General features: G+C 32.1%; 1 protein-coding gene across 1 annotated transcript; it reads left to right on the top strand.

Moving 5' to 3' along the window:
- Positions 1-22,949: 22,949 nt before the first annotated feature.
- LOC118064841 (uncharacterized) lies at positions 22,950-64,438 on the top strand. Its single transcript, XM_035079724.1, has 2 exons — positions 22,950-23,198; positions 62,195-64,438. The coding sequence occupies exon 2, from the start codon at positions 62,279-62,281 to the stop codon at positions 64,253-64,255; it is 1,977 nt and encodes a 658-aa protein (XP_034935615.1). The 5' UTR covers positions 22,950-23,198; positions 62,195-62,278; the 3' UTR covers positions 64,256-64,438.
- The last annotated feature ends 7,651 nt before the right edge of the window (positions 64,439-72,089 follow it).

Below are 72,089 nucleotides of genomic sequence, written 5' to 3'. Positions count from 1 at the left end.
TAATACAGATATGAAATTTCAACAATTTAAAGATTTGTGTACTTCATGTTGGAATAAAAATAATTATAGTTTTCTTGTCATCGATAAAGATAGTGAAATCAATAATGGACGATATAGAAGAGGTTTTGATTGTTTCATATGTATAAATTGAATGCTTTATTCTGAAAATATACATTTATAAATAATTGTTTGTTAAGTAAACATCATCAATATGAGTGAATTGAGTGGGCAACTGGAGGAGGCAGTCAATGTCTTGGAAAAATTGACGAAAGTCAGTGATGTTATACGTCGAAAACATGAAATGATTAAGCATGGGAAAAATGATAGTGAATATTCATTAAACGAATTTTTTAAGCCTGTAGTAACACCATTGCATCAACTTATAAATGAAAAAAACATTTCTCCTAAAATACCATTATTAAACGATGATAATGTAAATATTTCAATGAATGAAAGACAATATGCCACATCGAGAAAGAGAAAATTCAATCGTCAGAAGCTGGATATTTTCTCTATTTATAACGATAACATGAAAAAGAAGAGACGTGAAGAAATCAATCAAAGCAAAGAAGTTGCAGCAGTATTAAAAGCTATGAAAAGACCGATCCCTATATATAATTTAGAACATGAAATGATGGAAAATACAAAAGTACGAGATAAAGAAGAAGAAAAAGCAGCAGAAGGAAAAGACAGAGAAGCTATAGGCGAGGAAGAAGGAGCGGTGGGGGGAGAAAAGGAGGGATCTGTAGAAAGAATGGAAGTTGTAGAAGAAGAAGAAGATCAACGACAAAAGCCTACAGCGAGTATGATGTCAAGCACCCCCCTCAAAATCACCGAAACAATAAATAAATACATAAAAATGCTCAGAGATAATAATCAAAATATGGATACAAAGTGTGGTGTAAGAAAACTTCGAGGAAATATGCTTTATATTGGAGATTCAGAAATTGTTTTTCAAGGTGATAAAATTCTCATTGCTGATCGAGTTTATAGAAGCACACCAGGGCTACTTGAATTATTATTTAAAAAACTACCTAATAAACTTGCTGTTGATGAAAGAGATGAGAGAATTTATGGTAAAATTGTTAAATATACAAACTTGGCTCGAAAGAATTATAATCCAAATCAAGAGCTGAGAACTGATCATAGTAAAAAATACAATATGTATGTTGCAAAGTATATTGGTCGTGGATTATCAACCAAAATGAGGAAATTTTTACCTCAATATAAAATCTCAAAGAAAAATCAATCAACAAATTTCACCTACTGGGATGATCCTAATGAGCTTGTTGATCGATTGCGGCTACTTATAGCCTCCTACAATGCAGGAAATAATGCTCATTCAAATGAGATAATTTCAATCATTGAAGAGCTTAGAGAAGCAAATGTTATAAAGTAAAAATTTTACCCAAAATTTACTCAAAATTTACTGAAAATTTTTTTTTTTAGTAAAAATTTTACTCAAAATTTCTATGATATATAAGTCAAAAATTGAGTATCTCTCATTTGTGTAGTAGCTACCGCACAGTTTATACGCTACAATAAAAAATGAGTATTAATCGTCATGGTCAATATTGGTCTCCTAGTTACAATCAACTTCAGGGCCCTCCGGGGAATGGTTTCAAATTAACTAAGGATAATAACTATGATATTGATGGTAAAAAATTGTGTAATGTAGGTGATGCTATAGATTTAAGCGATGCTGTGTCATTGAAAATTTTAAATGATACTTCTGAAGAATTGAAAAAGCAAATTCAATTACTTGATAATAGAGTGAAAGGACTTAATAGAAAAACAACGGATATAGCATTTAAAGTTAAAAATGATGTGGCAGCATCAGTAAAAAATACACTGGAAACTCATACATCTTCTACAACCAATTCAATCAATTCAATAAATTCAAAGTTAACAGCGCTTCAAACCAAGTTGGATGAATTAGAGATCATACTTAAAAAAGGTATATAATCTGAAGTATAGTCAGAAACTAATCATTCTTGTGTTAGCTTTCGTGGTATTCACATCATTTTCTGAAAAATGAGCATGCATCGTCTTGGAGAGCGTTGGGAATCTACTCCCGGTCTAGTGAGAGGACCTCCTGGAATTGGTTTCCAATTAACTAGTGACGATCAGTTTGATATTGATGGAAAACGGTTGTGCAATATAGCTGATCCCATTGATTTGAATGACGCAGCATCATTGAAGAGTGTTAATAATATTGTGCATCAAGAATTTAAAAACTTACATGAAATACTGTTGGCAGATTTGCATGAAGCAATAGATTTATCACATGATGAAACATCATTATTGAGAGAATCTATATCTACTTTGAGAGAACAGATAAACGACATAGAAGATTCAGTATCTGGTGAAATATCATTATCATCATTAAATGGAACTATATCTACTTTAGAGAAGAAGTTGGATAATTTTGAACAAAAATTGATCGCAGAGAGAATTTATACTGATTCTAAATTTTTAAAATTTGATGCCATCACTGATTTAATGAAATCACAATTTAATGTATGCCGTCAAGCTATAATAGACCTTTTCGAAAAATCAAGGGGACAAGAAGCACTATTGAAATCATCACAATCATTGAATTTCTTACTTAGTGGGCTAACCTGGAATAATGAATCAGATGGAAAAAATTAAAAAAGTAATTGCTGATGAGCTGCATAGACCTGCAAGAAAAAATTTCAAACATCGAAAAGTTTATATACAAGGTCTTGATGAAACATGGCAGGCGGACTTGGTTGATTTAACTGCTTACTCATCCACCAACAATAGATACAAATATATTTTAACAATTATCGATATTTTCACGAAATATGCCTGTGCTGTACCGGTAAGAACAAAAAATAAAAGATGTCACCGATGCTATGAAATCAGTGTTAATACAGAAACGAGTACCTCGAAAATTACATGTGGATAGAGGCAAAGAATTTTATAATAAAGAATTTCAAACACTTATGAAGCAATACAATATAGAAATGTATTCAACGTTTACAAATCTAAAGGCGTCTATATGTGAACGATTCAATCGTACATTAAAAAATAAAATGTGGAAACAATTTACTATACATGGAAATTATAAATGGATTGATATTTTACCGTCTCTAATGAAATCATATAATAATACAATACATAGCACTATTAAGATGAAACCGAAAGATGTAACAGTTGATAATGAAAAACAATTGCTTCAAGATATTTATAAAAAACATTTACATTCAGTAAATAAACGATTAAAATTGAAATTTAAAATTGGAGATAAAGTGCGTATAAGTAAATATAAACATGCATTTGAAAAAGGATATACACCCAATTGGACAACTGAAATTTTTACTATTAAATCCATCAAAAATACAAGACCTGTGACATACGAATTGATTGATTATCAAGATCAGCCGATTGAAGGACGATTCTACACCGAGGAATTAACCAAAGTCCAGTATCCAGATGTCTACCTTGTTGAAAAAGTGTTGAAAAAGCAGAAAAATAAAGTCTATGTTAAATGGTTAGGGTTTGATAAATCACATAACAGTTGGATAGATATAAAAGATTTATAATTTTATTAATTTGAATAAAAATATACAATTTGTATCAATGAATGATCCTAATAAATAAAAACATATTTCTTATTTACTATTTTTTTCTTTTTTGCCCTTTTTCCCATGTTTTCAATGTGATTGCTATATTATCATTCTGATACCCCCATGGAAATGTATCAGTTTTTCCTTCTTGCACCATTCGCTTATCATCGTCAGCACTTAAAGCTATTTTTATTCGAGAAATTGTACTCACTTTATGTTTTTCGCTAACTATATGATGCTCAATTCGAGATATTTTTTTATCATTAAATAAACATTCTTTATAATGATCAAATGTAATCGTTTTCATCACAGATAACTTTACTCCTTTAGCTTTTACTTTATCTCCCACTACTTCTATTTTTTTAGCTTTTATTTCATCTTTATTATTCATTACCTTAAATGCATACATTTTAGCCCTTAAACCAATGAAATGTGTCATAATTTTACCATTATTTTCATCTTTCATTAATCCAATAACTTTTTTATTTGCTAAAGGTATACCCCATATATTATCTTTCTTATACTCTGAAGTATCAAATTTATCTATATCCTCTTTAATATGTTTATAAATATCGGGATTTTTAAAATGATAGATTAAACTATCAGTATCGGTATACATTAATTTAGCTTGTTCAAGAGGATATTTTTTAAGTATATAATTATAATGAAAATCATAAATATAAATTTTCGAAATATCGAGAATACAGAATCCAATGTATATTGGCTTATTAAAAATTACTTTCATTTTCTTAAGTTCTATTGCAACTAAATTTTCATTAAAAATTACTCTAGAATGATAATTAGGTTTAGATATGTAATAATTCGCCCCGTAACGTTTTTCCCATTCTGTAACAAGTTTAACATCTCTATGTTTTCTAACATTTTCCATAGTTTTACCGAAAACAGCATTATTCATTAACTTGAAAAAATTTTTTTCAAAATCATTTTTCGCCTCTTTTCTTTTATCTGTATTTAAATCTATATATGGCTTTAGCCATCGAGATTGTTTAAATTTCAAAACTCTATGTATATTTGTTACTTTTAATCCTAATTCGATACATTGTTTTAAATTTCTATAGTGAATAATATAATTTTTTTTATCATATAAAGTTGTCATTAATTTGGAATGCTTTGAATTAGGTGCTCGAGAATGCTCGGGGCAAAGGGGCAGATCTTTATGTCTTTCAAATAAACTTTGAGGGTATTCCAAATCAACTTCAAGTATATAACCAGTAAGATCATCATCGCTTATTGTCATAATATCGATTTCTGTCGTAGACCATTCGAAAGAACCATATGGTAAAGAAGAGCTCATGGCTGCTCCATACAAATTATTTACATCATAATACATTAAATATGATACTTCTTTATCAGGCTGATAATCGTCACCCATACATTCATTATTCGCCTCGGCATACCTATTACAACATTGTGATACTCCACCTCTAATTCCTTTTTCTATAAATAATACCATTTCAGCATCACATAAAATATCTAATTCAATATCTGTGTATTTAAGCATAGCATCAAATGCTAATCCAGGTGCTGTGTAGTAATGTAAAGGATCTAAATTATAAGTTTTCATACAATTTATTCTAAAATTTTCAAATATATCAGTTAGAAGACAAACATCTATAGTCAAATATAAATCATAATAATCACCTAATGTTTTAGTATTAAAGTGAGACCATACTTTGAGCGCATGCTCATAATCCTCATCGGTTACATTTGAATCATTTAGTGAAGAAAAAAAAAATTTTTTATCGGGTAATTGGTTTTCTTCAAGTTTTTTCCAATTATTACAATATTCATATGGAAATATACCTTTGCGTATTGCTAATTTAAATGATTCTTCATCGGGGAACTTTTTACGTGTCATTATTTTATCATCATTAGATAAAAATTTAGATAATTTATCGATACTAGAGCTCATGAAACGGAATGAATCTATAAAACGAAGCTGTATGTTTGAATTTTTTTTCTTTTTTTCATCATTATCATCATTTGATCTTTTTGAATTTCTATTTTTATCGATTTCAACTACTTTGGAGAATGATATATATTTTTCTTTATTAATAGGAATAATATTTATAGTACCGGGAACATCTGATGATGATAATGATTCAATAAGAAAATGTGAATCGTATCCTGATAAATTATGGAAAACAATTGGAATTATAGGTTCTATTTGATAATTTAAATTACACTCATTATGAGCTGGACCACGAAATTTTCCTGTTAAATGACAATGATCGCGAACTCTCTGTTGATTGGGTTCAATGCGTTTCTCGCATATATGACAATTTTTTTCTGTATAAAAATAAGACTGCTGCTCATCACTCAATGGATCCATTGACTTGGGATTATCAATTATTTCTTTATATTTTTTAGAAAATTCATATAACTCTGCCATAAACCATTTTATACAATCTTCTCCACGTTTAAGGGCAAATCTCGATTGCGAATCATCATAAGAGCAATGTATATAAAAAGCTATACTACATGGTATATGTTTAGATCTTTCTTCAATAGGAGGTTCAATAATGCACTCTAAATCGGCATAAATTACAAAAGGCACTTTTTCTTTATACATAAAATTTTTAAATTTCATTTTTAAATTTTCTTCTTCTGGGAATGAAATTTTACGATCATTGAAATTAATACAATCTTGAATATGTTTATCATAGGATTCTTTTGTGTGAAAGTGATTTAAACAACGGTCACAAAGATCTATACTCCCATTATGATTCGATAGTTGACTTGATACTAAACGAGAAAGAGATTTGATAAGCGAGTAATGGTAAACTGGTTTTTTATTTTCATCTACTCCTATCTCAGAAATCAAAAGATGAATACGATTTTTATTGATATCATAATATTTGCTTAAATAAACCGGTGCACTGTCATTATCATCATCTAAACCGTAAACATTAATAATTAAACCATTTAATTTCTCGAATTTACAAATATCACTTAATGGTGTTGGAAATGAGATTCCTGTTATTTTTAAAGTATCAAAATGTTCGTTATAATTTGATATACGATTATTTATTCGCGTATTTGATACTGGATGTAACGAAGCGAGAACTGACCAGAGAAAACAGTATTCATCAGTCTCATTTTTTATGTTTAAAACAGCTTTTTTTTTATTAAACTAGGAAGATCACAATATGTACTTATTTTCTTTTTTTTACTTTTCTTTATATATCCCGATCCTTTCAAAGGTGTATACCTATTAATATTTATCTGTAAGCTATCGATTCTAACCATTGACCACCCCGAATCACGTTCTTGAAACTCTTCTGTATCTTTCAATAAACGCGGTATAGTATAATTTAAAAAATGATCTGAAAACTCTGTTGAAATAAGTACTTGCATGTTTTTTGTCTTGAAATGCTTTTTTTCATACACTATCGATTCTTGTTTTATATTTTCAAATGTGCAAGCTAATTCAAAATTTACGAGCATATTGATTTTTAATGATTGATAATATTCAATTTTATCAGTTATTAATTTTTCACATTCTTCAAGAAAACTTCTTAAATCTAAATATTTAAATTTAGGATTTCTAATTACATGAGTACTTAGACGATTTTTGAAAGCGCTGTCCAGATCAATCCATTTGAGATCGGTAGATACTGTTGTTGATGATGATGATGCTGCTGAAGTTGATGATGTTGCCTCTGATGATGATGCTGCTGATGTTGCTGCTGAAGTTGATGATGTTGCCGCTGATGATGATGATGATGATGCTGCTGCTGATGTTGCTGCTGATGATAATGATGTTGATGGTACTGCCGTCGATAATGAAGGTGACGATAATGATGATGATGATGCTGCTCTTGAGGACGCTGTCGTTGTCGCAGCAGATGAAGTTGATCTTGAAGATGTTGTTGTAGCAGATGGAGTTGATCTTGAGGATGTTGCCGTTGTTGCAGATAATGTATTATTTATCACACCGCCACCACTCACTAGTTTTTCAAGTTCCTCGTAAACACTTTTAAAAGAATTATAATCTTCATGGATTTTCGGTATTAAATCTCCAAGTTCTTCAGATGCGAGTTTAACTCTCACAATAATGTTTGAAAGTTTAAACTTTTGAGATAATGGTAATGATGGATATTTCAAATTATTCCTCACTAATATTAAAAATTTAGTTGCTGGATCTAGCCAACGTCTAACTTCATCTCCATCGCACTGCTCTTGTTGTCCAAAATAACGACAAACTGACTCTAATTGTAAAAGTAAGCGATCATAGAGATTATTAACCCGCTTGAAGTTCATCGTATACTCACTCATTTTGACTGAGTGAAAATTGTGTAGCATGATGGTTATATACGTATTTTGATCTTTGTTCACCCACCCGTTTAGATATAAAAAAAAATCAAATATTTATTGTAAAATATATAAAATGTTTAAAAGGTGCATCCTACAAACATTTCCCATAAGAGCAGAACGCCAATGATCTCTAAGAACACATCCCCCTCCATCTTCGAGCGTGCAGGAAAAGGGAAAAGCCGATGCATTGGATGGGGAGGGAGCATCATTGGAAAGTGCATCAACGCTTCCTCCAAAAATGCGTAGGGGGGGGAGGAAAAGTCGAAAACTTGAGTTAGTAAAGAGAGGGTAAATTTTGAAAATAGTAGGGATAAAATCGGGGCGAAAAGTGCTATAAATGCCTAGACTTTTTGGTTAGAAAATCACTCTCAAACGAAAAGTTGTTTGATATTTTATAATCTTTGTGAGCTGAAAAATATCTTTTTTCTTTATAAACAAAAATGGATCTATCAGAATTTAACAACTCAGCCAAACAAATTTTCGAAACAAAGAAAATGAAGGATCTGGAATTATCGAAAAGATATAAAGTGACGGATTTGAATTTGATCGCGACCAAGTACGGTGATGCTGCGGTGGCAACTCTGGATGATGAGTTTAAAGTTTTCCTGCCAAAGAGAATTGTCAAAGTGTTGGTGGCAGATGATAAAAAAAATTACTCGATTTTCAAAAGGCGTGCGTGGATAATCATTTATCTATGGAATATTATGGGACTGGATTCAACTCATTTGAATTCTTTTATGAATATGTTCCTGTCTTATAATCAATTGTAAGTATTTAAAATTTATTTTATCTGCTATTAAAAAATTTATTTTTAAATAACTTATGTTTTTTTTTCATTTTTTCATTTTTGTTGCAGTTAACCTCAGAGAAAGACACATCCAACTATTCAATTTATTAACCAGCATCAAATAATTTTATACAAGTATAATTTCATATGAGTAAAAAGTATTGTATATTTTATAATTCATTTTAACATTTGTGTAAGATTAAATAAAAAGTCTATGTAACCATATTTATGTTTTATCATTTTTATAAAAAGAACCTTATTTATTTCCTTTTATATATCTATGTATAATAAGTATTAGGAGATTAGACGAAAAAGAAGATAATTTTTATTTTTATATAATATTTATTCAATTGTTTTTTATACAAATCGATTTTTAGCATTAGTACATATCAAACAATCTTTTTTAAATTTAAAAACTTCTGTTGAATCTTTATGAAAATGTTCAAAGCATCGCTTGTATCCAATTATCAGCGGATGGTGTTTCCATGCAAACGGTAGCTTTTCCCAAACATAATCGATTTCATTGTAGGCATTGGTCACCACTGTTTGCAAGCCAAGTTCGAAAATATCCTCGGTTTCCATCTGAGCTATACTCCCCAAGTTTAAATACAGTAGAGATAGAAAATTTTGTCTTGATGTTAAGTTTATGAATTTATCTATATAGAACCATTGCATCTGTACAGCGAGTCTAGCACAATCATATGGAAACGCGTATTCTTCAAAGTGTAGATGTTTTTGACTATATTTATAGTTGACTTGGAACAAACGATACATATTTTGTTCATTGGAGATATTTTCCCGATGTTTTGTATCATATGTACAACATTCAAGTTTGTGCGCTGATGTTATACCCGATGTTCCATATCCAAAAATTGAAATATCAATTATTACTTGATTTGATGTTGAAAATTTCAGGAAAAAATCTTTTTGTAAACCATCAGCAACGTAAATATATGTTGCATTTTGTAATGCATTCGTTATGACTTTTTTTAGATGATCATATGGAACTTCACCACATCCCCAATCAATTCCATGAATAGCATAAGTATCCCATGAAATTTGATTTTGATAATCGCTCTCTAAAGATGCAAAACTTTGTGGAGGTTGAAACAACACAGTACGTTCTAATGATTTATCTTGGAAATTACTCAAAGAGATGATGGAAAATTCTTTAACAACAAACTCACTATCCATAAAGGTATAACCTTGTACGTTTACCACAACAGCATTCATTTTTTGAATGAAAGAATGATCTTACTCGACTGAGAGTTTTAGAAATACTGATACATCATTCTTAAAATAAATTAAGGATTATTACGATGGACATTCGATTGTTGCTGGATAGTTATAGATCCCCCTCTCCCCTTCTACTTTCAAAAACGATGAAAAATTTCAAAGGAATTTATTTATTTAAAAAAAAACATAAATTAAATAGCTCTCGAATTGTGAGACTTGTAGTTTATTAGAGAAAACATTAAACATATATAAATTTACATTATTGCAGCGAACCAATGAGGTTTTACACCATTAGTTTCATAGACATGTCTCATATCCTCATCTAGAAGAACTTCAGGATGCTCATCGATGTGCTTATTGAGCATATTTTCTTGATTCAAGCGTTTGATTTCATCATCTTGAAGGATGTTAGACGTAGTTTTAGCTGCTTCAGGATCAATTATTTGTGCAATTATTTTTTTTGCAGCGTATGCTGTAGCTTCATGAGCGCTATATGAAAATTCCTCTGAATTTTCAATTGTGAGCATATCATCTCTCTGTATATACTTATTCCTAGAGCTCCAATATCGATTTTCATATCATTGGAATCTATATATTCATTTTCCATTTTTATTATGCACACTTTGCCTGATGATTCTGTTATTGAATCCCATGAAAAATTGTATTTGTAGCGATGTTTGGTACATAATGCCCATAATTGTGTTATGAAGCATTCTTTCAGCTCGCACCCATAGCAAAAGTCAACAATCCATGATTTTATTTCATCCTTATTGAATCGAGATGTTATATCTTCATCAGGGAGCATTTCAGGATGTGTATCAATGTAGGCTCTCAACGCGCCGTAGCCTTCTTTAAGTAGAGAATCTATTTTTTGATCATCAAGTATCTTAAAATTTTCCTGAAGACTTAAATTCTTAAAGTTTTCTTCAATATTTAAATTGTTCAATTGTATTACAATTTTTTTTGAAGCATATGCCAGAGATTCATGTACTTTTTCTTCTACATCAAACTCACTAGTTGATTTACTTATACCAATTGCAGTATGGTTTCCACAGTTGGATCGAATAAACCCAATATACAATCCTTCTTCTTTAAGGAATTTCCATGAATATCCAGATGGTCTCAAGTCCACATCATGTTCAAACGCCAACTTTTCCGCTATATATACATAGCAATCCGCCGATCGACATATATAACACTTATTTTTTGGTAAAGAAGCCATGTCAGATAAATGATGATGGATAAATTTAACGATTAGTTTACAATGATTGTATTTCACTCACGATCGAAACGTAACTGATAGATTCTCGACTTTGAATTGAGGGAAGAGCATTAAGCTGCGTGCCTTTTTTTAATAAATTATCAAAGAAACCTACTTAATGTTGAATTGAGGATATGTAGCTACATGTCTATGCATGTCTATGCAGGTCTATGCACGTCTAAGGCTATGCTTAGATTTTCCCATAGATAAAATTTTCTTTTCAAATCCATTCTCTTATCGGTTATCAAAGGAAGCTGCTTAATATCAAATTGAGGACATGCAGCTGCATGTCTATGCATGTCTATACGTGTCTATGCATGTCTATACACGTCTAAGGCTATGCTTAGATTTCCTCATATATATTTTTTATATGATAAAATTTTTTTTCAAATCCATTCTCTTATAGGTTATCAAAGAAAGCCGCCTAATATCAAGTTGATGTGGGAAAATCTAAGCATAGCCTTAGATTTTCCCACATGCAGCTGCATATCTATGCACGTCTAAGGCTATGCTTAGATTTCTCCATATATATTTTTTATATGATAAAATTTTTTTTTTCAAATCCATTCTCTTATAGGTTATCAAAGAAAGCCGCCTAATATCAAATTAAGGATATGCACATATGCTTAGAAGAATCCTCCCTCAACCTCATACCTGAATCCCCGTGGTGTTAAGCGAGACAAAAGAAAGATAAATTTAAAATAATAGTCACGGCGAGTTGATCGAATCGAGAATAGAAAAAAAACTAATTTTTTTTTGAAATAGTCAGATTTCAACCCAAGAACTCCCCCACGTTTACAGCTTTCTACCACAAAAAATCTTAGAGACACCTTCACCCCCCACTTTAGCGTGCACAGCTATGAGAGTTCTGCCGCAAAAACCTTAGAGACACCTCCTACCTCCCACTTTTCACGTTTACAGCTTTCTACCATGAAAACCTTAGAGACGGCTTCGCCCCCCACTTTAGCGTGCACAGCTATGAGAGTTCTACCGCAAAAACCTTAGAGACACTCCCTACCCCCCCACTTTTCACGTTTACAGCTTTCTACCATGAAAACCTTACAGACACTTTCACCCCCCACTTTAGCGTGCACAGCTATGAGAGTTCTACCGCAATATTTATCCCCACTTTAGCGTGCACAGCTATGAGAGTTCTACCGCAGCATCCCAAGAAAAAAAAAAGTTGCGGCAGAACTCTCATAGTCTATCTACTTATGAATTTCTGAAATTTTCTTTTCAGGATTTATCAGGATACGTCCTTCTGTCAACTGGAAAGTATTCGATTCATTGTGTTTTGTTAATACATAATGATTTGAAATGTCGGTGTGAACATATTGTCTATTGTCCTGCCAAGTGAGACCGGAAATAGTAATTTTTTAACCTTGGTCAAACTTGGCTGAAATATTCCTGGGCATGCTAAATTCTATTAGGGATAGTTTGAAGGGGGTTGCGAACCCAGCGTCATGGTAAAAAAGGGGTACGATTGCTTCAAAAGCCGATTCTTCACATTTTTCGCGTAAACATATGGACCAATTTCGTTTCGCTTGCTTTTATTCTCCATTTTTCCAGGCATGTTTGGATTTCTTCCAGTTCATTATGGAGTATCTCTGAGGCCATCAGCGGGTTTTCATGCACTGCTAGCACTGCTGTATCGTCGGCGAAGGTTGCGATTGTAACGTCGCTTCTAACTGGCAGGTCGGCTGTGTAAATTGTGTACAGGACAGGCCCAACGACACTACCTTGTGGTACTCCAGATTTGATGGTGTGCAGTTTTGATGTGCTTTCTCCATATTTTACATAAAATTTCTTTCCTCTGAGGTAGGATTGGAATAGTATGTAGAACTGGGGTATGTGCTGCTTGATTTTATATAACAGTCCTTCATGCCAGACCTTGTCAAAGGCCTGCTGAATGTCCAGGAAGACTGATGAGCAGTATTTTTTGCTTTCTATTGCGTTAAGGATGGTGTTAAAGACTCGATGGACTTGCTCGATTGTGGAGTGCTTGTTCCTGAATCCAAATTGGTGATATGGAATCAATTCTCCCTCCTCCAGTGCTGGTTTGATTCTTACTAGTAGGAGTTTTTCGAACAGCTTGGAGATGGTGGGCAGCAGGCTAATTGGTCTGTATGAAGTTGCGTCGTTTGGCGGTTTTCCTGGCTTAGCTATCATAATGATCTGTGCTTTCTTCCAGTGATCTGGTATGTATTGCATCCTTATTACAGCATTAAATAGAGAAGTTATATGTACTATGCATTTTTTTGATGTTTCTTTTAGGATTTTTGCTGATACCAGGTCGTGACCAGGGGCTTTTTTATTGTTGAGTTTCATTATGGCTCTCAGGACTTCTCTTGGTGAAACGTGGAGTATGGGCAGTGACATGGGTAGGGGGCTGGTGAGGAACCCTGTTACCTCTACGTGTTCTGTGGCCGCTGGTAGCGGTGTGAACACTTTGGCTAGATGTTCGGCGAATACTTCTGCTTTGTCTTCATCACTTCTGGCCCATTGACCATTGCTCTCCCTCCGGGAGGAGATTGTTGTTGTGGCTGTCTTAGTCTCTTAGTCACTTTCCAGAGTGAGTAGTCAGTTTCCAGAGTGTTTGTTAGCTGAAGGAGATTGTACTCGATTGTCTCATTTGTAAAAGCTTTTATTGTTTTTTTGAGCTCTTGGGACGCATGGTTAAACTCCTTTTTATCTACTGGATTTCTGCTCAACTGCCAGCGTTTTCTGAGCTTCCTTCTCTCGGCAATTATCCTTTTAATTTCTGTTGGATAATTGATTATGTTTTTTTCATCAACATTTGGTGGAGTGGCTGCTCGTATCGAGTCTTGTATTAGCTGGGTAAGGTTTTTGGCTGCTTCTTCGATTTCTTCGATTTTTTTGAGAGAGATGTTTAACTTTATTTGCTGGTCGACTTTCTCTCTGAACGCTTCCCAGTTTGTCTTGTTGTTGTAGAGTTGGGTATTTTTTTTCCTGTGGATCACTCCAGAGCTCAATGTGAGCTTGACTGGTGTATGGTCAGATGAGAGATCTAGGCTAGGTTCTATCAGCGTGTAGTTCTTGTTGATTCCTTTAATGATGAAGAAATCTAACAAGTCTGGTATCTTATTTGTGTCTGTTGGCCAGTATGTTGGCTGCCTCGTAGATAAAAAGTCACAGTTATTGTCCCACATGGCCTTGAGTAGTTCTCTCCCTTTTGTTGTTGTTAATCTAGAGCCTCACTGAGTGTTCTTTGCGTTATAGTCTCCTCCTGCAATGTAGCGATCTCCAAGTGTAGCGAAGAAATGTTGGAAGTCTTCTTTCTTTATATTGTGTCTTGGAGGGCAATATATAGCTGAAATGACTATGGGCCCTTGTTGCCAGTCTTCTACCATCACAGACGTCGCTTGCAAGTGCTCTTTTGAGTATTTTGAGTGTTCATGATGTTTAATGGAGTTTCTTATAATTACAGCCGTGCCCCCGTGGGCAGTTCCGTCGGGGTATTGGGTACTATACGTTCTATATCCTTGGACTTTTATGTAGCTTTTCGTGGTGAAATGCGTTTCTGCGATTAGCATTATATCTATTTTATTTATTTGGAGATATGTAGACAAGTCTTGGTTGTGTTGGGTCAATCCGTTAGCGTTCCATGTTACAATATGGTAGAATGGGGTCATTTCGATGTCTGAGACTGCGTTAATACCGTTGTCAATAGTTTGACTAGAGTGTTTAGGAGCTCCGTTTGTTGGCTGAGGATTGTTTTGAATTCTGTTAGTATCTTTTCCATTGATGTTGGTGTGTGAGGCTGGTTTAAGTTGTTTATGTGCGTGTTTCCTCTTACGGCTTGTGCGTAGCTATGGGTATTGTTGGGTGTCATTGGCGTGTAAGTTGCTGTTGGTTGGTGATTACCTGTGTCTTGATTGTGGTCTACCCTTGATCTATGCCAGTGTGATTTTTGTGTGCCACGGTTCTTTCTTTCGAGCATTTCTTTATATATCTTGCAACCTTTGTAGTTTGCTGTGTGGCTGCCCTCGCACAGTGCACAGGTTGCGGGGGTGCTTTTGGCTTTTATGCAAGTTTCGGAGCGGTGTTCTCCTCCACATTTGACGCACCTGAATTCCCTTCTACAATATGTTTTAGTGTGCCCGTATCTTTGACACCGGCTGCATTGCACTATCTCGTTTTTTTTTGTTCTTGGTGGTTCAATTTGTATTCTGGCATTTAATAGCAGGTCGATCTTATATACTTCTTTATTGTTTTGGTCCGGTTCAAGGTCCACGAAGAAAAGAGGAAGGGGCGTTTTTGTTTTCCCGTGGCGTATGTTCATGACGTTGCGTACTTTGTGGCTATGTTTTTCTAGCTCTCGTTTGATTTCATCGGGAGAAGTTGAGGGATGGAGAGATCTTATAACCACCCTGTAGGCTCTTTGCGATTTAAGCTGGTAGGTATGGTAGAGTGCTCCTGACTCGTCTAGTTGGTGTACGATTTTTCTGTATGTAGTATCGTCTTTAGCCATCAGTTTTAGCTGTCCATTACTGTTGATCATTTTGTACGTGTAGTTCTCTGTTTTGATGACTTTGTTCAGTGATTTGGTTAGTTCGTCTATTGATTTGACATCAGGTATGAAGATAGGAGGGGGCTTTGGCACGCTGTTATTTACATTAGCCGCTTTGTTAATGGGATTAGTACCGATGTCGTTACCTTGGCTCAAGACTGAGTACCTATTGCTTGTACCGATGCCGGGGTTCTCATCTTCGCTCACGATTACGTTGTCGTTCAAGTTCGAAATAAAGATATTTCATTGTTGATAATAATATTTGAGTTTTCTTTTACTGTTATCAACAATATTCGATCGTTCATATCAATATTCAATGTTTACTAACAGTATTCAATTGTTAGTAACAATATTAGATCATTATTGAATATATTTAATTATTAATATCAATATCCAATTTTTATTAACAATACTTGACTTTTTCTATTTATATTTCTTTGTTATTAACAATATTCGATCATTAATGACAACATATATTAATCGAAAAAACATTTTATTATTAAAATTATTCATTGCGATCAATAATTAATTCTTCTCATCATAACATTTATTTCTATATTACTAATTACTCAGTACTTTAAAATTCACAAGATCAAATCTGTCATTAACTGTGTAATCTGGAGGTTCAGTCCTTATATTATGAATTATTCATCAATCAGTAATTTTAAAATTCCATCATTTAGTATCAAATTATTCTACAATTTCTGAACTTTCATTCTTCATTGCTCGTTAATTGGCAATTTCAATAATTTAATTTTCGATTTTCCATTATTTTTCAATATGTAATTTCTAATTCTTCACTTCTCAACTCAAAATTCCTGAGTAATCTGTAATTTATTTTGAAAATATTGCGAAAAAAAATGTTTGTGCCGATCACTGAAATAAAAGTTATTACTTGAACTAGAGGTGGAAATTACCCAACAGATATTGTTTTTGAAAAAATGAAAAAAAAAAAATTTTTTCTTATTGATTTAGAATCAAAAACTCAACCGATAAAAAATGATTTTTCTAAAAATTTTTTCAAAAACGATATCTGTGGGGTAATTTCTACCTCGAGTTCGACCGATAACTTCAAAACTAATTAATAATTAACAGTCACGCTAAGTTATTGGCTGTTATGTTGAATGTGTTGCAAGACGTACTAAATTTAAAAAAAAACCTACGAACACAATTCCTTTTAAATTTCGTTCATTCTTAGATTTGAATAATTAGCGTTTAATAATTTTAGAATTTTTTGTAGTTCTATCATTGTCTTTATTTATGCTTGGTCTACATTTTTGTACAGCTCAGAAAGATAGGGCTATTTTTGATGAGATTTTACGATTTTTTATACATATCTAAAATAAATATTTAAAAAAGATACAAATTGATTTAGAAAATATTTCAATTATTTGTATATTTGCGCTTAAAGAAGAATAACCTGTTATCAACTTTACAATCTGTTTGTGAGAGAACTTTATAGCAATCGAAAACTCTGATCACTAACTTGATAAAAAAAAGTATCATGGCTTCATGAATAAACTCTTTTTACTCAATTTTGGCGCAACGAAATTTTTTCAACTTCGAATATTATGAATCAAACAATGATGATATTTAATAGTATGTTTTATCGAAAGCCAACATCTGTTTTCCTTACAAATTCTTGATTTCAGACAATGTTCATGTTGAAACAAGAAAAATCTTTGAATTCAAAAAAATGTAACCTGCAAAAATCATCTTATAATTTGTATAGAGACACGCTAGTGCCATGTTTCGAAAATTCCTCATTTCCTATATACCAATTACCTAAGATTATTTATTGTGATTAATCAAATCTCTTTTAATTATCTAATAACTTTCTTACGATTCCGAATTTCAAAGAATGTGATTACTACCCATACAAATACAATTCTCGTATTTTTATTTTTAACCAGCGATCGAAATAAATGATAATGCTGTTGTGATTGGTTGATTTCAAAGTTTAATTTCCAAAACGTATGTTTTTATCCATATGTATTTATCAGACATTCACTTTTCATAATACGTAATAAAAATTATGTTTTCGGTTTTTATATAATTGCATTATGTAAGTGATGTAAAATTCCTGCCGGAATGTTACGAGTTTCAAGGAATAGGATTGAGAGATACAATTCTTTATCTGTTAATAAGTATTCATTTGATTATTCTTTCAAACGTATTTATTAGGTGCTCATAAATTATGTTAGATTCAAAGGAATTCTTCTGTCACTGTGGGAAGAATAATTGTAATTGATCATTCTTAACGTCACACACTTCATTGTCCTCACTGTAAATCCAAGGTGTGTGACATCAAACTTATCTCTACGTGTTGAATATTAAACTCCGTGAACAAACTATAAATTTTAACACGCCTCGAAGTGAGTCAGAAATGACTACAAAGATCTATAGTTTGTGTATAGCATTGAACACGGTCACGGTGTGTTATTTTAACACACCTTCAATTTACAGTGTTTTTAAGGCTGAGCTAAAGTCAGAGAGGCGACCGATTCCCGTATCTAAATACATTGGATCGTAGGTTTCTAATTTCTCAGCGAATTTAGGTTTTTACTTGAGACTTTGGTCCCAAAATAAAGCTTGTTTTATGATGCAGTGCGCTAGATAGCAATTTCGATCATACAGCTTATTTTTTCAACTATAAAATAAAAAGAAAATTGAATAAATATGAATTGATTTGCCGCGCTTCAATTCCAAGATGGCCGCTACAAGGTTATAAAAAGAAATCGTGAATTATTTATTTTCTATCTCATTTCAGCTCCTAAATGTTGTCTGGCGCACTTCTTGCAACATTTCTAAGAATAAAAAAAAATAATTTCAGGTGATAAAATTGGATAATTACGAAGAAATTAGAAACCTACGATTTAGGATGATTATCATTGGAAATTAGTTCAAATAAGTCCGACTGATGGCAGCACTATGATTATAGTTGACTACAGTCATCCATATTGAAAAAATGCTCAATCCGTATCCAGAGCTGATGGTGCTCTACGTTTGGGTGAGTAATTTGTGTATGTGTGTGTACGGGTAATATATGTATGTGATGTAAACATAGTGTATCACTTTACAATGCCCTACACTTTGATGACTATTGCAGTTAAAATAAATGGCAATGATGATACTCATTTAACATTAATTAATATAATACCTGCAAATAACTTCAAATACATATATTCATCCATTATTATCATTTTTATTAGGTATAAATGTTAATAAGGAAGCTCAATTCCACGTCGGCGTATCCAAGTAGTGTAAAAACAAATACACATAAACTCAATACCGAGATTATGCTGGCCATGTGGTTAGAGCGTCAGAGTTCTATTTTGCCGGGCAGGGTTCGATCCCAGTCATAACCATTTTTTTTTTCCTACTTCATTCGTTAGATTAGCATGTAATTATAATATTGACATGCCATAATTAATCTATTATAACGATTTGATTTTTTTTTCTCTTTACTCATTGATTTTATTGACGCTAGGTCGAAAAATATTTAAACAGAGCCATAAACTTTTTTTTTGTATAAATACATTGATAATAGTCTGTGTTTAACAACTCATACATCTTCACATGTATTAATAATGTTATGTTATTAACATGTTATTAACAAGTTAATCATATTATTATTAACATTTAAAAGTAGTTCAAACAATCCGTAGCGAGTTCCGGCACTGCGCCGGTAAGCTCTACCCTCACTCTCTGTGCCCAGGCCTGCAGCTTATGATTTTCAAGCATATAAAATCGTATCGTAACCATAATAGCTCGGTGGTTAGAGCATCGTTCTTTTATTTTGCTGGGCAGGGTTCGATTCCAGTCATGTCAAAGTTTTTTTTTTTCTTTTTTATTTGTTAGATTTGCATGTAATTATAATATTAACATGCTAAAATGAATTCTTACTAACGATTTGATTTTTTTTTATCAATTGTTTATGTAATTCATCGACGCCGAGTCGGAAAACATATAAACAGGGTTATGAACACTTTTTTTACTATAGCTATAAGAACGTAGCTTTCTTTTAAGCAATTTAGAAATATTTAGAAGTAGTTGAAATAATCCACGGGGATTCCCGACACTCCGCCGGCAAGCTCTATCCCCACCCTCTGTACTCAAGCCTGCATTATACAATTTATAAACATAAACGTAATGTCAGAGACGAATTTTTTTTTTTTTTTTTAAAGTTAAATTTTATTTGTTCCAAATCCTTAATAATATCAGTATGAAAATTCACTTACAAAAATACTTAACAATAGAAGAAAATAAAGTTATACAAGCTATTAAAATAACAGATCTCCGTATAAACCTGTACGCTTTTGTAATTAACAAAAATATTATTTCAAACTGTAACAGATATAGTTACTTACTGTAACAACTAGTTAATATAAGCTCTAGAAATTTGCTAACAATGTAAAATATAGAGAAGATAAAATATATGACTGATAAAAAATTTTTCAAATCAGAGACGATGTGTTAGCTCTTTTCCTTTTTTTTTCATTGAAATTTTATATAAATACAATAATTGGTTGTTTATATAAGTTCAAAATCAATTCCTATTGTCTTTTAAAGACAACATTTTCTAAAAAAGAGAATTCATAGTAACTCGTTCCTCACGATCAGCTTATTTTCGGGAAAACAAGTTTTTTTCGTAATTAATTGGAAGAACAATTTAATCAAATATATGAATTAATTTACAAGTATAAAACTTGAAATTTACAACTCATTTTTGGCATGATGAAATTACAATTACATGCAATTTAAATAAAAAAAGAATTTTGCCTCAATCGGAATCGAACACCGTTTGGTAAAATAAATGTCATACTTTCTGACTACAGAGCCAGCATATTTTTTTTTCATTTGCTTTGTTTACGTTTAGATATCATAAGCTTCAGGCTTGGTAACAGAGGGTGGGGGATGTGCTTGCTCGTCAACTGTTCAAACTCGCAGTCTTCTTTAAAAAATAAGACAGAGATAGATAGATATATTCTCTGCTCTGTCTTGCTCAGAACAGATTATTCTGAAATTTGTAAATTTCTTGGTGCCCTAAGGCTCCTTTTTTGTAGTGCATCCCTGAAAATTATCATTTTTCGAACGATTTCCCTGTTACCCACTCAATTTCAATTGATATCGAGCTTCGGCCTTTCGCCGCACAACGCGAGGGCGTAAAGTCAACTCCGGAAAACTTTCTGACTTCAGCCCAGCCTTAATGCCTGGTCCATCAAAAACTTTGATACCATCCGAGCAATTATCGATGGAGTAGTTTTTTTTTCAAATAGAGATTCCACATCTAAATTAATTTAGAAAGTTTATGATTAAATACCCTTCTAGATACCCCTATAACAATAGACTATCCTCACTAAAACATTTTTGAACCTTAATTTAAATAATAACAAGAAAATGTAGTAACTGTACTAAAAAAGGGTTTATGGCCCGGTTTGAATGTCTTCTCCCTCAGCGTTCATTAATTAAAAGAATTATAAAACTTAAATTCTTATTAAGAATCAATTTCGGCTCATTAAATTTATAATTACATTTAATTTCAGTAAAGAAAAAAAAAGAAAAAAAAATTGGCCGAGATCGGGATTGAACTCTGCTCGGCAAAATAAATGTCTGGTACTTTTACTACAAAGCATATTTCCAATCAAACCTCCATGTTTATTCATCTTAAACTACATGCTTCGATCCGTAGATTTGGAATTGAGCTCGCTCGTTAATATTTATACCTAATAGAAATACTAATAATGAATAAATATATGTATTTTTAGTTATTTTCAGGTATTACATTAATTAATGTTCAATGAGTATCATCATATTCATTTATAATACTGAAATAGTCATCAAAGTGTAGGGCATTGTAGGGTGACACACTACATTAACATCACAACATGTATTACTTGTACACACACATATACAAATTACTCGCAAAAATGCAGGGCACCATCAGTTCTGGATACAGATTGAGGATTTTTTCAATATAGATGACTGAGGTCATCTGCGAACATAATGCTGTCACCTATTGTAATTTTTTCAAACTAATTTCCGGAAAAATCATCTGGAATACAGTTTTTCTAATTACTTCTAAATTATTCAATTTTACGCTATAAATTGATTTTTTTGACATTCAGATAGGTAGCGAGGACTGACGCAAACACGAATTTTGGGCGAAAACCGTATAAAAATAAAATAATTAGTGATTTTTCATCTGAATGATGTGGCTGCCATCTTGGAATTTAAGCGTAGCAAGTCAATTCATAATTTCTTCATTATTCTTTCTAATTTTTTCAATAAAAATATTCACTACATACAAAAAATTGTTGTTTACGTCAATCCGGCATTAATTTCTCTGTAATCTGGTACCTAATTTTATAGAAATAATAGTAAATTGGCGAAGAAATTAGAAATATCTCGATCCCATGTATTTGATAATTTTAATCAAATTTTAAACTGAATTTATCGATAAAACAACATGTTTATGGTTAAATTCAATACATTTAACATTATCATTAACGTACCGCTACATTTATTGATCTCACGCGCACTAAACCGAACGATATACACCTTCACTGCAACAAAAAAAATTGATTTTTTTATTGTCAAAATGCAAAAGAAATGTGTGCACATGAAAATAAAAGATCAATAACAGATAAAATAAATGTTCGATAAACAAATTTCAAGAAATGAAATGGAAACAACTAATATCGAAGATAAATAACATTTATTTTACTTCCATAATCAACGTAATAACATATAATTTAGATTCAACTTAAAGTATTCGCTTTTTGGATAGAATTAATTTATGTCAAATATGTTGTTCATTCATTATTCAACATATTTGACATGGAAATTAATAAAATTTTTTTTTTAAATTGTCTCTAATATTTATTCTTTGCTTTTTTCATCGTTTTCACGAAACGTAATTATTTTTAAAATTAAACGAAATTTTCAATCTGTAAAATATATGTATATTCATAAGTAGTCATTGCGAAAAGTTTTAAAACAATTGAAGCATTCAAATATTCATAAAGTTCTTACTGTTGTTTAAATATTTCATATAGTACAGAACTAGACTTTGTAAATTTGACTATATCGAAAACATGCCAAAAACTGTATTGAGAACTCGACAGTGCTGCTGTGGTGGTAAAATAGAGAATACGGCAGTAGAAATAATAAAATAGATATACTATAAAAACAGCAAGAATATACAAAGCTGATAATGAACTTCGATTTTAAAAATGTATAAACTCATATTCAATACAATTAATCTGTTAAAAGAAGAAACATAAAATAGTTGGAACATTAGTGAAAATAATTTTCATCATTCCGGTTAATAGAAAATTGTGCATAAAAATTGTATGTACTGTACCCGGCCTGGATTAGGGTAACAGTGAACTTATGTGATCAATTGCATTCATAAATTTTGTACAACATATCTATTACAAAAAAGACCATGTAAGTTTTGCTCTCCAAGAACACTCTATTATTCAATTTTTAGTCCCTATACTTATAACAATTGATATGAATGGTAATAATAATGCTTTCGGTATTGAATATAAACAAATTTATTCTATATTAATGATAAGCTGCAACGTTAGTTGATAGAGAAATAATTATTCACTCCCGTCATCATTTCGACATTCATATCATATTCCGTTTGAAATAAAGATTAACAGGCAACCTAAAACTATACCATTTCATAGATTTTGCAATGGCGGTCGTCAAACGTTTGTATGGAAATCGATGTTCATGTGAAATTTATTCATTTCTCAGAAAATACTTCTTCCAATTAATTAAAGTAAACAATTAGATAATATTTGTTACATAAAATATCTTTAAACGACTAAAAAGTACTAAAGAATAGAAATGTTTTATTTTCGACAATATTTAAAGTCTATACCTTTTTATCGTAGCTCGAAAACCTTTATTGCATTATTAAGAATAAAGTTGATAAATATTCAATTTTTTTTTATAATGACTGTCAATAATTGATAGCCAATCGAAAATTATTCGGAAAACAATTGTCCTTTTTTAGAGTTTAAAGAAATCGATACTATGCTTTATGTATGAAACTTGTGTGTAAAAACTACAATTTGTCGATAAAGATATGTTATTTATTTTGATTCTATGCTTAATTTGAATTTTGTATGATAATTAAACACTTTCATGGTAACCTAATTTGTTTAGCATAAAAAATTGGAATATAGATGATTTTGGTCGAAAAATGTTCCATTTCATGGCGGATTTATAAAAAATAAATAGAAGTAACTAAAACCAGTTTTATGGAAAACTTTTATAGATAGTTTTATAAATAGTGAAAACGCAAGAATTGTGTTAAATTAAAAAACTAATCTAAAAGAAACCGAAAAGAACAGTTTTTTTAGTTTTTACAGCTTAAAATAAAATCGATAAAGGACAGTTGATTTTCGTGATTAGTTAGCTAAACTCTTCAATATTAAGAGTTTTTGGACCATTGAAAATCTGAAAATAGAGAAATTTTATAATTTCGGTTTTAAAATGTACTATTTTTCGACGTATTTGTAAGAAACATTGGAGAAATGGCTAAATTTGAGGGTTTCAATAGTTTTACTTACAGTCAATTTTTAAATTCTACATGATGGCAATAAACACTCAAAAGAATGAATATTTGATTCTCGAAAAAATACAGTTTAATGAGTGCCAGATAATTATAATGATAGGTATGTGTAAACTGAATAGAAACTGAAAATAAAACTGATTTCCTCATGCTCGTTTAACACCCACTTGCCTTTTTTTTAATCGTTCATTCTTTCAACTGATTGACATTAAAAAATACTAACAACGAATTAAACATCACTTATTTTATTTTTACAAAAAAATACCTTCTATGGTAATGAAAGAAAAACTTAACATTCCGAAACTTTTAAAAATGTCGATTTGAAAATAAATCTTTTTTTTAAAAAGTTTTGTGGTCTTAACAAACATTGAATATTTTTTTCATAAACACAAAAATAATCAAGAACAAAAATTTCTTCTAAAACTATTAATTATTATCAAAATAATCTTTTACAATTATAAAAAAGTCACAGTGTCCCTGACAATGATTCTTTTATTTGAAAAAAAACAAATATTTAGTAATATACTTTAAAGTATTCTCTTCTTTCGAGCTACATTTGGGTATATTCGCTTTCGCTGTTCCTTAAACCCTCTCGATGTTTTGCGTATGAGCGCTAAAATATAAATCCACAAAATTCAGCGAATGATACAAATTTATGACTACCATTATCACTCAAACAATCATAAGCTTGCCAGCAGTCAGATATAATGGCAGTTTCTGATTTAATAATTCTTTCCATAACTTTTAACAGCACTTTTTTTGTCCAGTGTAATACTAGTTCCATAGAAAATGTTCTAGTAGAATCGTTTATAAAAATTCCTAGAATAAAATTGGAAAAATTTTTTTCATCCTCTCCAGATGGACATAAAAAAGTTTGCTCAAGACAGTTTTTACAATATTAGTAACGTCAGCCCCTACATAAAAGTGGAAGTTACGGAAAACGCGGTTTTGATTTTTTTTAAGGCAGAAAAACAGTTTTTATAAAAAAAAATGGGATAGCTATTTTGTAGAGTAGGAAAAATCCTATCCACCGATAGAATGTCTAAAAATTGTTTAAAAGTATAGATGCGCAAAATTGACAAAGAAAAAAAAACTTTTACAACAGTATAAAAAATCAAAAAAATTAATGGAGAATTCGATTCTCTACAAAAAATGCTTGTTACATTTTTTTCTAAAAAACTCACGGTTCTCGCTACGTAAGCAATGATAGGTCAAAAAATGCACTTTTCTAAATTCCAATTGTTGATAAACAATAGTGAAAATCATTTCTAAACAATAAAATTTGGTATAAATGCTCTTTTTGTTGACCTCTACGAGAAACCCTGGTCGAAAAATTTTTTCAAGATAAAGTAATGAAACTGTTACGTCTCAGTAACAGAATAGTCTTTTTTTCGAGTCAAGACCCAATCGTCCTCTACTCATCACGGGTATGGAGACCACGCAAAATATATTTTAGATGGAGAATCAAAGCAAAAAGAAAGGTTTTGAGTGCTTTACAAACACACTGGTGCATTTATTTTTCTCAAAGAAAGATAGAGAGTTGTTTTGATGATAGTCAATTCTTTATTCGATTTCTGTCATCTTTTTACTCACTAAATTGTTTTACAGCTTGGCTAACAGGTAGCAGAAGGTTATATACGAGTGGAAGGCTGCAGTTGCTTGATTTGGTTGACGCTTCGATTCTCGGCGTTGGTGCGGTGTCTTTCGGCGCTGTTGAGATGATTTTTGGTTTCATGGCTGTCTTGGTAAAAGGTTGTCGTTGCCTCGTTGGAAATCTTCGTTGATCACATTGTTTTATTTTCGCTCTACAGAATTTTCCCAACAGAGTAACCATACAATCTTCTGCTAGACATACGCAGCCATGTCCCTTTTGATGAAATGTAATATCAGGCATAGAACCTTGCTCACTAGTTTGTCCCAGCATTGCTATTCCAAACACTCTAGCTTTAATTACTGGAAGTTTCTGAAGCATTTGATCTGCTGCTCGTCTAGCTGCATAGTGTATATCATAATCTTCTCCCATTGTCATCTCTCCCCTTAGCTTAATAAACACAATTTTAGTCTTGGTATGTATGTTAAAGTCTACATTGTATCGAGCCTTCTCTTGGAAAACACTCCATGCTTTCTTTCCCAATTTATTTATTGGACAATCCTCATCATTACACATACAACAATAATTTTCTGCTCCTTCTTGTCCTTCAACTTTAATACTAATTCTACTCATTTTGTGCAAAAAGGAAAATCAAATTTTATGGTGTAAATTTTCACACTAAATACCTTAGCAAAAAAAAAATTATTAGCAGTCAAGTTGGCTTGGTGATACACTGCTTACAGAGAATATAACTCCTCTTATTTCAGCAAATCTATTATCTCAGCTTGAGGTTCATTCAGTAATTCTTCCCCAATGTCAGTGTAGCTCCTCGTTGGGAAGGTAAATCTTACAGCTTGCTGTGGTGGCTTGAGTACATCATATATTGGTACTGATTCTACCTAAGTAGCAATGGTCTTTTTTATTGTGTATTTGCGCTATCTTCGACAATATTTGTTGACTAAACCTGCAATAATAAGAAAACCAACTAATGAGCTGAGCACTATAGTAATTACCTTATTTTTAAATATTTTATGCTCAGAATTTTCGATTATTTGACTTATTTTTTTATTTTCCTCTAACAAGTTTTCCATTTTAAATTGTCTTGACAATTATTGCACTTTTCTTGAGTTTTCTATGGTCTCTGAAGGTTTTTCTATCTTCATATCAAATGACAATTTCCTATGAATAGCAGTTGGTTTAGTATTATTTTGAAAAGCTTCCCCATATAATAAAGTATCTGCTGAGTTAATTATGTGACAACTATCTACTCCTACTATTCCTGTACCGGCTATATCTATTTTTCTAATCTTTCTTCGATAAGTGCTCATATTCACTTCTCTTCTGTAATACGTAGTGTATATCCACCCCTTGCTGAACACCAGCTTTTGCCATTGTATCTCTTGACTTGAGTTTTTTATTACTTTACAGTTCTCAGTTACTCTCCCTTCCCGCTGAATTCGGATTTGCACCGTGCCCTGTAAAAATTTGGAAGAGAGTGTCTCTTGTGTCCAAGTCCGCGCTTTTCAAGGTGCTGTTCGCGCATCCTTTGAAAGCTTCTAGATTGGCGTTCTCCAATCCAAAGTTTTAATTAATTTAATCACTTAGGCCTAGCCCTAATTTCCTCCAATCATCTACGCAATTTTTCCCTTTTCCTTTTGTTTAGTGTCCGGCGCATTTTTTTGGCTCTAGGACTCTCCTACGCAGGATTTACCGGTGCTTACTGAGCATGCGCCTCAAAGCTCTATGTCCCCCACATGGTTTTTACCTGAGCTGTCATTGCGTACACCTTTTTCCTTGCGTCTCTATTTTTTATTATTGATTTTTTCGTAAGTTTTCATTACCTGCTTACCTTCCTTCTTCTCTGTGTTCCTGATACTTTTACGTCATTTGCTTCTACTGTTTTCTTATCAAAATTTTCATTAATATTGAAAAAAATATAAATCCAGGTTATAACAGAATCTTAGGGAGATTCGATCGTGGAACCCTCGAAACCGTAGATCTGCATCGTCACTATTACACTAACCTAGAAAACTGAAGATACTTTTCTTAATCATCTATTTGTATAACTAAGCCTATTTACTCTTATTACATTATTTCCAAGAATGATCAACTGTTGTCAGATCTGATGACAATTTCTATCAAAATATCAGTGCTCTGCAGTGGTCTGGGTGCAACTCGAAAGGTCCACACGACCAACTTCCCAGTGGAAAAAATGAAAAAACAATTCGAATAGAACCCGTTTCCATTCTTTATAACAAATGGAATTGTTACAAACGAAATGAGTGTGTTTTTATTCATTTAAAATAGTTAGTTATTTCATTTTAGTAAAATAAAAAATTGTACGTTAGAAGAATTCGAATATATCTCATAGATCCTTTTTTTCATTATTTACCAACAATTTCATTGTTATACACGAAAAAAGTATGTTTTCATTTATGTCATACGGTTGGTAATATTTTTTTAGTAAAAGAAAAAATTATGCGTTAAAAGTACTTATATATATAGAAAGGGTCCCTATTTTTATTGTTTATAACAATTTAAAACTTATTATTTAAATATTACTATGATCAATAATTACTTGTTAGTAACAATGTTCAATTGTTATTATCACAATTCCAAATTATTAACACGAGTTTAAAATTCTTTCATTGCTGATTTTGTTTTATACAATTTTTTTTTTCGATGAAATATTGTCATCATATTTTCATACAAGTATTCTAATCATTTAATATTCATATTTTTTAAGATTTCGAAATTTTGCCTAAAAAATGGTATAATTTATAAATTGAGAAATTCAGGTCATTTTCCATTTTTGCTAGTTTTTTGGTTCTGCAAAAAAAATGGTCGGACTGATTTTGCTGAAAACTTTTTTGATCGATATCATTTTTTGTTCTCGAGATAATCGAGGCGAAAAATAATTCCGAACGCACATATGCACATACGCACATATGCACACACAGACGTCCACTGGAAAACGATTGTATTCGACTCTGGGAACCTTAAAACGTGGAGATATGTCAAAATTCGGGATTCGCAAAATCGGACCCATTACTATAACTTCCCACTGGGAAGTTAATAGACCAATATTTTGAAGGTACTTGAAGTTGAAAACATAAAAACTATACGCTATGGTATTAGGGTCAAAAATTACATTTGTAAGCAACCATACCTAAAAGAGATGATATTGTAAATACTTTGAATAAAAATACTTCAAAAAATTACTGTAACTTTTTTAGTCTTTCATCACATAACAAAACTCTTGATGCATTAAGTTTTTTCTTTGGAAGTTTATGAAAAATTAATTCTTATCTAATTGGATCTGATTTAGTATGAAAATGGAATGTTAGATCGAATCGGATCAAAGTTTTTGTTCCAGTCTTTAAATATCATATCCAATTCGATCTGATTGAGGATGAAAATAGAACATCAGATCCAATTAGATCGGAGTTATAGTTTGCTCTCAAATATCAACACAATTAGATCTCATTTGATATGTAAATGAAATATTGGATCAGATCAGATCAAAATTTTTTTAACTCAAAAATATTCAATCTTATTAGATCGGTGGAGACTTTAGAAGATAACATTAAGCCACAAATGGAATCTACTTGGATCTAAATAGACTCGATCGAATCTGAAAACATCTATTTCATTTTTATTCCAGTAAGGGTGCAAATAAAAATAAGGATAATAGAAAATCTAACCTTCCAACTTTGGATAGTTCCAATAAGATGTCACCTCACTTTATTAATTTTTCAACACTCATGGACAACTCCACAGCCAGACCAGGACAATTTTTAACAAAAAATATATTCTATCAAGACCGGGAGTCGAACCCAGACTTTCCAGTTGCGAGGTGGCTGCTCTACCAGTTAAGCTATCTCTTCATCTAATATAATTCGCTTCAAATCATGCCTGTATTTGTCTAGCGTGGCTCCCCTCTTGATCTTCGCTATCCCTCATACGGCCTAAATAAATTTATTCTCAAATTTTTATGTTCTCAGCACAATTAATTTACTTGTATGGGTGACACCCAATCGGAACTCCACTCAAATAATCTTTAAGCAAAACTTGAACAATGAGTATAACCATCAGCTAAATAGATCCTGAGTGCTCAAAATAATAAAATATTACATGAACAATAGCTAGAACAAACTAAATGGGCTATGATTAGCCTCCAAAATTTAATAAACTGTTGATCATAATAATCAATCGGACGTTATTCAAAAAATTATGTCACACTATATTAATATGTAATTGTAAGTAATTCAAAACCCTACTTCTCCTGTATTTCTGATTTTTTATATAAAGTTTATTTATTACTGGCAAAATATGGATGTGTTGAGCACTTTAGTAATTACGGTTGGAAGATTGGAAAATATGTTAGGCTTAGGAAATGAGTGTGCTGGAAATAAAAACAGCCAAAAGATCTTCTACTAAATTATCAACAATATTTATTCACGTTCACTTCACTGGATTGAGTGTTGAATGTTTGTGTTGTATTTATATGATAAGTGTGTGTTAGTGCAGACACCACTAACACAGCTGACGGCGCGGAATTTGAGTGTCCAAGTTTTTAACAGAATGCTACCAACACTTCTACCTATTTATGAATAATATTAAGTATTATATATAATAATTATAAATTGTCATAAATCATTAATTCTGAAAGTAGATTTAAAGTAATCATTTTGAATTTTTGTAACAATTACTTACTGTTATGAATAAAAACTTAATGTAGGAGTAGTCGATAGTCATCGTATTATTTTGATATCACACAAACTCGACCGTGAAATCCGAAGTATAACACTTTTCAAATAATATCTATCTATTATATGCATCAAGATACACAAAAATTCCGGGTAGAGTTCCAATCCTACCAAAACTGCCATCTTCGGATATCAGATACATTTTTCACTATAAACACGTCTTAAATAACTCTGTAAGTTGATAAACTTCTAAGTGATAAGTTATAGGGATGAATCTGATTTTACAAATCCCAAATTTTGGAATATTTCCACATTTCAAGGTCCTCAGAGTCGTATATGACAATTTTAGTTGACGTCTGTGTGTGCGTATATTCTCATTTTCTCTACGCGTAAATAGGTAGAGTTGGTCATAGTTGCCTTAGAAATTTGGTATAAGAATTAGTCCAAGCCATAAAAAACTTAACAAAGAATAACAATAACAACTCAACAATAAGTCAATTGTCCCAAGTAGTGAAAAATGACTTACAACAGATGATCAAATTGCAACCAATTATCAACAAATTAAAAAATGAAATCTTACGATTTTTTCTTGCATTTTATTTACAGTTATAAGATACCAGCAAATCCTGTTTTTTAACATTTTTTTTCCATTTTGAAAAAAATTGAAAACCCATTTTCCGTAACTTTCACCACTATTTGAAGGCTGAAGTTATTGATATTTTTAAAAATATTTCCAGCAAAATTTTTAACGTCACCTAGAGAAGATGAACAAAATTAAAAAAATTGTTTTTCCAACAATTTTTAAAAATAATTGCTGAAAAAAACAATTTAGTAGAATTTTTTTTATTGATAAACTGCTAATTAATTTCTTAAATTAATTCGTCCTTTCAATTTATTTCTTAACCCTATTGCAAACTTGTATTTCCATTTGTTGATTACAAAAATATTGTTAATGAATTTCAATCATTTTCTAACTTAGCACTTTCTTGTAATTTCAAGTGTACTTTTCGATAATATTATTTAAAAATTTATAAACTTTCATTAAAAAAAACATGACATTAATCTTCATTCATTTATTTTCCTCATTTTTCGATATTTCGTTATCAATTAATAACGTTATAGTTACAGAAATCAAATTCCCTGGAATTTTATCTACAAAAATATCTATTCTGGTTATTTTTTTAATTATTAATCGCAGAGTTATCCTGCTTTAGAGTATTTTGTGACGATACTTTTCCACTGGGGTAGGTGTACTCAGTATTCACCTTCCTCCAGGACCCTAATTTATCAGCTAACATCCCTGGTTCGCTTATAGTCATTATAAACGACGGGCGCCAAGTTATTTTTATCGCCAGAATAACTAAACTGGCAAAACTTACATCTAAATCCAAAAAAAAAACTTAAGCCTAGACCAAAACTTACAACTAATCTTAAAAACTAAAATCAAAATCCAACCAAATTCTCACGATTCCCAAAAATCTTAAAACTAATTACGAAATCTTAAACTAAACTTAATTAAGATGCTGCTGGTAAAGAGGTCCTGACAGGGGATCTCCTGGAGCTCAGTTATGTGGGTTGTGGAGAGAGGGTCAGGGCCGGCACTAATTCTCGGTTGAACCCCACAAAAGTATTCAAAATTGTTGAATAAACAAACTGGAGTTGAAGGCTCTTCTTTACTAAGTATTTAAATACCAATTATCAATTAATGCTTAATTTATTAGAACAAAATCAATTTTCTTATTCATTAATCAATTAGCAACAATCATAAATCATTCTGTAACGATTCGGCATCATCAATAAAGAAAAATATTTTACAAACAAATAATTCTAACTCGAATTCTGGAACAAGTTTTAAATAATTACCTATCGTTTCTAAAATTTAAACATTAATTAACCTTAATCTAACGGCTCTAATCTCAAATACCCTGATTTTTATCTTATAAATGACTCTAAAACCCGAAGCAAAATCATCAATATCTCTTATAATTTAAACTATAACACTCTGAACTAAATTTATTAACTAACTAAATCACGAAAGCAAGCCAAGGGTGGAAGATTCCTTACATTTCATTATTCTACTTCTAAACTGTAACAAAACTATCAAAAATTACCAAATATCAGACTCAATACGACTTACAGGAGCTGCAGAGGATACTTAGGTGTCGTAAACTGGTCTCGACACGTTCCTGGATATTCTGGAACCTCCTCTATGCATCAGGGACCTCCCTGTAGTCTGCCATAACTCTACTTGATTGTTTCTTCCTCTGGGGCCTGTTCTCGTCTTCAACCTCCAATAACCCTCGCCATCTTCAATCTTCGAACTCCAATTTCTAACTGCTTCCTTCGATTACCAGAATCGAACTGCTCTCGTCAATCTCCAAAAACGAACTCTTCTCTTCAAGCTCCAAACTACTTCTCTCTTTATCAAACTCCAAAATTGTACGCTCTGCATTCTTTATCCCCACTCCAATCTCACAATCAATCTTCTTATTTGCAGAACCACTTCTCCATTAGTAGCTTCATCACGCGATCTCTCCTAGATTTCATTGTGGAAGGGCGGCTTAACCTAGGTGCTTCCTTGGAGGTGAGGTTGATCAGGCTTCCCCCACAAGGCCTGCAAACTTATATCTAATTCTTCAAACTAATTTCTTCACAAAATCTCCAAAATGCCCATTCCACACCTCCATCTCTTCCATTGGAGTGCCATATTACTGGGCCTGATCAAGTGATGATCACTCACAGGGCTAGAACGTCTTCTAGCATGGATCCTCTAACGGGTGGCACGTTTCATTTGGCCCTCATCTCCACGTTAGCGATCCACTTCTCCACTTAATGGTTTCACAGCTCCTCAAATATTTCTCACTTCTCCTCTACCAACTCCTCCCCATCCTACTGAGTCTTTTCCTACTACCAAAATTAAATACATAATCTTCCAACCTTGCTACCTCTCTTTACATTAATATTTCAAAATAAGTAATAATAAAAATAACTACAATTCATTAGATTAAAATAGTTTATAAACCAGACGTGAACCATCACTGTAACCATCGGTTAAATAGCCCCTGAGGACTCAAAATAATGAAATATGACGTGAACAATAGCTAGAGCAACCCAAATGGGCTACGATTAGCTTCCAATATTAATTAAATTATTCTTTAAGGTGTCAATGGGACGTTATCCCAAAAATAACGTCACAATTTATAGAATAAAGAATTGCTTCTTAAGACTTTCAGTCTCACAGACGGAGCGGAACTTAGTCGAGCGGGTGCATGATGTGTTCAAACTAGTTATGTACGTTTTTTTTTTCTTGTGATTTCTTTCTGTTCTGATATTGAAATGGCGTTATAATGAATAATTAAAAAACTCTTTTTCTTTATTCAATTTGTTTCACGAACATACATTCAAATAATTATGGTTAGTTTCGTCATACACACAAATTTACATATATAATGAATTTATATTCTATTTTTTTATTACTATACACGTTGTTGCTAATTATTGTACATTGTTATTATCAATACACCTATCGTTTGTAATATTTCTTTAAATTGTTAAATAAAATCTATTATATTATGCAATTGAATAATAATTGAATTCGTTATGAACAATGGACAACGAGATTATTTTAATGTATTTGATTTCATCCAACGCATTATTTCTTCTTTTTCCAGAATAAAGTTACAATTTATATAAAATGTATGAAGACCTATTCCTTTGGTTTTTAACAATTAAATTTGTTATAAATAGGCATAAATTAAGTCTTACAAGTGAATTCAAATTATAAACTTCGCATTAGGAAGTTAGTGAAATTGGGTCGATTGGTGAAATTTGAATTTTCATCATATCTCCACGTTTCAAAATATTTGCAAGCATACTGACATATTTTTAGAATGATGTGTGTGTACGTATGTACGTACGCACGTACGTATGTATGGAAGTCAGCATTTTTTTCCTTTTCGATATCTCAAGAACGGAATGAGATATCGACTTCAACTAAAATTAATTCGAAAGATATTATTAAAAAGAAGATCTGAGTGGAATTTAAAAGAATTCGGTTGAGTCGCTTTTTTTATAACAAAATAACTCATAAAAAATTAAAAGATTAGCTATTTAAAATACTTTTATGTTAAACAATAACATTTTCATTTGAAAATTAAGTCGATACTAACTAGACATCATTGTTTACAACGACATATATCTATTATCAAACATGCATTGTTTATAACAATACGAATTTGTTATAAACAATTAAAAATTATGTTCATCGATTACCTAATGCGTATATCACATGGATTTGGATGTTTTTAACAAACATTGATTATAACTATTTGAATTTGTTATAAACAATTACTAATGGGAAGTTCGTCGTATTAGCACAGACAAAGTGCGCTTAGTCTTATTTTTTCTGCTTATTATCAATACTGTATAATATTCGTATGTCGCTACCTAATGAATAAAGACAGTTTTTTTAGTTGACGATGATTGCTTGACGTTTAGATTGTTTATAGCAACGAGGGGAGAGTTTGTTTATCATCAGTTTAGGACTGAGACTAGCTGTCTGTAGAAGTCTTGTCTTCGATTCTGTATTTGAATCTGTCACTTTTAATAAACTATCTTTTAATATTAGTTGTTCTCATACTTCTATTCCACAGTATATATTATTTTTTTAGTAATTTTATCACATTGCAATAGTTTTTTTTTTGAAATTGCGTTATTTGAGGATGAGGTCACGGGATTAAGCTAGTTTGCTTGTATGTGACACAGTTTTCATGTCAATTCAGGAAAATATGTAGCGGGACGAGAAAAAGGAAAGAATTTCTTCTATAAGAGTGAGTATCATTATCCGCTGGTTAGACAGAAAGAGAGAGAAAGCAAAGGCGAGACGTCACGTGACGCGAGTAACGAGCAGCTTACTCTTGATATTTACATAAAAAAATTCATTAGTGACGTCATTCGATATTTTCCATGTATAGAGTGGTCAGTAGCCTTAGAGCATATAAGAGAAATAGTGCGCTAGTATAAACAGGAGAGACAGTAAATGTGTGCTCGGTGCCAAGTGTCTACCGTTACTCTAGATTCGCAGTGCCTATACGTCGATCTTTCCATTAATCAATTCCAATTAATAGGTTGAATAAAGTCGCAAAATAACTGTAACTAATTATTGGACCGAACATAAAAACGATATTTTATAATTTCTTTAGTCTGTAACGCTCATTTGTTGATATCTTGAGAACGGATAATTCTTCACAAAAACTATGGGAGTGCAAAATTTGAAGAAAAGAATTTGCTACATGAAAGATTGCATACATTTTTTCGATTACTGTTTTTATTAATTCATTTATTAATTTGAAACAGTTACATAGGTCCAACAGCATAGCCAAACTAGGGTCATAAATACAAATAATTATAATGCAAGTAAGAAAGGAAATTGCATGGAAATGAAGTGTAAGGCACATCAAAACAGTGAGCACGCAGCAAGTGCAGACCAGGTTCAAGCACAGACTACGAGAGTTTTTAATGAAGTTGAGAAGTTGAAGACCAAGAAAGGATGCAGGATTGATTAGTACTTGAGACTAGCAATCAGATCAGACACCAGAGACAACCGAATTTCGGAGAAGTAATCGATTTCAAAATAAGCATAGGTTGTAATCTTTAATACTTGTGTTCACTTTGAGTTGAGCCTTCTATCATTCTGCTAGTACAGAAGAAACTTTTATTAGAAAGAGATAAAGCAGAGTTGTCAAGATGTTCTGCTGCTGAGGGTGACTCACCTTAATAATTTCCTGAACTCCATTCCGATAGATGATTCGAAGACTTGTTTCTCCTGCAACTGTCTTTCCAGAAGATGTCCCTTTAGTTCTCGAAAATGCCTCTGTTCTCAAAGGGTTCGATTCGGAGTGATTAATATTGATCCCAAAAGTGCTGAACTTTCAAACCTCTTCATTCTAAAGTTCTGTAACAATAACATTAATACATTCACTGTAAATCTAAGTGTTTGAAAATAAAATACCAAGATATTTCAGAATAAATCATTAATGCGTTCAACTGAAAAAACCGCTTTAGAACAAAACACAGCAAATGTTTCAATTTTATATTTTAAATACATGTGTTTGATAGTAAAATACCATGTATTTCATTATAAAACGCTCAGTACATATATAAAACCAATTATATTTTTACACTTAAAAAGGAAATCATAAAAATAAATAAATCAGTTCAATAAATAAAACACTTAAAATGATTCATACAAATGTGATTTAATCAAAAAGTTAACATCTTACGTGATTAATTAGTGGAACAAAATGTCCATTTTTACTCATAAAACTTGACAAAGGATGAGAAAAAATTAAACTTTTGATATTTATGACTATTTGCTGACTATCTTCCATTTTTTGGATCTCTACTGTTGTCGTGTAAGACCAAATAATTTTATGTATCTTGGGATGTGAATCAAAAAATGGAACTTTGGAACAAATCTATTCTGATATAAATAAACAAAGCTTGATAAAAATTCTTCAATCATGATGCTTAACAGTTCAATCGAATTTGTAGTAATTTTATATGCGAGGCAAATATTCATAATTTGTAACATTAAAATTAAGCAGTCAACTCGTGCTCCAAGATCCGCATCTTCATTATTCAATATCCATTCATTTAATAGGAATGGTAAGGTCTGGGCTAAAACAAACATTTGTTCTGCATTTTGTCTTAGAGGAGTAGTGATAGAGAATTCTTCTTTTTGAATTATACCCGGCTTGTCTCTAAAAAAGTAACCAAAATTGAAAGATTCTATTTTTTATTGAATTCATTAACATTTAAAATTTCTTTTTCTGTAATACAATAATGTAGAAAGAGACGACAAGTAATTTCTGTAACTTCTTCGATAAGCACGTCTTGTGGTAGGCAAATTGTCATTTCAAAATTAGGAATATCCATTTAGGACTTCTGCTATTAATTCCATAACTTTTCTGCCAAAACTCTTTTGCAGCTCTTGTAAGATTAGGCTCGTTAATTGCGAGTAACTGATCCGCATGAGCAGTTTCATTTCGTAATATGAAGTCACTTTCTTCAAAAAAGTTCTTTATATCCATCTTATTGGCCATACAGGTACGACATGGATGATTAGCAGCAACGGATTCCTCGAAGCCACCATTAATGCTGATGCTGAAGTATCACCTGAAGAAAATAATACTGATCCTTTATAATTTTTCGTAAAACCATTAATATTAATATCTATTCCATCAGTCTGAAGAGTTTTGATGTCATCTATGAAAAGCTAGCAAATTTTTGCAAGAGCTCCAGATTTTTTTAGATATTTTGTCTTTATAATCGCCAACAATTGTATTGCATTCAGTGATGATCATAATTCTGGTTTAATGTTTGCAAGAACCCCATAGAATATTGACAATTTCTGAACTTTAGCGCCAGTACCACTGGGTTTAGTGATGCCAAGATCGTCATAACATAAAATTATTGCCAGTGCATTTTTATTTTCACGAAAAAATTGACTTTCTCGGTAAAAACTTCCATCAACAACTGTTCGGTATACACCGTCTACTCGCTGTTCAGGATAATCGATATTAGATCGAACTTCTTTATTCCTCAATAAATTTTTTAGATTTTCTATGAAAGAAATGACATAGCCTCATGTTCGACATATAATTTTGATTGTTTTCAAGCTGGATCTTTTATCATTTTCCGACTTAAATGTTTGGAAATTACTATTTTTTCTGGTACAACTAAATACATCTCATTGATTAAATAATCATCCAGTTGATTTTGTGTGTTTAAACCCGAAAAAATAAGTGTATAAGGATATTTTTCATCAAATATATTTTTTATATTCTGAAATGGATCGTTTGTGTCTTAGGGTCATGTAAGTCTTCACACTCCTTCTGAAAATATAGTATAATAATAATGCTTGCTACTTCTATACTTATCAATACATGAGTACATACATCTCCACTAAACTTGTAACACCATTAACGATTTTCTCAACAGCACTTAGAGAAATTTTACAATTCTTACGAATGTCAATTAAAAATTTGACAACATGCCATCGAAGACGTTGTGTTGATGATTCAAATGTTCCTAAAAGTTATAAAATTGCATAATCATAAATTTTTAATAGTTGACAGAATAAAATAAATCCAAAAAAACTTCCAAATTTTTTCATCATATACTAACGTTCAGGTTCTTCTTTATCTATGTCCATTTGTACATCAGGAAATTGATCTATTGAAATATCAGGCACTTGATCCATAGGGGTATCAAGTAGTTCAACTAATGGCTCTTCTCAATTCTTTACATTAGCATTAGTAGGAATAATTGCTGCATGTTTTTTTAAAAGATGACGACGAAAAAATGCTCAATTCTGATGAGTTACACCACAATTATTGTATATACACCAAACTCGAAACTGTGGATCTTGTTGATGATATTGTATAATGTGTTTCATTAACATGTAGCTTGAATTACAGGTAAAAAAGCACATGGTACATTCTTTGATGATGTTATTATTTGCATTCATGTTGATGACTTGATATACACAGTTTATATCAAGTCAAAAATATTTTAATATTGTTTCAAACTCTCAATCGTTTAAATAATTCTTATTACCATCACTTGTAAACATATAAACTGTTGACACTCGAAACCGGAGATAACCTGAATTTTTGCGATGCCTCTGATAAGACCCGATTGACGCACGATTTTAACCGAAGTGTAATCGGAATACCTCGCCGCGCGTCGAGACGCAGCGTCTTCTACCGATAAAGCTCGATCTACGAACTAACTTAGCCGAAGAACGATCGGAAAATTTCGGTTCACGTTCTAACACCGCATCATCTTAGTACATTTTTAGCAAGTTACGATTCTTTGGATTTCAGTGTAAACAACTGTTGCATTTCGAATATATATGTGAAGATGAAAAGAAAGTGTATTGTGTTATTGGCCAACGCCAAAAATGTATTAAATTTTTGAATAAAACAGGTGAATCGGACGTAGAAATTATTAAACGTAATGTTACAGATATTTGTCAACGAGACAAAGAATTAAATATTATGATACAAAATAAGACAATAGTAATTCAAATGAAAGATAGTGATAGAGATATATGGTGTGATGTAAAGGAAAAGGATGATATTCCTGATAAAGCTGATTTAAAGGTCATTTTTCTGAAAAAAATTTCAGAATTAGGACTGTCTTTTTTGATGGATGATATTATTTCAACTGAATCATCAGAATCAGTGCAAAATGAAGGAACAATATCTATGGCCGTAAAAGTGTTGTACACAGAGCCTTCAGTTCTTCAACAAGAGGTTAATCATTCGGAGGCTTCATTGGAAATTAACAAGGAAAATGACTTAGCCGTGGTAATTGTGATGAATATTGTTGAAATATAATGAATAGTAAGTAAAAAAAACGTATTAATGTCTGACAAATTTACAGATAAACGTCAATAATGAAGAAGATCAATTCGAGTCACAATCAGAAGCAACGTGCAACAAAGTTCCATCGCCTTCTGCATCAACTGACATCACTCCTAGTTCAAGAGTTTGTTTACTTGCAGCACCACTACCATCTTTGACTTTTGATTTAAAAAATAAAATTAAAGATGTTGGCATAATTCGTTCGCGAAAGAATTCAATTTATTATTTGGGTCATATCTATATGATGTAACATCAGGAGAACCATCCAAAGAAGATTACCGTAATTTAGCCACGAAAATTGTCAACACTTACCTATCACTAAAATCAGAAACAAATGATCCTGTAAGTATTATCACAACTATCCACTGTTACTTACACGTGTTGATGACAATTAAACATACAATATTAAACATTGATGTTTTTATCTCAATAAGAAAATTAAATGTTCTTAAAATTTTTGACATCAATAGTAATGCAATATTTAGATTATAATATTCTTGGAACTTCATTTGGGAAAAAGTTAGTTGTGAGCAAATTAATACAAGATACTAATGTAGATGCTCAACAGACTGTTCAGGTCACATTACATTAAAGTTATGTAACAGTGAAATTGATGTGGCATAAATCTTTTTTTTTTTTTAAAAAAAAAGGCAATAATACTATTGACAGTCTTAAAAATTTAAATATGTTCATGTCTACAACAATAATTATGTTGAAAATGTTTGTTTTTTCTTTGTAATAAAAAAAAAATATAATAAATTATACAGAAAAATATACAATTATGCATTAAAGCGTTTGAATATTTTGAATAGTTAAAATACATAAAAATAAAACACATGTACTGTTTAAAGTAAAACGTTTAAAATGTTTTAATAATTTAAACATCTCCAAATGATTAAAAAATGAGTATCACTGTTTAAGCACGTCAACGTTTTGAAAGAAACACTTCAGCAAGTGATAATAAAACACTTAAATTTACAGTGTTACGATCCCTAAATTACAAATAAAAAGTTTTCAGTAAATTTTTCGCTTCTACACAAAGAAAATTTGTTTATCGAGTCGTTTAGTTCATTTATTTTATCATCACTTTTCCTTTAATTGATACTATTTTCAAATGCATATAATTAATCTGTAATGGAAACATCGAAATCTTCTCTGTTTTCAAAACTTTCATAAAAATACTTTCCAATCCAATCAATTTCTACTTCAATTTTTTTTTTTACAGTCAAAGTCATTTATTTAATTGTTTATTTAATTTATTTAATCATCACAATCGCTTTGATCAACATTCTTTTCAAATATACATAAATCATCTTCAGTAAAAATTTAGAGTCCTATAAAATATTGTCATAGTAGAAAATTTGTGAGATTCAATGGTTAATCATAATTATCCATAACATCAAGATAAATCTACAACTTACAAATTTGAATACTTACAAATAGATAATCATCATGAATGATAGAGTTTTACCATGTATGCGGTGGAGAATTCAATCTATCAGTATAAAATATGAATTAAAAAATCAATCATCGAAATGATGTGAAGTAATTGTTCTCCTTAACCATTAAATTATTCATAGTTGATATTTCAGTATACAATCAAAATCAAACAAGTGAATTGTATTATCTAATTTGTATTGATTCATCCACTAGTCAATTTTTATACGTGAAATAACATATACGTAGACGTAAGTCTATGTTACCAATATTTTTTTGTGTTGTTTTTGTAAAAAACAACAGTAAATTGTTCTAAACTTCAAGTAAAAAGTATTCATGTATGGAACCATAAACATATAAATTTATTACAGTCTATGATTAAATGCATCAGATAATTTCAGTTTATAATAATAATAATAATAATGCATCGAACATCTGATGCCGCTCTGAAGGACACGTTTCACCGTAACATCTGATGAAACAAGAGTGTCCACTCAAGCAGCGCCATTCAGGAGAAGCGTATACTAGGGAAATATCCTGAGTCCTCTCTCATTTTGCATCTTATTGCTGCCATTATCTGTCACTCTACGCCGAACACCTGGACATAAAGCCGGACGAGTCTCCAACCGCGTACACAAAGTCTCACATCTATTTTATATGGATGACTTGTAAGTGTACGCAGCGAGTCCTGAGAAATTCCGAGCACTAGAGGTTGTGTCCAAGTATACCAGTGCAATCGACATGGAGTTTGGGGTAGACAAGTGCATAGTAACTTCCTTAGTAAAAGGATGATTGCCGAACTGGAGTGATAATGTCGTGCTTACAGACGGAAGCATCATAAAACATCCGAATGCTGGAGAGTAATACCGATGTCTTGGACAGGCACAAACTTCTTTACAGGATGTGTTTTTGTCATCAAAGATCCTCTCCGCAGTGAGTGTAAGTGGCGACTTAAGAGAATATGGGGCTCTGAACTAACATGCCTTAACAAAATCACAGCCACGAATATGCTTGCTGTCCCAGTCTTGCTATATTCATTCGGAGTTCTTAGTTGGCTCCGAAAAAAGATAAAAGATCTGGACACTATCACGAGGAAAGTGATGACATTACATCGAAGTCATCACCTGCGATCTTCTGTCCAACGCCTATACTTTCCCCGTGATCTGGAAGAGCGTGGACTACTAAGTTTGGAGTGTCTACACGACAGGTCAGTAATAGGCCTGGCTTATGACATCTATCAGAGCTCTGATCCTCTTCTCAAATTCGTGAACAGCTTTGAACTATTAGGAAGGGATGCGTTTTTATATAGAGCAGCATATCAGGCAGCGCAGAACCTCGGCTCAGTTTTCGACCCTAGCAGCCCGGACGGTCCAAAGCTTTTGCAATTGACCAGAGAGCAGCGAAAGGTCGATATAAAAACAACCAAGCAGTTAAAACTGCTTGACGAACATGGGGCAAAGTCCTTACATAATGTGTTTTATTGTCATCTTGAAACACAGGACTTGTCACACCAGCTGACTTTCCAATATCTCAAGTCAGCTGGCTTGTTTTCTGAGACCGAGAAATTCATTATGGCCTGCCAGGATGGTGTATTTTCCACCCTCGCCTATCGGCGTGATGTTATGCACAGGAAACTCGAGGACACAAGATGCTGAGTTTGCCACAGTAACGTAGATGAGACGCTATTTTTTGTGCTATCGGCTTGTCCGATATTAGCGCGCTCAGCCTAAGTCTTCCGTAGTCAGGCTGAGATTCTCGCGGCTCGTATGCAGGAAGCGGTCATCCTTGGTTTTCTCCATATTCTGAGACGCCTGTAAACAATAACTGAACGGCTGCAGCCCCGGCTCACCCTCAAATCGGAGGGAGCCGGGTGTCCGCAGAATAATTCCCATCTGGTCAGGCCCCAAGTTGGTCGGAGCTCTGGGATCCTTGGCCAGATACATTTGACGAATCGCAAGATAATAATAATAATAATATTATATTATTATAAGTGTTAATAAGAAAAAAATATGCGTAAGAGACAGCTTTATGCTCTAGTTAAATGGATCAATAATGGAAAGAAAGACCTGTTCTCAGCGGATATTACAATAGAATTGATAGTGACAATCATATGTGATAGAATTGCGTGATAAAAGAAAGAAGCCTCATGAGGTATAGGACTCTATCTATTTGTTATTGATTATTTTATTAGTAAAAATATGTAGAATCTCTCAAGTGTTCCACCGTACCCTCGTTTTCCACTGTACCTTTATTTCTCCTATTAGTCAGACTTGAATTTAGAAATTCGTTTTGTCTCGATAGTCCAAGAGCAGTGTAAATTCCTTAAGCATTAATTTTAAAAAATTTTTTGATCGCGGTTTCTCATAGAGATTAACGGGAAGAGCATTTGTGCCAAATATCATTGTTTCGAAATTATTTTTACTATTCTTTATTAATAATTGAAATTTGGCAAGTTACAAGTAAAAAAGTGCAGCGCTCTGAACGCGTGCACCGAAACCGACTTTTTGAGCGTTCCGGCGAAATGTGCCGTTGAACGCCTTTTTAATGAATTAATATAAATATTTTTATCGGTTAAAAAATTTGAAAAAATTGTAAAATGTTTAGAATCGTTTCCCGAATATTTTTCTGCTGGAATTTCAAAAAAAAATCAATTTTTTCGGTTTTTATACTGTCGTGTAAATCTTTTTTTTTTTTGTCAACTTTGCGCATCTGTATTTTTAAACAATCTTTGAACATTTCATTGCTATTTCAGGAGTGCATAACAATTGAATTCGTTATAAACAATTAAAAACCGGTTGATGCAATATATTTAAGTTCTTCCAACGCGCAATTTTTTCTTTCACTAAAATAAAGTTACAAATTTATATCACACAATCAATAACTTTTTTTTAGTAAAAAAATAAATTAAGCGTTGGAAGATTTCAAATATCTTGCTTAGATTCTTTTTGCAATTGTTTATAACAAATTTAATCGTCATAAACAAAAAGAATCCGTGTTTATTCATGTATCATATCTATACAACATTTAAATCAGCGCACTGCGGAGAACCAAGAACAACACGATAATCGTGTCAAAACTCAAAATAATAGTTATCATTTACGCCAACCACAGAAAAGAGAGAGTCTAGCTCAACACCGTAGGCGTGTTAAATTATCACATGAGTCCGAATCAAATGAGGAAAGAGAAAACCGTTTATGCATTGACAGACAAACAAAAACTGTAATGTAAAACATTAAAAGCAACGAAGACAGGAAAAGACGACTGAATGCCGATCAAGTTTTACGAACTATTAATTTTTATATATTATGGCAAATTAAATATAATAGCGGGTTCAATTATGATCCTACAATTGGGGCAAATTATTCGACTGGAGTTCTAAAGGAAAAGTGCGTTTAGATCCAATTCAACAGCCACCTGAACCATTCAAGTCGTTATTATGTGGCAATCATCAACATTCGCAACATTTTATCAATAATATTCGATGTTACAATTCAGCATTTCAAACGACTTCTTTTGCTCCTTTTGCTTCCTACCAAAAGCAAAAGGAGCAAAAGAAGTCAATGAAGGAAATTTTATGCTAACATTCAACGTGCAAGGACAAGTATATCACTTAATTGGTTCTCTATTTCCAATGGACAATCGACGAAAATTATTTCTACAAATATATTTTATAAGTGATCATAAACACCAAAGAGACACAAGATTCAATTACTTTCCTCATTTAAATTCTTCATTACTAGAAAGTTTATAATCCATGTTCAATGAAACGTATATGCAAAAATCGAGACTGAAAGGTTAGTTTTTATTCGGTCGAATCAGAAAAAACTTAGAGCCGGAAATTACACTCACCTTCATGATGCAATCAATTAAACTGAAGATCCAGAAAGTTAAGGACGACTGGTGATTTTACCCTCATTTTTCACGGGAGGGCCGCGATATATGCATGAGCGGACTCAAGATGCGTTCTGTAACGTTAGAAAATATAAACGTCCTGATATTTTTATAACATTTACAACCAATCCTAAATGGAATGAAATTACCAAAGAACTTTCTACTGGTCAATTAGCATATTGACCGTCACGACATAATGTCTAGAGTTTTCAAACAAAAATTGAAAAAGATGATAAACCTTTTAATAAAAGGAGAAATGTCTGGTTCTGTTATATGTACAGTATCGAATGGCAAAAACGTGGTTTGCCCCATGCTCATATTTTAATATGGTTAGAAAGAAAAATAACCACATAGCAAATTGACGATTTTGTCTATGCAGAATTACCTAATAAAGAAGAAGATCCTGAACTATTTGAAATAGTAAAAGCACACATGATACATGGTCCATGTAGTGCAGACACTTCACAATCTCCTTGCATGAAGAATGGAAATTGTAGTAAAAAATTTCCAAAGTCATTTACAATAGAAACAGTAACGGGTGAAGATGGGTATCCATTTTACAAATGTCGATCGCCTGAAAGCGGTGGTAGAAAGGCAACGATCCAATCACGAACAATCCAATCACGAGTTTCAGTATTGATAATCAGTAGATCGTTCCATACCCACCCGTATAGTTACGAATCTTCAATGCACATATCAATGTTAAACTCTGTAATAGTGTAAAATCAATTGAATATATTTATAAATATGTGAATAAAGTCTCAGAATCAGATGTTTCCAGTATATAGAATCAAAACAATGAAATAACTTCATATCAAAGCGGCAGATATATGTATAAGTACTTCAGAAGCAGTCTGGCGTATATTGTCATTTTCTATTCATGAACGTTTTCCACCTGTCACACATTTGGACATACATTTAGAAAATGGTCAAAAAGTTTATTTTGATTCAAATAATGTCCAAGAAATATTAGGAACTCCAAGAAATACAACGTTGACTGCATTTTTTAACTTATGTCAGAGAGATAAATTGGAAACTACTTTACTTCATGAGGAAATACCATCTCACTATACATTCGATAAACGCCAGGGCAACGCCGTAGGACTCCCGTTGATGGCTACCCAAGTATTTTTTACGAACATAATCTTGGAAGAGTTTATACAGTACATCAAATAATCATGAATATTATTATCTACGGATGTTGTTACATGTAATAAGAGGACCTACCTCATTTGAAAGTCTAAAAGTTGTCAACGGTACTTTACACCCAACATATCAGGCGGCATGTGCAGCCCTTGGTTTATTGGAGAGTGACAATCACTGGCATGATACTTTAACAGATGCTACTATATGTAGCAGTCCATCTAAGCTACGTGAGTTTTTTGCTATTATGTTGGTTTTCTGCAATGTTTCTAATCCATTAGAATTATGGAACAACTTTAGAAGTCATTTCATTCAAGATTATAAAAGGAATCTTGAACGTCAATATCCAGATGTTGGCATAAACATTCATATGTAAAATATAACTAATCCTGCACTTCTTGCAATACAAAATATTGTGCTTCCGATAGGTAGAAACACCATTGATTTTTACGATTTACCATCTCCACAGATAACTGATAATTCTATCGATACATTAAATAGAGAATAAATGGAACAAATGAATTTTGATTTAATTGAACTGCAACACACTATAAATCATAATGAACCAATGTTAAATACCGAACAGAAACAAACTTATCAACTTCTTATCGATAAAATAAATAGACGTGCCGGTAGGATATATTTTGTAGATGCCCCAGGTGGTACTGGCGAAACGTTCTTAATTAATCTCATATTAGCAAAAATACGTGCAGATAAGAAGATTGCGATAGCAGTAGAATTATCAGAAATTTCTGCAACTTTACTTCCCGGAGCGAAAATAGCTCATTGTATGTTCAAAATACCAATTGAAGCTCATCATATAGAAAACACAGTATGTGGCATATCTAAGAATAGTCATAGAGCCAAAGTCTTACAAGACTGTTTTTGTAGTATAGGATGAATGTATTACGGCTAACAAAGTATCTATTGAAGCTGTAAATAGAACAATGCGAGATTTGAGATATAATAATTAATTATTCGGGGGAGTTCAAAACGTTCAGTACTTTAGAAATATATTAAAAAGCTTCATTTGAAACAAAACATGAGGGTGCAATCAGGTGGTTTAGAATTTTGTAATATTCTTTTAGACCTTGGTGAAGGAAAATATCCAAAAGTTAATTCCAACCACGACATTGAAATTCCATCTGCTCTCAGCCAGGTTGTTACCGATACTTCAACATTAATGTCAAACATTTATGACGATATTCACCATCTTACCTATAAAGAAGATTCATGGTTGTGTGAAAGATCTATTTTAGCCCTAAGAAATGATCAAGGATGGACAAGATACCTGGTAGTTCAACAACAGTTCAACAACATACTTATCCATAAATGCGATATGTCAAACGGATCAAGCGGTGTATTACCTAGTCGAATTTTTGAACAGCATAAATACACCTGGTTTTCCACTTCATAAAATAGAATTAGAAGTTGGTATTCCCATAATGCTACTTCGCAATTTAAATCCACCAAAACTATGCAATGACACTAGATTACGGATAGTTTCTCTATTAAAGCATTTTTGACTCGAAACCAAGAATTTTCATAGCTGCTGACTACATACATAGAACAATAGCAGCAATAAATTTTTATATGTTTTCAGTAGGAACCATTGGGCCCTTTTCTATCCTTCATGCTCCCACTGGAGGAGTATGCGATCGCACTCGCACTTATATTTTTCAGTGTACTGCGCAGGTGTAGAAAAATATAGTGAGTGCAAGTGAAACGGAAGAAACTGCCGTTTTCTCTCGCACTCACACTTTTGTGCATGTACAGAAGAATGTTATGAGTGCGAGTGAAAAGGAGAGATCTGTCGTTTTCTCTCAGCGGCAGTAACGTAAGAAATGCAATTAAATTTGTTATAAATAATAAAAAGAAGAGATCCATACGATATATTTGAATTTTTCTCACGAGTATTTTTTTTTGCTAGAAAAAAGTTACCGACCATATGACACGAATGGAAAATCCCTCTTTCTGTTTATAAGAATTGAATCTGTTATAAATATTAGGAAACGGTTTGTATGCGAAGTATTGGAGTTAATCTTACAGGACTTCCCTTTTATTACTAAAGCGAAGGTACTAACTATGTATTATGATTAACAAACAATTTTTTTTTATAACAATTAAATTGTTGTAAATGAACAGAAATCTAATCTCATGATAAATTCTAAATTTCCACTGGGAAGCTGTTCGTGTGGATCTTTAGGCTTGCACTCAGACCACTGCAGAGCACTGATATTTTATCAGCAATTGAAATTTGGCGAAGTGCATTTTCTAAAAACCGTTAGTTCTTTCGGCAAAAATGTAGATACTTTTTTTGTAGGGAATTCTCTAGAAAAAAGTCGTAAAAGCATATATTACCTGTTGCAGGTAAAGAAGTGTAGCACTCTAAACACGAGCGTCCAAATGGACCATTTCGGACGTTTTGGGATAATGTGCCGTTGAGCGCCTTTTTAATTGATTAATTGCAAAAAAATTTTCAATGACCATTTATGAAATTCTAAAAAATTTCGAGATGTTCAGAATCGTTTTCTTAACATTTTTCTGTTGGAATTTCTGAAAAAAGAAAATTTTTTTGATTTTTTATATTGTTGTAAATGCCTTTTTTTCTTTTTTTCAGTCAACTTTGCGCATCTATACTTTTAAAGAATTTATAGACTTTCTATTTCCATTTTAGGTAAAGGTAGCAGTTTTCCCGCTCTGCAAAATAGCTTTTTAATTCTTTTAAAGAAAACTTTTTAAAAAAAAAAAAAAAAAAAAAAAAATTAAAAATGCGCTTTTCGTAACTTCTACCCCTATTTGAGAGCTGACGTTACTAATATTTTGAAAAACCGTCTTCAGCAAACTTTTTTATGTTTATTTGGAGAGAATGGAAATAAATTTTCCAATTTTATCCCAGTAATTTGTGTAAACGGTGATTATAAGTATTTCAAAAAAAGAACAATTTGATGAAATATTTTTTTTTAATAATATCATACTTATTGATTTCTCCAATTAATTCCATTTTTCAATTTTTTTCTTCAACCCTATCGCAACCTTGTATTTTTAATTGTTTATAAAAAAATATTATTTAGGAATTGTATGAATTTCAAACCAAGGACTTTATATAATTTCAAGTGATCTTCTCAATTATATTATTTAAAAATTTATAAATTTTTATTTAAATTTGAATTTATTTAAAATAATTAATTGCTTTTGGAGACCTACAGTTTTACAGAAGGAGGGGAACTTAGTCGAACATGTGCGTGCTGCGTTCGAGTCCGGCGATATAAATTTTTTTTTTTTAATTTTTGTTTTTTATGTGAAAAACATCATTTTATATAAATAATTTCTATTGAAATATGTAGAGTCTTACAGATTTTTTTGAAGATTTAAATTGAAAACGAAGATTTCAATTGAAAACAAAGATTTCAAATTGATTTGCTAATTAAGCCAATGGAAATCATGAAAATTCATTTCAGAATTATGGCTTATCATGTCACCTATGTCGATGTTTTATGATTATTCATCAATGTGAAGTTTCCAGTATGCGTAGTGTATCCAGAAAAATGAAATAATTTTTGTGCATTCGTTGATAAAAATATTTTTAAGATAAAAAAGTTTTGTATCATCTCTGCATGTAAATATGACGAATTTCAAATCAGCAAAATAATCTTTAGGTTGCTGATAACTTTTTATTTTAACAAAAGTTGTATTTCTATTCGTCCGATATTTTAAAGATGAAATAATTTGTAGTGTCATTCGATTAATAAATTTTGATACTCTCAAATGGCATAAATAAGAATGAATGAATCTGATCTCTAATCATCGGATTATATACATGTATTCGTACCTATATTAATGTATTAGAATCTTTTCATTCACTAGTCCAATTATTTAAAAGAAGAGCAGCCAGAGACATATTCACTTTTGAGAGAAGCTCAATAAAAAAAATATGAATGTTATCGGAATTGAGAATAAATATTGTAAAATATGTGTGTCCATCTATAGATGGATTGACTAACGACAGTTTTTCGATTGACGACGATTGCTTGAAGATTATATTGTTTGTAGCAACGAGGGGAGAGTTTGTTTATCTCCAGTTTAGGACTGAGACTAGCTAACTTCTGACGTCTTGTCTTCGATTCTGTATTTGAATCTGTCACTCTCAATAAACTAACTTTTAATATTAGTTGTTCTTATTCTATTATTTTATAAAATTATAAACCCATGTAATTCTTTTTTTTTTCTATTAACGAATTTGAATGGAATTATAGAAATGATTCAATTTGATAGTTTTTTTTCTTATCAAACTGTATACAATTCTTATAGGATTTATGAGTAAATGATCTTATAGGAAAAAAAATATTATTATCTTATTGCTTCTTAGAAATTCGTACTTGCAAAATTTTCTAGCACTGAATAAAGTGAAAAGTTATCACTTATACTAATTAATTCTTACTACATCTTGAAATATTTTTTTGAAAAATTCTAACCTTTTTTTTTTTTTTCCCCCTTTAGTCTGCCCCGCCTCCCCTGCACTTAGCCACGGGGCCATTGTACTGGGTCCAAACTTGTGGTAAAGGCGATCTTAGGTGGGTTGGTACAGCCCGGCCTCGTAGCAAAACTGCAGAAGCCTGTCCGTCTCGACCGTCTCGAGAATGGGTGCGTCGGTCCCAAGGTTCCCTAACAGGCGCTGCCTGGGTTCCCTTAGCCCCGAGCATTCCCTTATCATGTGGAGAGGCGTCTCTTCCTCCTCACCACACCACCGGCACGCGGATTCCTTTCCGCGTCCCAGCATCTTCATATGGCGTCGAGTTAGCCAGTGCCCTGTGACGGTGCCCACGGCCACTCTTAGCCTTCTTTGATCCAGTTCGATCAGGTCCCTACTCACTTGAGTTGTGGGTTTCCTGATGAACGCTCTGGTGTGCCTCATCCCCGAGGTCTCCGCCCAGTAGCTGGTGAATCTTTTGTGCAGCCACTTGTCCCCCAGCGCCTTCACAAGTTCCCCGGGAGCGTTTATCTCCACTGGGCCCCTGTCACCTCCGCCGCTGGCGCCAATACGGGCCAGCCTGTCAGCTTCGGTGTTGCCGCGTATACCGCAGTGACTTGGTACCTTTAGCAGCTTCAGTTTGTTGCGGCATGCCGCTTGTTTTAGTACCCTTCTGCAGTGGTCCACGAGTTTTGAACAGGTAGCCACTTGCGAAAGAGCCGTTAAAGCAGCATAGCTGTCACTGCAGATATAGATATGCTGCCCAGTGCAATCTCTTTTGATTATATGCATAGCGCATAACAGGATTGCGTACACCTCTGCCTGGAACGTGGAAGCGTCCTGGCCCAGGGTGTAGGATTCCTCCACCTGTGGTCCCCCGCACCAGATTCCGGCTCCGGCCTCTCCCCCCTTAAACTTCGCCCCATCAATTCTAACCTTATTTAGAAATAAAAAGATATTATTTACCTATAATTTCTTATCGGAACTTATCATATGTAACATTACGTGTTATTGTGAGGATTGTCTGTCTCATATTCCTCCACTATTCTATTATTATTTGATTGAGCAAATAGTCAACGAAAGAAGGACATCTCGCACTACCTTAAGTTTATCATAGACGGTTGTGTCGATAATTACCAACCGACCTATTTTCAATCTATGAAATAATCGAAATTTAAATTATCGATAAGGGCGTGATTAAACTTCTCGTCTTACTCCTAATTAAGAAACAATGAAGAATCTATCGATTACCAGAAGCTTCACTCGACGGTTGCCTGTCTGATTGAAAAGACATCACTGTATTTTGTAAGTCTTTCAATTAATTCTACAAAAGCGTACGTTCGTGAAATTGAAGAGAAGATCCATTGTATCATCGGGTTTATTCTCACTATTGAAAAAGCCGCTGGTAGGCAGAAGGAAATCGTCGGGAAAAGTACTCAGTATTCCTGGATATCCAGCGATTGGTGATGGAGCAGATTAACAGCTACGAAGGGTGCCATTTTAGTCCAGTCATATTAGATTTTAAATCGTGAAATCTTGAAATGGACAAAATTTTAATAGACTATTTGTAGGGGATGTAGAATTAGTTTCCCCTAAAAAAAAGTGAGCTCCGACACCGGGCAAGGGTTGAAATCACCCTTTAAACGCTTTTTTATGCATTTTTTCATGTTTGTTCTCATTTTTTTCGAGAACTATAACAGATATGAAAAAATATTTTAAACAAAAGTTGTAGCGGCTACAATTTTACATAAAAAAGTCCGCATCTTCGCAACCTTACCTGTAACAGGTAAAAAGTTATTGACCTCTAAAGGTTGGAAAAATTCAAAACAATGAAAATATTGAACACCCTTTGGGCACGATACTGCTGTGAGAGAAACAAAGCGATATGTCAGCGCTTGTCACACTCATTGCGAGTATTTTATCATAATAAACGTGCCTAAACGAAACACAACGTAAACAAAACCCATGGGATAGACAAGGAGGGTTATGTTTATGTATTCAAAATATAGGAAAGGATAGCTGACATCACAAGGTCAGCATTTGTAAGACTTTAAAGAAAACTAAGTAATCACCAGCATTGTATAGAGTAATCACCCCAAGTGACATAAAAAAAAAATCGCAAAATTAAATAGCATCAATCGATAAAGTTTTTAATGCTGAGTCGATGAATGATATTCATTTTTTTGATTTTTTTTTAACGATACATGGGGTAACTGGGGGTAGAAGAAAAATAATAATAACAAACTATTTGCAAGTTAATTTTAATCGATTCTGTTTTTTAAGTAAAGTTAATTGAAATTAACTTGAGCTCACTTGCAAATAGTTTGTTATTATTATTTTTCTTCTACCCCCAGTTACCCCATGTATCGTTAAAAAAAAATCAAAAAAATGAATATCATTCATCGACTCAGCATTAAAAACTTTATCGATTGATGCTATTTAATTTTGCGATTTTTTTTTTATGTCACTTGGGGTGATTACTCTATACAATGCTGGTGATTACTTAGTTTTCTTTAAAGTCTTACAAATGCTGACCTTGTGATGTCAGCTATCCTTTCCTATATTTTGAATACATAAACATAACCCTCCTTGTCTATCCCATGGGTTTTGTTTACGTTGTGTTTCGTTTAGGCACGTTTATTATGATAAAATACTCGCAATGAGTGTGACAAGCGCTGACATATCGCTTTGTTTCTCTCACAGCAGTATCGTGCCCAAAGGGTGTTCAATATTTTCATTGTTTTGAATTTTTCCAACCTTTAGAGGTCAATAACTTTTTACCTGTTACAGGTAAGGTTGCGAAGATGCGGACTTTTTTATGTAAAATTGTAGCCGCTACAACTTTTGTTTAAAATATTTTTTCATATCTGTTATAGTTCTCGAAAAAAATGAGAACAAACATGAAAAAATGCATAAAAAAGCGTTTAAAGGGTGATTTCAACCCTTGCCCGGTGTCGGAGCTCACTTTTTTTTAGGGGAAACTAATTCTACATCCCCTACAAATAGTCTATTAAAATTTTGTCCATTTCAAGATTTCACGATTTAAAATCTAATATGACTGGACTATTTGCTGACTCTGCGTGTAACGTAGGACATCACTCGTAAGCTGTACCTTTATTTCTGCTAACGAATCTACTCTTATTGCATAGTAAGCGTGGTTGTGCCGAATGATTTTTATTTTTTAATTTATTAAGTGGACAAAGACTGGAAATTTCGAGAAGTGGTCAATGCAAAAATGATCTTCAGTGACATTAATTACCGTTAATAACAGTCATCAGATAGAACTACAGTGAATGCGCGTTTGGCAAACAACGTATAGAGAGTTAAATAATGCTCATATGTTTATAAAAAATTATACAATTCAACGTCTTTTAAAAATATACTAGCATACACGGATGAAAAGGAATTGTTTATTTCACTTCAATAAATAGTAACCTGTCACTTCGGGCACAAAAAAACAATAAGCAATTGTTTAGTTAGTATATATTACAATTTTTACTTATAGAAATTTTATTATAAATCCAAATTGTGAACAATACAAAAATAAATATAAAATATTACAATTGAAGTGTAAAATAGAATTTTTACAAGCAAAAATTGTATTGTCTATTCCTTGAAAAATTGCTATTTTGTGCCTAAAGCGACATGCTACTATTTGCTGAAGTAAAATTTACAATTCTATCCTCTCCGTGTACACCTGTGACTTAATCCAGAGAGATAATATATTTTCTACTTTAAGTTAAACGGTTTACAACATATTTTCATCTGACCGAACGATATATAACAAAACAATTAAACGGATTTTATCGTGAGACTCAATTTTTGATTATTTATAACAAATTCACTTCTTATAAACTGTCCCGACAGTCCTTTTCCATTTATGTCACAAAAAAAATTTCGCGATGAAAGAACTTCAATTGATAGCGAAGGTCACGTTTTTAATTATTCATAACAAGTTGAACTACCGTAAAAGAAAGAATTTTTTTTTTCATCAATATTACGTTATTTTACAATTAATTATTTTATTTTTTTAAAAGAAAAATGCTATTGTTAGAACTCTTATTGATTGCATTTCCTCTGTTTTTAAGTGCCTACAACAAATTTTATTTTTGGAAAGAAAAAGAGTTCGTTTTATTAATATTGTATGGTTTGTAACTTTTTTTTAACAAAATAAGAGATTTCTTGTGAACAGAACTCGAATATGTTACATAGATCGCGTTTTTAATTGTTTACAGCAAATTTAATTGTTTTTATTAATTTATATAAACGAAAAAAAATCCATAAATTTTAGTTTTGTCGTAATCAGATTTTCACTTAAGATCAACTCAAACCGTCAATAAGGGCACTGCCATCCAAATTTGAACGTCTTGTTACAATTTATTTTTTCATCACCTTTTCATTCCAATTCTTTTAATATGAGGTGACGCTCGAGCACCAATTTTTCATACGATTGTTGTGCTTTTTTCGTGAACAATATAGAGTTTTGCGAGCTTTAAATGCTCTAAATTTGAAACACGTCTCATTTTATTCTACGCAAAATTTTTAAACATTTTACATATCATGTCTTTAGCTCCGATGCTTTGTTTCCGTGATATCTAATTTACAGAATGCAAAAATTGCTGAATCATTGTTAACAAAAATCACATTGTTATATGTGGTCACAAATTCATACTGATATCTGACTGGACTGTTGCAGCATTTGCTTAAGCTTAGATTCACTACCCGGGGAAAAAATTTTAGATCTAACTAGCAGATACACGTGACTTCGTCTGCGTAATGTGTATGATCACGTTGGAAGAACTGCAATTTATCACATAGATACCGTTTTCTATTTCTTATAATAAATTTAATTGGTATAAACAAAAGGCGTAGGTACCTAATCATATTACACAGTTTCCGATTTTATTTTAGCTAAAAAAAACAGTTACGCGTTGAAAGGGCTCAAATATGCTGCTTAGAACCCGTTGTGAATTGTTTATAACAAATTTAATTGTTATAAACAATTTACATGAACAAAAAGTAGCCTAAAACTTTTCTGTTAACGGCCTCTATATGTGTGCGAGATTTGGGTGCAATCGAATAAGTTGTTTCGGAGATTAGCGCGGACAGACAGACACCAGAAATTAATGTCTATCTACTAAAAATACATCAAACAATACTTACATAGATAGATAGGAAGATTTATTGTTCAGACCGTTAAACAAAAAATTACATAAAACAGCGAAATGGCTACAGATACTGAGTAAAAATTACATCATGAAGCGGCTAGATATAGTCACAGGTATTTTCTCTCAAAATGAGTACCCTCATCAATTGCTTTTGAAGCTAAGTTTCAGCGTTCGTGATATCGTGATATGTGATTATCTTTCAAAAGCTGTTAGAGCACGCCTAGCGGTGCACGCAATAGATTACTATTGAGACCGCAAAGGTGTTCTCTGAAGACATGAAGAGCAGGCTGCGGTGACGCAGTATGAGTTGGTCACTGCTCTGCTGATGAGTAGATCGCTATCAGAATTAAAACGTCCTGGAACGTTCTTGATAACGCCAGTCGAAGTAGCCGTGAAAGCTGGTGAGGGCACTGCAAAAGAAAAAAAGACGAAGGCAGCAGTTGAGCAGAGACAACAGTAGAACTGGGAGGAGTAGATCCAGGAGGCAATCTACCCATAGACCTGGATTCTACGACCGTGCCAGGAAGAGCAGATAGTTTCAGGACATCAAACACTGCCATAACCAAACTTTGAAGATTGGTAAGCGAATCAGACTTCAGTCCAGCATTTTCGAACTTAAGATCCTCTTCATCCTTGCAGCTAGCCTCCACTTTAGTCATAAAATCAGGTAGCTTGCCAATAACTGCACCATGGTTAGCCTGTGTCACTCCAAATTTAGAGATGAACGCGCTTAAGTTCTTAATAGTTTTCATAATATTCAGTAGAGTGATTTTAGCAGGTCTTTTTGGTGGTGGCAACTCCGACAAGAGCGCTCTTTCAGAGCTCATCTGACTCCTTTTTCTTTCAGCTTAGCTCAATGAGCTATCAGATTCAGTAGCTGCATCTATTCTCAAGACCGTATCTTTTTCCATTATCGCCAAAATACAGCAAGTTTAGAATAAAATGAAGCCGTGAAGGAAAACATCATCAGTCTTTGGTTATTTATATATAATCAATGACTTTTTTATAAACAAATGTTCATATCTCGAGAACAGTAAGAGATAGAGCAAAAATAATGAAATTTTGGGAGTGCATCTATAGTGGGGTCGTACTTATAACTTCCAACCCCAAAGGACATTCATGTTTAATAAATTGTTAATAATAAACAATTTACTTCTTTTAACGATTTGTCAAGAATTAATTGTTTTTTTATGTCTCTTGATAATTAATCCAGCATTTTTTCTACAATCTGTGATAAACAATAAGAATTTGATCACTTGCGTCTTTTTTATTTATAAATATCAGTGCTCTGCAGTGGTCTGGGTGCGACCCGAAAGGTCCACACGACCAACTTCCCAGTGGAAAAAATAAAAAAACAATTTGAATAGAACCCGTTTCCATTCTTTATAACAAATGGAATTGTTATAAACGAAATGAGTGGGTTTTTATTCATTTAAAATGGTTAGTTACTTCATTTCAGTAAAATAAAAAATTGTACGTTAGAAGAATTCGAATATATCTCATAGATCCTTTTTTTCATTATTTACAACGAATTTCATAGTTATACACGAAAAAAGTATGTTTGCATTTATGGCATACGGTTGGTAACATTTTTTTAGTAAACGAAAAAATTATGCGTTAAAAGTACTCATCGATATAGAAAGGGTTCCTATTTTTATTGTTTATAACAATTTAAAACTTATTATTTAAATATTACTATGATCAATAATCACTTGTTAGTAACAATCTTCAATTGTTATGGACACAATTCCAAATTATTAACAATTATTATTGACTATTATAGCGTTTTTAATGCTGTTTTCTCGATCCTGACACGAGTTTAAAATTCTTTCATTGTTTTTTAAATTTGTTTTTTTCGATGAAATATTGTCATCATATATCCATACAAGTATTCTAATCATTTAATATTCATATTTTTAAAGATTTCGAAATTTTGTCTAAAAAATGGTATAATTTATAAATTGAGAAATTCAGGTCGTTTTGCATTTTTGCTAGTTTTTTGGTTCTGTAAAAAAAATGGTCAGACTGATTTTGCTGAAAACTTTTTCAGTTCTAAGTTACGTAATTACGCGTCGAATGCAATTGGTCCCACATCGATATCATTTTTTTTTCTCGAGATCGAGGCGAAAAATAATTCCGAACGTACGTACGCACATACGAACATACGCACATACGTACATACACACACACAGACGTCCACGTAAAAACTATTGTATTCAACTCTGGGGACCTTAAAACGTGGAGATATGTCAAAATTAGCGATTCGCAAAATCGGACCCATTACTATAACTTCCGACTGGGAAGTTAAAAATACGATATTTTTATGCGTGAAATTATTGAATGCCAAGTATTGTATTTCGAATATTAGTCACATTTATTAAAGTCAAATAGATCAAGTTTATTTGAAATAGTTTTCAATTGTTTAGAAAATTTAAAAATCATTTTTGATACTTAAAAAAAAAGGTACCTTAAAAATCATGTGAAAAAGTAAAAATACATTGTGTTAAAAATTAAAGAACATAAAAAAACACATTAAAATAGATTTAGTAATTTTAATTGTAAAATTTTGAAACTTTAACACAATGTATCTATCTCTTACACGAATTTCTCTTTCTTTTAAAGAATCACTGTTTTCCCGCCTATTTCTCTGTCTCATACAGCATTCCTAGCATTCTTACAATTTTTTTAACAATGTATCTCACTCTGTTTTACAATTAACTGACTTTACTCTTAACAAATTTTTACTTAATCATCGAGACCTTTCGCGCGATATGTTAGGAGAAAACAATAGTGATGCCGATTTACGTTAGCGTCTCCTTGATCTTTACTGTTGGCGACGATGATCTCAGAACTGAATAACTCTGCTTGTAGTAACTGGAAGTCTGCGAACTGATCCTCTGACCGGAACTTTGGGTTTACGGATTACCTCAAACCTCTTCGAACTGACTAATAACTGACTGACTGGATCCCAAATCCACGGGTTTATGGTTCGTCTCAAACCTTTACTGACTGATTTGGTTATTTTTGACGTGATTGAAACCTCTGTCTCCTGATTTGTTTCTCGAAAACTGACTCTACAGCACAGAAACTGATTTGACCCTCTAGTCCTGATTACCAAGCAATAACCCTGACTATTAACTGACTACTGACTTCAAATTACGGACTGAGAGCACTTCTGTGAGCTCTGACTCGAGAATACTTCTCTATACTAAATCGTGTGACTGTTGCGCACGCAAATAACTGAAACTTGAGCAGGTGGCGTTACTACTGACATACTGAGACCTCTGGTGGACCTTTCGAAAGCTCTCTGAATTCAAATATTTCGGGCGGGAACACGTACAGCTGTGATCATGTCACAAAATGATTTCCTTAACTAATTTTTAAAATTTTTTCTACTTCCATAGAATCTTCGATAACTCAGAAAATAAATTGAGTAATAATCGTTAACCTCAATCCTTGAATTTTCTGTGCTTTTCAATTTTGAACTTCTCTAAAAATGAAAAGAAAATAATTATCTAAAATAATTGAAATACACGCTGGCATTGCACTTCCCGTGTTCGACGAAAGTACGGATGACGAATTTTGATCAAATACAACGTTTTTTTCTAAAAATCAAAATATTTCTAATAAGATTAGTAATACTTAGTTCATATGTGGCTGGTTATTCGAAATTGTTTCTCATTCATCGGTTGACAATAAAAACCATTTTATAACTATTGTACAATATTTCTTCAAGAGATGTTGGTAGCTCGCCGGTATCTCTTTTGTCATCCATCTGAAGATTAGTTGAAGTTGAGTAGGCCAATTTTAGGGGGAGGGGAAGTTATTTATTTAACAAATACTTGAGTTATCATTTCTGTTTTTCGATTATCTATAGCTGGATGTGATGAAGAACTGGCTTGGTCTAGAATACCATCTTCTCAAATTTCAACGTTAATATCTGACATTTTTACATTCGGTAAAGAATATTTATTTACATCATCATTGTTAAATAAACTAATAAATGTGTTATAAAGTTCCATAGGGCTTTTACTTTAAATAACCATCCGCACGCGATATGAAGTATATAACTATGTAAAATGGTATCTATTATTAGTTTACCTATCTTCAGGATCATGAAGACACCAATGAATCCTGCACTGATAGTTTTAAATTTTACCTTCCATGAATCTGCATGCGAATTTGTCGGGCGGAGTTAATACAATAGCTTGGCTGTTTTGTAGAACCTCCTGCAGTTTACACTTATGCATCATTACATTATGATATACAGGTTAAAGCTGATTTCCAATGCATCTTTCAACATAACCGAATTTTAGTTACTCCTACTCGACCGAGTGAAGTTCCAATACCCATAAGGTTTTAGATGTTCAGTCTTTAATAATTTAAGATCACATAAGTCTTTAGCTTCAATTACAGATAATAAAAATGTAGTGTCTTTCGACTGAACTGTATGAATCATATCTTTCTTATTTTGTAACCTTTGAGCGAACCCTCTATATAATGTTCAATATGCAGTCGTTGAACGATATATAGAATTTCATTCGATTTTCCATCATTTTCTAATATTGAATATTTGATATTCGGAATATTATCATTTTATTCTCTAAATATGTTCATTAATAATTAATAATGATTTTGTTTCCAATGTAAAAATGAAAATTGGAACTTACATTTTATCGAACATTTATAATGTAAATCAAAGCGAATTTCAATTTGAAAAGCATTTCGGAAGAACTTTAACACTGGAAGATGAAGATAAAGTTGACTGGGAAAATCTATTCCTTCGACAGGTAACAGTTATACTATGCAACCAACAGTATCCGTGGACAGAAAATTGTTGTTCCTAATTACTTTAAGTATAATTTAGAAAATTGAACTAAGCAGGCTATGAAACGTCGATGGTTGATGAATAGCCACAGCGTACTTTTTGATATAACAATAATCACCGGGCAAAAACTTTGTTAACTAGTATAATCACTATATAATGATAATATTTGTAAGTAAATATTTAACCCCTGACAGACACACATCTCAACAGTATTTTTCTCCAGACAATGAGGGTGAAAAATACCCAATACTAAATTAATTTTAATATCTTGACTTCGAATGAAGCTAGCAAGATTTTCCTCGATCAAATTAAACTTCACACGATTAGGCGTAAGATAGACTTATTATCTAAGTAATTTACTTAATCGCGCAAAAATAAAAAATCATTTACTATGACAGCTATTTTTGTTAATTATCACCTCAATTTATCGATATTATTGATCAATTAGAAAACTGTAATACCGATAATACGAGCCCGATCTCGACTTGTGCTACGAAATTTCGTATTTAAAATGCACGTACGTTAGATCTACTTATACTCTAGATTCTCTAAATTAAATTTTGTTATCAAAATTTCTCTACTTTTAATTTCAAACTTTGCATTGATATTAAATCAATTCTGCGACGCTCATTATAAAAAATAATTCAGGGAATTAGTTCTACAATTCTATACACCTTATTAAAGCAATGTTACACAATCTCAACTTCAAATGTACAGACTCAACACTTAAATTCGAGTTTTAATATATTCAAGCATTCATTCAATTTTCATCCAGTTCAGTCTTGATTTTTCATGACTTTTAAGTCTTAAGCTTTTTTCAACAATACGTTTTTAGTGTTGAGTATACATCTTCTTTATTATTTTTGAATAGATTTTTCTTGTTAATATAAAATTGATCTCAATTTGTAATATTTTAATAATTTTTGAAGTTGTTTACGAAAGAGCTTTATTAACAACTTTATTCTTGTTGATATGTTCATCCTCTATTTAAATTTACTTTAAAACTTCAATTATGAACTGGTATAAAATGTTTTTATGCTATACATCGAGAAAATTACTCTTTAATAAATTTATGTCTGCGAGAAACTTCGAATGAAATAAATTAATTATCTATTGTTAAATAATCTGAAGAATAAATTTTCTCTCATTTAGATAAGTTTAATAATGTATTCTTTTTATCTTTCAGATTCCTTCCACATCCGCAGTTGAAAATTCACTGAGGATTCGTATAAAAATGGACATGAGAGTTGTGAATTACTAAGACGGTGGTATGTTAGAACTGTTTCATCTCCCTCTTCGAGGGAATATTGCTTTTGTTGTATTTATTTTGAATAGTACTTGTGTACTACTATCACGTGCTGCAGCATTTCCAGATTGGACTGATTGTCCAGTTGTTTGTAGCTGTAAATGGTCATCAGGAAAAAAATCAGCATTTTGTCCAGATGCTGGTCTTACATCTCTTCCCGCATCACTAGATCCAGAAATGCAAATACTTGATTTATCTGGCAATAGCATACCAATTTTATTGAACGAAATTTTCAAACGTGCTGGACTGGTTAATCTTCAGAAAGTTTATCTTCGTAATGCTGGTATTCAAGAGATAAATTCGGATGCATTCAAGGACATGCGCATTCTTATCGAAATTGATCTTTCTGATAACAACATTGTACGTTTAGAACCGAACACGTTTTTGGGTAATGAAAGACTTAAAGAACTTACGCTGAGTGGCAATCCTTTAGTCACATTGGAAAGTCATCAGTTTCCACTTCTCAAGCATCTTCGTATTTTAGAATTACAACGATGTTCACTAACCCACATTCATAGCCATGCGTTCATTAGTCTTTCGGGCTTAGAATCTTTAAAGCTTGATAGTAATTACTTGACTTACCTAGAAGTATCAACGATTTCTTCATTAACGAATCTCAAAACTCTAACATTAGATTCTAACAAATGGTCATGTGACTGTAAATTAAAAAATTTTCGGTCGTGGTTAATTCCTGATATTCCACGAAAAATATATTCAGTTTCTCAGATCTGTCATAGTCCATCGAGACTTCAAGGTCGTCGTTGGGAAGACATTAAACCATATGATTTTGCTTGTGAACCTGAAGTTAAAATTTTTGCCAGCTCAAAGCAGGAAGATATTTACGGCAACTTTACATTATCTTGTCTAATAACCGGAGATCCTATACCATCATTTTGGTGGAATTTTAATGGCAATCCATTAAATTTGTCTAAAACGGAATTCACTGCTTCCTCCGTTGTCGGCATTATTAATCAAACGTCTTTTCTCCATCTCATTACAAATTATACTAATAATGAGTATAGTTTATCAAGAATGTGGAGCAATATAACAATTTATAATGCAACTGAAAATAACGGTGGCCAATATACGTGTCATGCTCTTAATATTGCTGGAGCAGCAAATGACATAATAAATATTGTTGTTCCACGAGTTTTTATTGCTCCAACGCTCTCTCAAGATGATAACTGGTTTTTATGGATTATTTTTGGTTGTGTTGGAGTAATATTTCTTTTTACGACGGTTTTACTCTCATTATTTTATTTCTGTAATGAAGCACGAAAAAATAATCGTCATGAAAAAGTTAAACTGCAGAACAGTATTAGTTTTGGTGATCAAGAAAAAAAATTATTGGATTTATCAGTAACAACTAATATCGGAGCAAGTGGAACCGCAAGTGAGCCAATCAGCGGAAGAGAAAGCTTAACGAATACATGCAGCTCTGCTGATTTTGAGCTCACCGAACGACCATCGATTTGTGATGCAACAACTGTGACAGTTGAACGATTGAGATCTGATTATAATATTTCCTCTAATTTGAAAAATCTTCCATGTACAAATATTGAGTTTCCACCTCCCCCTCCACAATTCACAAATGGGATTTTACCAACAGGAATTTTTGAGAACATATTTATGTCTATGGCACTCTCGCAAGAAACAGAAAGATGTTATCCAGATTTACTAGACATTCCTGTTCACACATCATCAGTGGTTGATAAATACAATTCTATAAACCCATTGATCAAAAATTCGATTATATCAAACTTCGCTACATTACCTAGAAGAACAAGTAAATCCACCGACATTGGGCCTCACTATGATAATATGGGTCCCCGTATCACTGCCACCGGAAGCTCAACATTTTCATTGACAGAAAATTATGGTATGTCATCCTCCCCAGCTACCAGCGTTATAAAACCACCTATTGAATTTGTTTCTCTCTGAAAAGAATAATTTTATGTGATTTTGAATACACTATGGTTGTTTGTTTAATGCTTGTTTGTGCGATAATTGAATGCAAGAAATCAGAGAATAAACAGCTGTTAGGAGTAAAGATAATGTAAATAATAAAAATAAAGGTTAATAAAAAAATGTATTAATATACGATGCAAGAGTATTAATAAGTTTAAATTGTAAATATTCTAAGAAATTTTTGTTATTTTGTGAATTCACAAGTTACTGTATACAGAATCAATTCGAGAAATTCTAATTACCAGATGACATTTTAATTATAATATTAATATTCTGATATTACAGGCTGAATCATGTAGTGTTTTTATTGTTTTTTATTCATTAGTATTCGATAAAGATGACCTCATACCGAGTGACAATTTGTTATTAACAGCATTGTTACTGTCACGTGAGTTGCGCTGATTTCTGACAAGGAGATTGAAGAAGACTTCGTGATTGACAACTGTACATCGAAATATCTACAAGATCTTTCTGATACATGAATGATTCTATAGTTTTGTACAAGTTTACAGAGTCATATTTTTCAGTAATCGTAAGTATATTAAGGATGAAAGTACACAAAATGACTCTACCAGTAACGTAACAGCAGTAGAAATAGAAATTTGTACAACTTCTTCCTGTGTCAATTGTTAATATTTTGAAAACGTTTTGCAAGACATTTTTTATTCTGTACAATGCGCCGAAGATTTCGAGTACTTTCGATGAGAAAATTGTTTTTATATGAAAAAGGGTCACTTACTATGTAGCAAGAATAGAATCGAAATTTTTTTGTTTGTAACAATTGAATTTTTTATAAACAATTCTAAACGAGATCTACTTCATTTATTGGAGTTCTACTAACGGGAACTGTTTCCGATTAAGAAAGCAACGAAAGAACAACTTACTTAATAAAAAAAGTTATTAACTACTTAACAGAAATAGAAATAAATTTCTGTTGTTAATAACAATTTAATGTGTTAAAAACAATTTAAAATGAGATAAATAAAATCGAAGTCTTTTTATTTATGAGAATTGAATTTGTTCAATACACACTGGGGAACCGGAGCTACGCAATGAATTTGAGTTTTACGGACAGGATGTTTATCTATATAAATGAAAAAGAGTATCTGTCTATAATTTTGAGAAAACTGCCTCAAACTAAGCTCAGAGAGTTATTCACGTGCTATTAAAACGTAAATGTCCATTTTTAGAAATTTTGTATGTCTGTCCGTTCTTTACAAAACTTTACAAAAATGAAAAAGAGGACGTCAGAAGTAACATAGGCTACTTTTTTTCTTGTAAATTGCTCATAACAATCGAATTCATTATAAACAATTATACATAAAATCTATGCAATATATACGAGTCCTACCAACGCAATATTTTTTCTTTTACTAAAAGAAAGTTACTTCTTATGTAAGTAATTTTGAACATTACGTGAACGACGTCGCGAAAATCAGCTAGTTTTCAATAAAGTAAAGGTACTGGCTATGTAACATGATTGACAACATTGTTTTTTTGTTATAAAAAAAAAATCATTCACAAAAGAGCAGAAATCGAATCTCACAATAGAATTCGAATTTTTTCCGTCTATTGTGAATACTTCTGAATTTCTTACTTCGTCTTTAATACTACCACAAAGCACCATGTATTTCACATTAGCTCATTCAACCCTCAGGCTGCGGGAAAATTTCAGTACAAAGTGACCTCTCAGAATATGTAAGATATATACATAATATCTTTGGATATCTCAGATAGAGTTGCTGACCTGACGGCTGATTTATATATCGACCACTCCCGCAGCCTAAAGGTTAAACTATGATTTTACTATTCAAAAAATTTTCCATGAATCTATGATTATGTAACGTTATTATGCACTTTTCGTAAACGAAGTCGTAGGATCTGCTAATCATTTATCCATTCATTCGATCAGTCAGATGTTACTACTAAATACTCATCTAGCATCACACGTGTTTGCTGTCGTCTGTTTGCGTTAATCTACCAAACGGCTAATCTGGTTGCAACCAAACTTTGCAAACAGGTGGAAGGCGTTCCCGAATAAAAATAATTTGTAAAATTTTTATTTTTAAATTACCACCAAATCAGCTTTTGGAATATATCCCAAACTAGCACCGTTAAAGTCCCGTTTGCAGGACAAAACCACCGATTAACCTGATCGGTACCGTAGTAGCACCGCATTCTTAACCGAAAGACGACTGTTTTATTAATTTTAAAAACCGCACAAAAAGCGCCGCAAGACGACTATATATATTATTAAGGTTTAAAAATAGATTAAAATGAAATTAATAATTAATTTAGCTTTTTATTCATATTATAAGTTTACATAGTTATTTTGATTTTCATTAGTATAATTTACAAAATTGTTATTTTGTGTATTATAACCATATGCACTATAGAATTGAGGCTGATTCTGCGGGTAGTAATATTGGAAGGAATAATTTTGATACTGATGCTCATTGGGATTACTGTATTGTGGTGGTCCACAATGAAAATTTCTGTAAGTGCTATGGGGCCAAAATGTGTCTGAGAATGGTAAATTGTTCTTCGTTACTTGATCTATTTCTTTTTGAGATGTACGACTTAATGTGGTTGGATTTTGATGAACATCAGGATTTGCACTATGTACTAATGGGGTCATGGGTACTGATGATGGACTCGTTGAAGACTTTGCGGCTGGTGATGTTGATGATTTTATGGGTGGCTTTGGTGAAGGTTTTCTTGACGTTCTGGATAATGGTGATGTCGTTGATGATGTTCGTGAACGTGATGGTGATAGTGTTCTAGATTCACTTAATGGTGATGATGTTCGTAAATGTGGTGGTGATCGTGGTGCTGATGAAACTGGGAATGATGACCGGCCATTTCCTTTTTTAGCTAGAATGATAAATAAATAATGATTCAAAAATAAGTGCACTGTTTAAATGATTATGTCTGTGGATTTATATACAATTTCAATGTAAAATAATGTAATATATCAATATTTTATTTACTTACATTTTTTAGTTTTCGAACCAGATGAATCATCATCATGAAATCTTTTATTGTTCGCGCTTGCCCTTTTTTCGGTAATGATGTTGTTTTTTTTGTTCCAATCGATTATTATGTCTCGCATTCTACGATTGACGACATCGTTGAACTCTAATAAAGTGATTTCGGTTTTATATCGCTTCGTGATATAGCCTATGGATGAAATATCATCTTATTTTCTCAAAAACTTGATTATAATGCTTACGCTTACTAGGGATTAGTCAAACATTACTTACCAATTATTGCTTGTCTTATCAGCGGTCAATTATTTTACTGTTCCATATTTCACTATGTCTTCAGTTTTTACAATTTTTACGAAAAAATTTCGTATTAATGTACGCTTGTTTTTGTTAGCGTTTGAGACCGCGGTGATTAAATGATTGCTGGATATTATAACATTAGTACCAGGATATAATTCGACCTGTAACAAACGAAAATGTTGAAGTTTATCAAAAATTTTCCCGAACATCAATTCATTAAATTTATTTTTACTTGATGAGACTTTGCATACCTGAGTATTTAGCTGTTGCATTCCCTCTGGATATTTCTTGGACATCATTAACGTCAATAAATCCGGGTGGGTTTTCAAAAGTCTGATAAAATCAGGAGATACTGAAAAAAGTTCATTTATATTAATATTGAATTAAGAAATATTATAGATACTATCTTTGATTTCTAACATATTCGTGCATGTAAGATTTCGAAGAATTTTGGAGAAACATTTCAAAGTAAAATGCTAAAGACATGAAACTTCATGAAATACTTACTTTGGATATTTAAATCTCGGCAAATACATTTTTTGCAATTCTCACAATCAGATTGTGTTGCTGACTTGCTTGTTCCAGGATGTTCTTCCATAATCTCCACTGACTGTTTATCTTGACTGTAGGTTGCAGGTTTTTCAATAGCTTCATTTATGTTACGAACCTGTAGCACTTTGCTATTCAATTGGTTTAAACCTTGCTTTTCTGTAGCTTTTCGTGCCTTCTTTTCTTCGGCTATTTCTTTTTTAGCATCCATTATAGCTGTTGGAATTTCTGGCTTGATAATCCGTCCTCAATTATCAACGATTATTGACTGAAGATAGTCTTAATTACCTGTAAAAACATCACTTTGTAAGTATGATGCACTAACTTATTTTTTATTATTTATTTTGTTTCTGTTTTTACGAATGACTCTATTTTGATCAATTTTGTGGAATTGAAAAAATACAATAAAAGGATTTTTAAAAAAGAATATGATAATAGAAATCCAACATACTTGTAAGTAAGTCTTTGATATTAATAAATGCTGATTCACAGACGCAGTTTTCAATAATCACAAACTATAAAAAAAAATATGCTGCTAACGTCTTAAGATACACTTAAAAACACAATACAAGATACACAAAAAATTGGTCTCTGACCAATAAATTAATGCAGATGGTTTCTTCTTCTTTTTAATTAAATGATACTTCATTAAATGGATAGAATTTTTCAAAAGAACTGATTAATATTCATGTAGCAACTCGCGCTTCTAATACACATTGTTGGGAAAGGGAACTTACAAACTGTGCACAGCAATTAGCTATAGGTTAGTTACTATCGAACACTCGTTATATTCTTCGGCTCTATACTTCGGTATTAGTCCGCATTGTTCGACTTCGAGCATTTCAGAAGATAACGGATGAAACTGTCGTGTTGACATTATACATAAAAAGATAAAATTAAATATGTTACATGAAATGCATATGACATATTGAATATCAACTTTTAAAACTATTGAATTATCAGAGAAATTCTATATTCTTGACTATTTTCTAGGTTACAAAAAATTGATTACAGTATTAAATAAATAAGTCATATGACGAATGCTCATTGAGGCTTTCACGTAAAAATGATATTTGTGATTTGCATTATAGAACACAATAATACTATGCCATACATATTTTCACGTAATTTATTTATTAAATTTGATGATACATTAAATAATCATTATTAAGATACAAAATGTTCAGTATTAACTACAATTTACAATTTTTCGCACATTAACATTTACTGTAAGAATTTTTAATGAATTAAAAATTTTCTTGCATAACTGTATAACGTATATGTTTTCATTGATCGAATTCAATATCATTGAAAGATTTTCCTACATATACTTCATTCCTAATGTTCATTACGTAACACAAACTTATTACCGACTTAATGTCAACTAATTTGATAGGATCACTCACAGTTTTTAATCTGTAAAGATACGGAATTGTTAGCCAACGACATTCATTCAATTTTTCATACTCGACACTCATACTTTTCGGTGCTTGAAAAACAGTTTCTACCTCTGCCTTTTGGAAAAGTACGTAGTATGTAGCACGATTGTTACAATTTATATTACAAATATCACTATCAATGTTTTCACAATAACAAGTTTTGATGAATAATTCGGCAAAGCCAATTTCTGATCCATTTGGAGTATCAATAACTATGCAGTGGGAACAAAAATTTGTTTGACGTTGACAGCTACGTGTATGTATGGTTTGATTGCTTTTTTTTAGTCTTTGAAATGAAAATATATTAACTGCATCTTCTCTTCGAATTCCTATATTAGATAATGGATCAAGAAAATCACGTGGTAATTTATCGTCATAATAGACAAATTTCCCTAATGCAAAGATATTTTCTGATATTTTTTTGCTAACACTGATCCTTCGACCTATAGTTAAAAATTCTATACATAACTTTTTAGAATCCGAATCGTTTTCTAATTTTTCCATCATATTTGTAATAATCATACTATGAACAACTTTTGTATAAATTTGAATGCCTACATATCGAGTGCCGTGTACATAATTAACCATTTTTCCAATCAGATCTTCAAACGGAAAACACGATGTAACCCACAATGGTTCTAGATCCTCCACTACCTCTGGAAGATGTTCAAGTGCATGGATATAAAAAGACATAAATCGGGGATCATATAAATATTGAAATTTAGATATAAAACATGTCAACAGGTATTTACTTTCTTCAAGTTGACTCAACGTAATACTATTCTGATTCAAAATAAAAACACCGAGAACTAATTGTAAATAATGGTTGAAGTATTCTAGTTTTAACAGGTCTTTCAAATATTGGAACCGAGTAAAAGAAGAACCAAGCTTTCAGTTCGCTAGCTTTCAGAAATTTAAAATTTTCTGTAAGCGATCTGGGCATTCTTTTTATAAATTGAGGAGGAATCATGCCATAACTCCAACATTTTTCGAACGACACCTAAATAAACGCAATGCATAACATCTATAGAAATACCTTGAATTATGTCAGGAAGGATATTCGCTAATATGGATGGACCTTTGACGCCATACTTTGGAGAATTTTGCAAAATTATTTGAAGTGCATGTTGCCTATGTTCTTGATGTGATCGTGACCTGCTTCAAATGGATAAATAAATGTGCTTCCGTGAACACCATCTTCACGAATAGTATATCCTGGTATCAAACACCTAGGACAACTGTACTTTTCATTAAATTGCGTATGATTCAAGAAATCAGCTCTAGCAGGAGTATCACATGTTCCGCCAATCAAGTGTGCTTTGAAAGTCTGCGACGTCCTTCTTCCTAGAATTTTTAAATTTACTCCATCATGAAAAGTTAGAAGTTGATCATATATTGGACTTTAATAAAGATTCACAACTGGATCCAATGGCCCAAACCAAATGCCAGCTACAATAATGTTTTCCTTCTTTATTCTTTTACAATATGGCAATTCATTTATTACTAGATAAAATGGCCACACACTATATTTTCGCGATTTAAAAACAAGAGCACCGTCTGCATGCCACATAAAGGATAAATTGAAAATATCCAATGATGGATTATTTCTTGCTACATGGTCTTTATATACACGGCTATCGTAGGTGTCCTCAATTGAATCATTATCATATCGTGTTCGATTATTTAGATAAGAAAGATCATTTACAAAGCCAGGTTTTAATAGAAGCTGTTGTATTTGCGCCATAATTGAAATTTCAATGAAGTAACTTTTCTCGGTATTTCCACATTCACAATTTGAGTTGCCAGTTTTTAATTTTTGATAACAAACAGAACAATAAAAATGTTTCTTTAATGGTATCTGAATATCTTTAAAATAAATCATAAATTTGTAGACCGTCTTTTTATACTTTGAAGATGACGGCATATGTAATGAAATTAATTTCAACAAGTTAGCTAAACCTAAACCTGTTAAGTTGTGCGTTAATGAAAATACGAATGTACTAAGCATACTTTCCGCTAATTACATTGGTGCTCCGTTATATACTGGTGCATCATTTTCATAATTTTCTTCGTCATCACTTTCAACTGCATTTTTTAGAGCTTCATTATCATCTTTATGATCATCGTTATCATCACTTTCTTCTGTTAATAAATCCGATCTTTCTTCTAATTCTCCATTATCATTTTCATTTTCAGTTGTTCTATCTACTAATTCATGATTTCCCTCTTTAATATTTACTCTTTCTTCTAAATTCGGGATGAAATCATTATTCTCCGATAATGTCGACAATCCATCAGTATTATTATAGTTCTGAGATGTGCTCCTCCGTGATCTCCTGTTGTTGCAATTTAAATCATTTGGAATTTATAGTGAGTGTGAATGATCACAAGTTGAAAAAATTATATATCGTGTTCGAAATTTTCCATTGTGCTCAAATGCAGTATACATATCTTAATATTATACAGCGGAATCTCTATAACTCGAACCTCGTTAAGTCGAAAAAAATTGCCATTTCCTTTCGCTGGACCCCT

This window comes from Chelonus insularis, unplaced genomic scaffold (genome assembly GCF_013357705.1).
Source record: "Chelonus insularis isolate UGA/USDA-ARS -01 unplaced genomic scaffold, ASM1335770v1 contig_25_pilon, whole genome shotgun sequence".
Lineage (NCBI taxonomy): Eukaryota > Metazoa > Arthropoda > Insecta > Hymenoptera > Braconidae > Chelonus > Chelonus insularis.
This window is presented reverse-complemented; position numbering and strand designations above follow the sequence as displayed.

Coding starts and splice junctions, on each gene's coding strand:
- LOC118064841 (XM_035079724.1), top strand. CDS start 62,279: ATGTTAGAACTGTTTCATCTCCCTCTTCGAGGGAATATTGCTTTTGTT.